The following is a 72,089-nucleotide window of genomic DNA, read 5'->3' as shown; positions in this document are numbered from 1 at the left end:
TTTCACAAATTTGTTACAAATTTCCATATCTGATGGCAGATAAAGATTCAGATACAGATTTCCAACTGTCCAAGTGGAATGACCAGATCAGATACAGATACATCAATTTGCTCAAGCCCACTTCCAGCTGGCCAAACCATGATATGATTTATGACCACAGTCGTACCAACAATAGTATTCCTAACAGATAGTTATAGTCATGACATTACTTAGCCACGAGTGAACCCTACAGATTGTGCGATACCACTCTCGTCAGAGGGCACGCCGTCATCCACTAGGAGAGGTCCTCTTACGTCTTTTCAGACCAGATAGAGGAGGGAGAAATAGATATCTTGAAAGACAACGGGAACAGATACCCCTTGAAGATAAAAAGCCTAACAAGACACTTGATTCAATATACATGTCATTGTAGATACACTTCGGACAATACAGGCTTCATTCCACTTTTCTCTTTTTCTTTTTCTTTTATTTTACTTTTATTATCATGGATTACATATTACATTTATTACATGTAAATTCATCAAGGTTCAATAAATCACACAGTATGCTTGAAAATCATATTAATTTGACTCATTTGAATACAGAGACACGCAAAATAGGTAAAATAACTATCATATTAAATTTACTTATCTAAAAATATTATTTAAGATGTCGAAAGTAATATTAAATTTCTTACCGAAACCTTGATGTTTTCTTCTTCACTGTTTTTTTTCTTTTTTCTTCTTCTCTCACTAATTACTATCTCTCTATCTCTCTCTAAACCTTTAAAAATTAGAAGAAATGAAAGTGTAGAGAGGAAGGGAAGGGGGAGGGAAATTTACAGAATTCCAAAACTAATGGATTCGCACCAAGAGGCAAAATCTGATGAAGAGAGATGAGAAAATGATTCTTGACACAAAAAATGAGGGAGAAAATTTTCAACCACTAGCGGTAGCAGCGCGCCACCCAAGGCAACGATGAAGCACTACCTGAGGTGGCAGAGCCTGCCTGCGCACAGGCCAGCTGTCGCACGCACAGGCGTAATGTGCACAGGCCCCGCGCGCGTAGGCCTGCTGCGCAGACGATGCGCACACAATGTGAGACTCAAGTCCGGCTGTGAGGTGACGCACGGGTGGTCCGTCCATGTGCGACAGGACACGCGCGCTGGTCCTGACCCCACGACATGCATGCGTACAGGATATGCGCGTTGCGCGCATGTCCCGTGCGTGTGTGTGTGTGTGCGGAGGGGATGTGCGCGTTGTACGCACGTCCCGTACGTGCTGGCATGCGGATGGGTCGTTTGCGTTGTGCACACGCCTCGCGGTCACTGTGCATGTATGTGCGTGCGCACAATGCCCATCACCCGCGCGGGCAACCATTTTCTCGCGGGATTTTTTTCGCGAGTATGTTTGTTTCTATTTCGCCGTTTTTCAATTTTTTTTATATTTTTTGTTATAAAATAAAATAATTTAAAATAAAATAATAATAAAATTAATGAAATAAATAAAATATAAAAAATAAAAATATATTAAAATTACGAATCTCAGGAACAGAGTAAATTAATTTAAATTTAAGGCTGTCAAATGCTCAAATGAGTAGAGTTTTCAAATTATTTTAGCATAGTGATAGGCGGAGTATTACATCTCTCCCACCTAAAAACATTCAGTCCCCAAATTTGTCTTGAATAAGTTTAGATACTTCTTTTACATTTTGTCCTCCAACTCCCACGTTGATTTTTTTAGGGTGTGATGCCGCCAACATACCTTCACAATGGGAATCGTTTTATTACCTAAGGGCTTATCAGTCCACTCAAGAATTTTTACAGGAACCTCTTCATAGGTCATATCGGCCTGTACCTGTACCTCATCACGAGGAATAACATGAGAAGGATCAAGGTGGTACTTTTTGAGCATCGAGATATGAAAGACATCATGTAAACTTACGAACTCCTGAGATAGAGTGAGGCAGTAAGCCACGGGTCCAATGCGCTCGACGATCAAAAAAGGTCCCATATATCGAGGGCTCAACTTCACTCTTTTTCCAAATCGCATCTTGCCTTTGTAGGGATAGACGTTTAGAAAAACTTGATCTCTTACGACAAACTCCAAGGATCGCCTACGATTATCGGTGTAGCTCTTTTGGCTGCTCTGGGTAGTTACCAAATTCTTATAGATGATTGCGACTTTCTCAATGGTCTCCTGAATGAGATCTGGTCCTAAGTGGTGCTGGTTCCTGACTTCACTCCAGCAAATAGGGGAATGACAAGACCTTCCATACAAAGCTTCATACGGGGCTATACCGATGTTGGAATAGTAACTGTTATTATAAGTGAATTCACCAAGAGAAAGATACTCATACCAATTATTTCCAAAGTCGAGAACATAAGCACGTAACATGTCTTCTAATTCTGGATCGTACGCTCAAACTGACCATCTATTTGGAGATGATAAACGGTGTTGAAGTACAACCCAGACCCCAACGGTTCTTGAAAACTGTCCCAAAAGTGAGAGGTGAACGGGGGGTCGCGGTCAAATACAATTGACGAGGGAACTCCATAGAGTCGAACAATCTCATCCACATATAGGCGTGCTAACTTACTAGTGAAGTCCGTGGTTTGAATAGGCAGGAAGTGGGCAGTCTTGGTTAGCCTATCTACAATGACCTAGAAGGCATTTTGACCAGAACAAGTCTTGGGCAATCCAGTGACAAAATTCATAGTTACATGCTCCCATTTCTATTCGAAAATTAGAAGACCCTGTAGAAATCCACCGGGTCTCTGACTTCTGCCTTTATCCGTTGATAGGTAAGGTATCAGAAGACGTAATCAACTATATCATTCTTCATTCCTGGCCACCAATATTATTGCTTCAAGTTCCAGTACATCTTGGTACTTCTGGGATGGATGGACAACCTGGAAGCATGGGTAGTCTTAAGTACATTTGTGCGTACTACATCGGGGACCTAAATTCGATTTCAGAATCTGAACAATCTGTCATCAAAGATCCTGAAATCAGGAGATTCATTCAAAATAAACTTACCCAGCCTCTTGATGAGTTCCAAGTCTGTAGCCTGTGCTTTCTAGATCTTCATAAAGAGATCCGGTAGGGCTCGGATCTGGATGAGATAGGTGCCTTTGCCATAATAGCTAAGGCGAAGTGATTGCATGGTGCACATCATCTTCCAGCTTGATGCCATGGTTTGGACTAGTACAGCAGGCTCTCATCAACTTAGAGTATCGGCGACTACATTCCCTCTTCTGGGGTGATAAATGATTTGACAATCATAATCCTTCAGAAGATCCATCCAATGTATTTTCCTCATGTTTAACTTCTGTTGCGAAAAGATATATTTGAGACTCTTATGGTCAGTGTAGATTTTGAAAGTCTAACTATACAGGTAATGTCGTCATAACTTTAGGGTAAAGATAATGATTGTCAGCTCCAGGTCATGAGTGGGGTAAGTCTGCTCATGGACTTTGAGCTATCGGGATCTAAAGATGACTACTCTACCATGCTGCATCAAGACACACCTCAAACCAATATGAGATGTATCATAGTAAACTTAGAATCTCCATTCATTGTCCGGAAGGATCAACACAAGGGCAGAGTTGAGATGGAGCTTCAGCTCCATAAAGCTTTTACTGCATGCATAATTCCAAACGAAGGGTACACCCTTTTTGGTGAATCGAGTTATAGGGCCAGCAATCTTGGCGAATTCGTCAATGAATCGTCGATAGTAGCCTATCGAGCAAAGAAAACTATATACCTCGGCCATATTGGTGGGCAGACTCAAGCTAGTCACTGATTCCACCTTAGACAGGTCTACAGAAACTCCTTCACTTGAGATTACATGACCGAGAAAAGAAACTTGATCCAACAAAAAAAAAACACTCTCTTAGTTTCGCATACAGTTGGTTTTGGCGGAGGGTTTCCAGTACTTCAACCAAATGCATAATATGTTCCCCATGGCTTTTAGAATACACCAGAATGTCATCAATAAAGATGATGACGTATCGATCCAGTGTGTTTCAGAAAACTTGGTTCATTAGGTCCATGAAAGCTTCTAGGGCATTGGTCAATCCAAACGACATCACCCTGAACTCGTACAATCTGTATCTACATCGAAACACAGTTTTTGGAATATTTTCTTTCTTCATTCTCAACTGATGGTACTCGACTCTGAGATCGATCTTATAGAAGATCGTGACTCCTTATAGTTGATCACAGAGATCATCGATCGGGGGTAAGGGGTACTTGATTTTAATGGTCACTCGATTGAGTTTCTTATAGTCCACGCAGAGTCGGATGGTACCATACTTTTTCTTTACGAACAACACCGGAGTTCCCCAAGGAGAATGGCTAGGACGAACGATTTCTGGGTGATAAGATCAGAAAGCTGATGTTCTAGCTCTATTAGCTCATTACGACTCATGCAGTACGCGAGCTTAAAGATCGGTTGGGTTCTAGACAATAATTCAATCAGGAACTCTACCTCACGTGGGGGAGGTAGACTAGGGAGTTCGATGTGAAAGAAATCAATAAAATTGTAAATAATGGGTATATAACACACAGCAAGGTCAATGTCCATATTCCTATTCATTCAATTGTAAAAAAATTATAACAACTTTTATTTCTTTTCTAGGGATCGTATAGTTATAATTTTACTTTCACAATCTATTATAACTCTATACTTTTTCAACAAATCTATTCCTAATATTACATCAAATCCTACAAAATCTAATAGTATCAAGTTTACACATACTTTTATCCCTGAAGTTTTTATCCTACAGTCCTTATATACGCAATGAGCCTCTAGTAGTCCCTTAGAGGGAGTTTCTACTACTAATGTTTTTCCTAAAGCTTCTGGTCTCAATTCTAGGTTACCAGCAAATACACAAGAAATAAAAGAATGAATTGCACCAGTACCAATCAAAGCCTTGGCAAGAATATTATGAATAGAAAACATACCCTGGATGAGAACAGGAGCAGAAAGGACTTCAATTTCATCTAAATGGTACATTCGACCTTGTGCTATGGGTCGAGCTACATCTTTCGGTTGCTGAGGACAGTCTTTTATAAGGTGCTAGGTGATTTCGCACTGATAGCAGAAATGATTAATATGCCAACATGGTAGGTCCCCATGCGAGTGACCACAATGTTGACAAGGTTAGTTAGTTCGGATAGGTGGGGCTGTAGGTTAGGGCAAGGTAGGAGGAATGGCAATTTGGTTCGTTTGTCTGAGGGGTTACTTACTGGGTCAGGCAATCTCTTTCTAAGCTGTTGGGGATATTGTTGGGCTCGAACCCGAGCAAAGCGTTAGTGCTTAGCCGTTATCTTTTCAAATTTCAAGCGTGGCCATTAAAAGGGCAAACCTAGACAGTTGAATCAATCGAGCTGCATATTGGGCTACAGACAATCTTTTTTGGCAGAGGTCCTAAAATTGCTCCTCTTTATTTTCTCGAACATAAGCAGGGAATAAGTTATCAAAGAAAGGATCCATGAAAACTTCTCAGGTAGTAGGGGTAGGCAAGATTTCTTTCTTAAGTCGCCACCAGTGTTCGACTTCACCGTTTAACATAAAGGCTATAAGAGGGACTTTTTGTTCTTCAGTCAGGACTAGTACAGAGAAGAGCTTTTCTATTTATAGGATTTAGGCTTCGGTTACCAAAGGATTAGGACCACCTTTAAAGTGTGGGTGGTTAAGTTTCTTAAATTCTACTATATTATGGGAGATAGACTAATCTGGGTTTCAAAACGCAGGAGTAGGGGGTGGACAAGGGTTGGCCTGGTTTTGTCCTACGGCTATAGTTAATCCTTGAACAGCTCCAAAAAATTACGCAAATTAAACCCTATTCGAATGATTCAGGGTTTCAAGTCGTTCAGTATGTTCAACAAATGGTCTTCCCCACATCATTCCTACAAAAGAAAGGAAGACACGAGTTGGAGGTTTAACCTTTGAAAGGAGGACATTTATCTTTCCTAGGTATTCTAAACTGTTTATCTATCGTAGGCCTCAGTGTAAGGGATTTGTTCCACAATATTCTACTCTAATACGACTTGTGACATCTCAAGTGCCAATTAAGGTAAATGGGTGTCAGAAACAAATTCAGAATAACGAGTGCATGATAATATTTATGCAGCATAATCAAACCTTAACAAATTCCTTACAGATATATATATTGTTCCAAATACATACTTCATTGAGGCCAGAAGAGGTTACAAAATACAAAATATAAGAGCCACTTCTTTCACTAGGATACTGAAATTCATTAGAGTATGGAAACAGACATGCACTCAAACTTATGGATTCACAGGATCCTCATAGACTTCCAAGGGTACGTCTGCTTATAGTTCTTCATTTTCTTCCTCATTTGGGAGGGGATGGCAAGAGTGAGTTCCATATACTCAGTAAGAAAAATAGTATTAAATTAACATCGTAAAATTTCAAAAGTTTATTATTTTTCTTACTATTAAGCTTCTTTATTTACCTAACTCATCATTAGGATAAACATTTATTTGAATATCAAAATAGTACGCTATCACATAAAATCATTATACATATATCATGCCAAATAAAAGAGAAAATCAAATAAATCATGAAATGCACAAATTTTTCATGTCATGCTTCGCGAAGTCATTACAAACTTCCATCTCTTAGGGCAGATACAGATACAGATTTTCAATTGCCTAAGTGAAATGATCATATCAGATACAGTGCAATTTACTCAGGCCCACTTTCGGCTGGCCAAACGTAGATTTATGAACATAGCCTTACCAACCATAGTGGTCCTAACATATAGTTTATAGTCATGACATTACTTAGCCACGAGTGACCCCTATAGATAGTGCAAAACTACTCTCGTCAGAGGGCACGCCATAATCTACTGGAAGTGGTCCTCTTACGTCTTTTCAGACCAGATAGGGGAGGAAAAAATAAATATCCCGAAAAGCAAGGGGAACAGATATCCCTCAGAGATAAAAAGCCTAACGAGATACTTGATACAATATACATGTCAATACAGATACCCTTCGAACCATACAAGCTTCATTCCACTTTTCTCTTTTTCTTTTTCTTTTATTTTACTTTTATTATCATGGACTATATATTATATTTATTACATGTTAATTCATCAAGTATCAATAAATCATATAGCATGCTTGACAATCATAACAATTTAACTCATTTGAATACAGATACATGTAAAACAGGCAAAATAATTATCATATTAAATTTACTTATAAAAAAGTATTCCTTAAGACGACGAAAGTAATACTAAATTTTTTACCGAAACCTCGATATTTCATCTTTCACCATTTTTCTTTTCTTTCTCTTCTTCTCTCACTAATTTACTATCTCTCTCTCTCTAAACCTTTGAAAAATGGAAGAAATGGAAGTGTGGATAGGAAGGGAAGGGGGAGGGCAATTTATAGAATTTAAGAATCATTGGATTCGCGCCAAGTGGTGAAATCCGGTTAAGAGAGAGGAGAAAAGATTCTTGGCATGAAAACGAGGGAGGAAATTTTCCTCCATTGGCGACTGTGACGCGCTGCCCAAGGCAGCGGTGGAGCACTACCCGAGGTGATAGAGCCCGGCCGGTGAGCTGCAAACTAACCTGCAGGCGCATAGGCCTGCTGCCTCACGCGCTGGGCCTAGGCGCACTAGGCGCCGCGTGCGTAGGCCCTAGGTGCACAGGGCTTGTCCATGCAAGCCTACTATTCAGACGACGCGCGCACAATGTGCGGCGTCAATCCGTGCACGAAGTGACACGCGGACAGCCCGTTTGCGTGCGACATGACGTGAGCCTAGGTTCTGACCCCGTACCATGCGCGTGGAGGGGACGTGCGCACTGGCGTGCAGATGGGTTGTGTGCACTGTACACACACCCCATGACCATTATACGCACGCACAATGCCCAGCACCCGCGCATGCAACCTTTTTCTCGCGGGATTTTTCCCTCAAGTAGGTTTTCTCCCGTTTTGCCGTTTTTTGATTTTTTAAAAAATTTTTCTTTTGAAATAAAATAAAATAATTTAAAATAAAATAATAATAAAATTAATGAAATAAATAAAATATCAAAAATAAAATTAGATTAAAATTACGGATCTCAAGAATAGAGAAATTAATTTAAATTTTAGGCGACCAAAGGCCTGAATGATAGAGTTTTCAAATTATTTTAACATAGTGATAGGCGGGGTGTTACATCCAACTTCTCGTTAGTAGACAGATCAATAATCATGTTCTTAGTTATTATTTCTATAAGTATATAAAAAAAAAGACATTAAACATGATTTTTTATAATTAAATTATTAAAATTTTATTATTTATATCACATGTTCAAAAACTTTGTTAGGCTCAAAATCATCATATATGACACAAATTAAAAATATTATAATTTAATTATTATAAGTAAAAATTAAATAGAACATATCCATATAACTATTTAATTGTGCCAAACTAATTAGCATAAAAAAATATCACATATATATAGTTACATCTACTTAACAAAAGATGCATAACTAACTAATATACATAAACTAATTAATATACATTAGTATAGTAATGATAAAACAGCATAACAAACTACTAACATGCTATCCAAATAAATAAAATAACATGCATACATGGAATACTATTAAAATATCCATATTGCCAACCAAGAAATATGTTAAAAAAACAAAAACATACGTGTATGTGTTGAGCTAGCCAAGTGTTATTAAAGTGCTAAATTAAGGTCTTTGGTATGAAAGATCAAGGGTTCAAATCACATTCTCAACATCTAATTTCTTTCTTAAGTAAGAAACAAAATAGGTGACATCATCATGCCTTGCTTGACATGGATATATATGTATATATATATGTATGAAGATATATATATATATATATATATATATATCTTCATCCTTTTTTCTATCTCTCCCTTTTTTTTCTTTCACACACATACACCGTATCCTTTTTTTTTCACGCACACACAATGCATTATCCTCTTTTCCTTTTTTTCATGCATACAGGTGCAACGTCTCTCTCTGTTTTTTTTTCTTTTTAGCTTTTCCCCCATTTTTCTTTTTATTCTACCACTCACAGCAAAACAAGGTATTATCGGCGATCACAGCCACTGTGAACGCGTAAATCGTCCAGAGGCAAATCAGAGGAAGTGGTTCTTTGTGACTATGCGCACGCAGAACCACGAAGGCCGTGCATATCATCACGCGTTACTTCGTTCGGGTGGACTCCCCTTATCGAGGTATTTGGAGTTTTTAGGTTTCACTAACTAAGCCATTTTAGTGTTCCACACACAAGAAAAAAAATTTGGGAGTTACTGGTTCTTAATAAAAAAACATATATACATGTGTTAAAAAGAACATGTTATTTGGATTTATTATAAAAAAAAAAAATCAATGAGTTTGATCCAAATTGAGGTATAATTATACAAGGTTAGATGCAAGCAATAAGACTCTGTAAATTAATATGGACCTTAGTGCGAAAGCAATAGAAAAATATGCACGCTTTTCTATCTATGGAGAACGATTCTTAATTGTTGATGCTCTTAACTGTCTCTATTTTAAGACTTTGTAAATTAATATGGACCTTAGTGCGGAAGCAATAGAAAAATATGCATGCTTTTCTGTCTATGGAGAACGATCCTTAATTGTTGACACTCTTAACTATGTCTATTTTGTCCCAGATGCTACTAGAGTTTCGGGTAATCTTCACACCCCAAAACCTAAGTCTGTTTATGGTTTAACTCAACATGAGAAAGAGAATGGTAGTATATCATTTTTTTTATTGTTATCTTCTTCTTTATTAAATAGAATTAATTTTTTTTTTCCCTTATATGCTCATCAAGAGTCATATCTTTTTACAAAAGATTTTTCTCTTATAAAATCACAAAGAGTTGTGTCATTTTACAAAGAGTATTATGGATGTTCCTAATTTTATGCAATACTCCTACTGTCCCTTGTTGGTGTGGAATCTGAAACTTGAGGACTAACCTCATGTTCCAAGCTCGAATCTTTAGGACTAATCCCCATTTTCTGGTGGATTATCATTTGTAGCCAAGTTTCTACCATCTAGGATAGTAGAATCACTCCCACTATCTCTTTCATTTGGTGGAAAAGTCCAAATGAAGTTTATAAATAGAACTTTTAAGAGTCTTTTAGAGGCAAGATGAGGAAATATCTTTTACAGAAGAAATATTTTTCTTACGCTTAATGAGAGAAACAAGAGAGGAAACACAAATTAAGGAATAAAAGACATAAAGATACAGAAATGGAAGACAACAAACAAGAAAACTACAATTAAAAGAAGACAAATGTCAAGACATGGGGAAAGTGACTTATAGCTCAAGGATTCACTAAGAGCTAAGTTCTTCCTCAATTCTCTTTAATTATAATGAATATGGTCATGTTCTTTAGAATCTTGTTTGGTTTATTTACTTCGATTCCGAAGTAATTTATTTTTGTAAGGATATAAGAAGCCAAAAACCTTAGCATTGAGTTTTCTTTATTTGAATGAAGTTCTTTTTATCATTTTTATGAAAAGTGTATCATATTATTCTTAATATTATTTATTTATTTTTAATTGTGAATAGATCATATTGATGTGTCAAATAGATAATCTATATAAGGTGATACTTTTAAACAATGAATTGATTCTTGAATATAAAAAACAATTAAGCAAAATATATACATGCATGAATGAAATAAGAGTAACCAAATAGGGATCTTAAGAAATTTATTGTGTTCAATTTAAATCATAATTGAGTAGGAAAATCTATTTTAAAAAAATTTAGTAAAACCTTATACATCTCAATGAGTTAAGCTAGAATAGATATGAAAAATAGATATTTGAAGTTGAGGTAAATTGAGGTAGCTAATTGATCTAGAACATTGATAATTGAACAATGAAAAATTGTACCATCTCATGAATCATAGTGATTGAACTAAGTCTTTTGAAGTTCTCAACAACCTAGGTGTAGGTGGAATCAAATTCCTAACATTGTGTTTTCATTGGAATTTCCCCTTAAGAGTAGCACATTGTCTTATTTTAATATTTTTTATCCTTTGAGTCCTAATTTAATTTTAGTGCATGACAAATACAATTTTCAATCTATCAAAATATATAAATAGTATATTCATGTTAATTGCATATTTTAATAAATACTCCTATAAACAATATCTTATTCTTCACTTTATTACTTAATGATTAATAGGTCTAATAGTATTATTTTAATCTCATCAACAAATTAACATGCAAAATATTGAGTGTCTTATTAGATATTATGGAATAATATTTTGTCGTCAGGCTTAGAAAAAGTGAATATTTAAGCTAGTAACAAATTTTCTATGGATATTATTCCGCGTAAGGAGTTAAAGAGAAATCAATTTTAAAATAATATTCGTTTTACAAATGTATTAATTTGTGTCATTCTAAATTTAGATTGAATAGCATCAAAAGCAGCTTGTAACAATTGTTTAGTGGCTTTAAAAGTTTGCTTGATGATTCCAAATGTGAACTTTATTTTGGTGAGTTAATCCCTTATATGTAAATGTGGTTTGACAAATATTTGCGACACTTAAATTTTTAACCTGACAAACTGGTAAACGGTGTCACATTGCATGCGTTTAATTCTAATAGTACTATTATATTGACTTTTGCCACAAGTAGATTTTATAGTATACCTTAGTTTTCAGGTTACATTCTCCAGGATTTTTTACCCATTTTTTCAATGGCGTGCAAGTTCATTATAAAAACGTGCTTAAAAATTATTCTGAATTTTCCATTTGATAATTCAATAAGTAATTTAAACAGAAAATACAAATGTTTCAGATTAGGTTTGTTAGGTTTTAAATGTTGCATCATAGTGAAATTTGATGTCTGATGAGTTGTATTGTATCCAAAAATTTCTAAGTTTTTTTCTCTGTTACTTAAATTTAAGTCCAGCAATACTAGTTATTTAAATTACATATATTAGAAGTCAGATGACAAAAAATCTGTGCTTATTGATTTAAATACTTTACAAAGAAGATGCTGTTTTTTTGGACGGAAATCATGATGATGGTCATTTAATTCTTGAGGAAGATCTTTTTCCCTCTTTAAACAAGATATTATTTTGTATACCCGGGCAATAGCTTCTTCTATTTTCATCAATATTGATCTTAGCGGAAACACTCTGTCTAATAAATTAAAAAAATTTAATAATTTTAGAAAGTGTTAATAATATTTCATTTACATTTAAATAAAGTTAAGAAATATATGTAAATCTATCCCAACGATTAATTGTTAATAAATTGTAATTGCGGCCATTCCCTTGGCCAAATATAGAAATGATTATGGTCTTTATGATCATAATAGAAGGCATGTTATTTATATACAAGAATGGAGAAGTATTTCTAATGCTATTATTCAAGTATTATTATATTAAGATTAGTGTTTTCAATGCGTATTTTGAAACTGCACGTATATCCTATTATATGTGTCACAGTATGTTTATAGTTTAAGAATATTTTAATTGAGCTTTTATATCTTTTTTTTTTCTAATTGAATATTATTAACGTTAGAATAATATATTACATTTATATTTTTCGTATTTTGTGAATCACTATTTTTTAGTGTGTACCTTTATAATTGGTTGACTACATCAATTATTGTAATAAGTTGTTTATACCAATTTATATTTAGAAACAAAAATTAGTTAAAAAGTTAACCTGAATAAACTGAAAAAATGTCCAAGTGATGCACATCTCAAACCTTAAGAAGCGAAAAATATAATTCAGTTAAAATGTTAACTGTGTACCCATACCATATTATTTAAAAAAAAACGTACAATGGATCCACCCAAAAATATTGCAATGGTTGAGATTAATCAAAATATTCACATGGTTAAATCTGAGATTCCTGGGACCAATTTTCAACTTCTACCTCCTTTAACTCCATTTTGCAGCAAGAAGATTGTGTGTATATATATGGTATACATTTAGTTTTCAGGTCAAATTCTCCAGGAATTTCTTCCCGAACCGATAACGTCAGGCAAGACAGCGAACAGAGGAAACAACTAAACGGGTCTGTCTGCAAAGATGGAAGGATTCCAAGCACTCAAATGTAACTCGTCAAAATCATCTTGAAGCCATGACTTACGATCATGCCTTTCAAGTGTGGATATTACAAGAGGGATTCTCTGGCTGCTAGAGCTCTACTCCCACCATAATTAAGGAAGTTAAGAAGAAAAAGGGGAAAATATTAGCAAATGTGAAGGAGAAAATGATTGTAGAAGAGAAACCAATAGACTATCAGGTAATGTAAACGTTACAGTCTGTTCAACCTGATCCTTCCCCCTGATATTCAAACACAATAGTGCATCTAATGTCCGTAATGATATTTTCTCTTCTTATTATAATGGTTATTTGAGCCTTTCAATTGTTGAAGAAAAGACCAACACTTCTCCAGATAGTTCAGTTTTAGAACATAGTTGAAGCAAAACAAATAACAGCGTTATATAAATTTCAAAGTCAAAGGACCAAAGAGCTTTTTAGCTTTTAGATTGCACAAAGGCCAAGATCAACTTCAGTAAACTTTTGGATCTTTATTCTCATTTCAGATTTATTAGTATGCCCCCCCCCCCCCCCAGTCATAAAAACAAATGGACCTTGAATTTCAGCTGTTGTCCCAGTCTCTTCCACTTCATAGATTAATTAATTTAAACAAAAAGTATAGATGTCACAGATGTGAAGATTTGATTCAAAACTCAACACCTGATAAAGTGAATAACTAGAGAAAACCTTTCTGCTTAGAGTTTGTAAGCTCAAAATACAACTTCCTACAGATCTATCATCTTAGACCAGCATCCTTTTTGTTTTCAATCAGCTTCAACTTTGTTTCTGTTGTTTATTGAACCAAAAAGAGAGGAGGAATGACCCAAGTTCCAAGCCTCAGCTGGAACCACCAAAACCCACAACTCCTGTCAATAACACCCATGAATTCTGGATAACACGCACAACTCCTGCCAATAACCCATTAATTCTGGATAACAAACTGACCTCTAATTTCTCCACAAATTTTCAAGAGAACATACTTGAAAATTCTCTATTATTGCTTCTATTTATAACACCATAACCGTCGGTGCATAAATGTGTACTAAATCCTTTCATTGATAAATTTTCTTAATTTTGGTTATGTTTCCTGGTTCTTTCAAACTGCTCTCTTTGTAAAATATAGCTGGATTCTGATATTTCCTGGATCTATATTGAGTGGACTTAATCATCACATCAATTAGACTGGTTATTCTTAATTCATCATTATCTTCTTTTTTGATTGGCAGCTTATACCTTTAGGCATTAGTAACAATTAGTAAGAAAAACATAAAAACAATTAAAGAGGAAATCAAGAGCTTCTATAAAAAAATCTAACTAAATAGGAAGTTTTAATAACTTAAAATCTCTCTAAATAAACCTAAAGATACTAATAATAATATGTATAATAGATCTCTTTAATAGAATATGTAGAATCTCCTACTTTTTAAACTAACCATATAATTGTGATATGGATCATTAGATTAATTCATATTAAGTCCTTATTTAACCATTTTTTGTTATAAAAAAGCAGCTAAAAAGGAAAATAGCAACAAAAAAATTTCAGTTTCTTTTCAGCATTTTCTACTACCTATTTCCTGTTTTTAATTACTTACCAACCCTTGTTAGTGCTTTTGGAGATACTAAGGTTTTCAATGTTCCACCACCGATATTGTGGCCTATAGACACTATTGCAGATATTTTTCTTGATGGATGTATTAAATCTATTGATGGAGGTTTCTGTCAATTTATTATAAAATGGAAAAGCCATTTGAATTCAAGCACTATACGGATAAGTAAAAGGCGAATTATTCTGATGAATCAACGCCTACCTGATTACTATTATCCAAAACTATTGTCGACTTGTATCAAAGAGGGAGAGTGATATAGAACGATTTAGTAGTTTTACCAATATATGATTATTAATATAAAGTATTATATTTTAGCAATTATTAAGTTCTTTTTTCTAATTTATCTAGTGGTCTTATTTTGTTATTGTTTTCCTAGTATTATATTAGGTTATGTAGACACTCTATACATGCATGCATATGGTTTTCCCCGAGTTTGTTTGTATCAACAAACAACTCGAAATGCCTTAACTTTTTAAAATAGGTTGGAGTCAAATAACAATCATTTGAAGCGCTTTTCTCTACACTATTTCGAAAATCTAAGGATTCAATAAGATGGATATGTAATATTTTTAAATCTAAGTTAGAATAATAATTAGAAATATCTTGACTGGTCTTTTTATAATTTTTTTTATCACTTAAAAATGATACATTATTCGTATGGAACATCCGCTACATTAGAAAATATATTTTTTTCAATCGAGTACAAGTATCAGTAGCAATAAGTTATAAAATAGAAAATAAAATAAATAAGATAAAGAAAAACATAATGAATAAATTTAAAGGAAAACTTTTATGAATAGGTCTTTTGAATGATGAACTATATGTTTATATAGACTATGTTCATGCATTAATGAAAATGTGCAAAATCTTTATATATTTCTGCCTTTCTATGAGTCTTCTTTTTTGTGTATGGCATAACCACTCTTTTTTGCAGCATCCACTAATTCAGAACTTAATTTAAAGTCATATTTTGACTTGCACATTTTCAGAATGCCCCTAATAACAACAATGAATAGCAAGTGTTTTTCCTAGGGGAAGACACACTATGCTTAGAAATCAGTAACACAAACTTTGTTATAAATTACTCCTCCATCGGGATTGGAACTAAGAAAAATGGTGGGCCATTGTTCATCATTTGGAGAAGACTGCATATGAATAAAACTTAAAGACGAATTTTCTTATTGAATCAACTATCTAAATAACCCTGTGAATGTGGTTGCAACAACCTTGTGATTGTGTTTGTTGTCAAATCATCAAAATTAGATTTATCTTTTCTTTTCTTTAATTTTTCTAGCCTCCTAGACACTATTCTGCTTTGCCACCTCATCTGCTTTACTTTCTTTGTCCCTTAACTAGCTAGCATAGCTAAGAAGTTGGAGACTATTAATTGTCGCTTCCTTGAAGGTGATTTGCATGAGCAAATATGTTTTAACTTAGCCTCATGAATGCTGTTATGCAACCATTTGGCAAAGGACTTAGCCTAAGAACTCCTATGATGCTTGGAGCCGAGTTTGGGTTGGCTAGATGCTGGAAGACCAGAGAACACATGGTTACAAGACTTTGGAAATGGATTAGAAGTGGTGGGAAGGATTTGAAATTTTGAGAGGATGTTCAGTAAAAGAATTCTTCTTTAAGACAACAAATTCCAAAGATTGTTAGATCATGCCAGGGAAAAGTAGATGAGGTCAATGTCAACTTCCTTGAGGTAGGTTTATGGGTTGTTACCACAACCCAGATATAAACAATTGGGAGGTGGATTACCTTTTCTTGAGTTGTCTGTTTAAAGTCAGTCTTTCTCATTTGGCTTAATCATGAAGTTTTTCAGAATGGGAAAATTCTCAAAATTTCCTCTTTTTTCTTTCATTCATCGGGTTGTCATTATATAGGCATATGGAGGAGAATAAAACAAAAATAATAACTTTCCTCAACAGAAGGAATAAACGTAAAATGGCAAAGGGCATCCCCGACTGCCATACTCGACACCTGCACAAAAAGACAAAAAAGGAGAAAAATAGAAGAAATAGTAAAATGGTAAAAAGATAGGAAGAGATTGGTTTTACAATATTTTTACACTTCCCCTTAATCTAGATTCCATAAATGTTGAGTAAACCTAGATTGGATATTAATTCATTAAAAGATCCCTATGGTACTGCCTTAGTGAGAATATATGTTGTTTGTTGTCCAGTAGGAATATGTAACAGAGTAATGGAATGATTTTCAATCTTTTCTCTGATGAAGTGCCTATCTATTTCCACATGCTTAATTCGATCATGGTGTACAGGATTTTTAGCCATATTGATTGTTAATTTGTTATCGCACCATACTTTTATAGGAGTAGTAACCAAAACTTTTAATTCCATCAAAATCCTTTTCAACCAAACACCTTCACATATTCCATGAGTAAGAGATCGAAATTCAGCTTCTGCACTACTTTGTGAGACAACATATTGTTTCTTACTGCGCCAAGTAACTAAATTCCCCCAAACATAGGTACAATAACCAGAAGTGGATCTCCTGTCAATCACAGACCCTGCCCAATCTACATTTGTGTAAACTTCAATATCCCTGTTCATGGTTTTCTGGAAGAGTAATCCCTGCCCTGGAGTCTTTTTAAGGTATCTCAAGATTCTGTATACTGCATTCATGTGATCGTCGGTGAGTTGATTCATAAATTGACTTACAGTACTTACTGCAAAACTGATGTCAGATCTAATGTGTGCAAAATAGATGAGTTTGCCCACAAGTCTTTAATACCTTTCTATATCTACAGGTTTACCTTCTAGTTTGAGCCCAACTTTGGTAGTTGGCTCCATAAATGTTTCTGCTGGTTTACACTCAAGCATCCCTGTTTCTCTCAAGAGGTCAATGACATATTTTCGCTGTGATACAGATATTCCTTTTTTAAATCAAGCAAATTCCATTCCAAGAAAATACCTGAGTATTTCAAGATCTTTGATCTCAAATTCTGTAGCAAGAAAGGCTTTGAATTTCTGAATCTCCTCTATGTGATCTCCTATTAAAATGATGTCATCCACATTCACAATTAGGACAGCTTTCTTACTAGAAGCACAATGCTTGACAAACAGGGTGTGATCAGACTGGCACTGCTTGTAGCCCACATGTTTCACTGACTTGGTGAATCTATCAAACCAAACTCTTCGAAATTGTTTTAATTCATAAAGTGACTTTTTGAGTTTACTTATCTTGTTGAGTCATATTACATCTCAAGACCCAATGGCACTTCCATGTAGACTTCTTCTAAGTCGCCATTGAGAAATGCGTTTTTCACATCAAGCTGATAGAGAGGCCAATCAAAATCAGAAACAAGTGAAAGTAATACCCGAATAGTGTTGTGCTTAGCTACAGAGGCAAATGTCTCATAATAATCTATCCCATAGGTTGAGTGAAGCCTTTAGCCACTAGGCGAGTCTTGTATCGATTCACAATCCCATCTGGATTGTATTTTGTAGTAAAGATCCACTTGCATCCTACTTTACACTTTTTTAGAAGCAAGTCTGTCAATTTCCAAGTCTCATTCTTTTCTAGAGCTCTGATTTCTTCTTGAATAGTATCTCTCCATTCTGGCAATGTGAGTGCCTCATGAACAGTTTTGGCTCGATCGAACTGTTGTCTAATTTGCTCACAAATGCATGATACTTTGATGATAAATTGCCAAATGAGACATAATCCTGTATAAGGTGTTTAGTGCAAGACCGAATACCTTTCTACATAGCAATAGGTAACTCAGTGTCATGATCAGATATTGCAATAGTATCAAAAATTATAGTAAAATCATTACCTGTTGTGTCCTCACTACTTGGTACAACAATAGATTCATGACAGTGCGTGATTCATTCAAGCACTTTACCAACTGGAGTTTTATTCCTTCTAGCGTAGACACGTAACTTTTTATTGATTGCAAGTAATACAGGTTCAGCCTCAGACCCTTTGTTACTGGTTTCACTCATAGATTCAGGCAACTCAGGAGTAGGGAACTCAAGAACAACAGAAGAAGGTGATATGTTAGGGGACATGAGAGGAGATGTATTCATATCCCACAATTGATATTTCTGAGTAAACTGCTCCCCCTGAATATCACTAATGGGATAAAAAGGTTGATTTTCAAAAAATGTAACATTCATAGTGTTATAGAAGCGACGAATTTCTGGACAAAAACATTTCTATTCTTTCTAATTGGGTGAGTATCCAACAAAGACACATTTTAGGAATTTTAGGTCAAGTTTTCCTCTGAAGTGAGTATGAACGTGGACATACGCCGAACAGCCAAAAACTCGAATAGGAAGGATATTTAGAACACGGAAGTGGGGAAAGAATTGTAGTAAATTGTCATGGGGTGATTGAAAATTGAGTATACGGGAGGGCATTGGGTTTATTAAGTATGTGGTTGTGAGTACTACCTCTCCTCAAAAATATTTTCGGACATGGGTAGCGAACATGATTGATCGGGTGACTTCAAGAATATATCTATTTTTTCTCTCGGCGACACCATTTTGTTGTGGGGTGTTCACACAAGAGATTTAGTGAATAATACCCTGATCAAAAAGGTATTTTCTCAATATGGTTTCAAAATAATCACATCTATTATCAGATTTCAACACTTGTATATTAGTATGAAATTGGTTTTTATCATAATGTTGAATTATCGAAAAATTGGTCCAACTTCAGCTTTTTCTTTCATGAGAAAAATTCAAATAATTATGGTGTGATCATCAATAAAGAATACAAACTATTTTGTTCCGGTGATATTCGTAACCTGTGAGGGACCCCATACATCACTATAAATTAACGAAAATGGTTTTGAAGGTTTGTAAATCAAATTTGGATATGAGTTTCGAATGTATTTAGAAAATTGACACACCTCCCACTGGAATGAAATTGGATTTTTATTCCGAAACAAATTTGAAAATAACTTTTTCAGATACAAGAAATTTGGATATTCTAAGCGATAATGCCATAACATGATGAAACTTTCACAGTTCAAATGGCTTACAGATTCAGAGTTTGTACATACTGCATGGTAAGTTTGTCCACTAGGAGTTCTATCAGCTTGTAAGAGATATAGACTAGAATCCATTCTACCATTGGTAATCGTCTTCCCCGAGCTCAAGTTCTGAAATTCACATAAATTTGAGTTTAACTTAGCAACACAATGCAAATCTTGAGATAATTTGCTTACTGATAAAATATTGCAATTCAACTTCGGGACATAGAGTAATGAATACAAAATCAACCATGGTGACACAACAATTGACCCCATCCCTGCCACTATAGAAATTGACCCATCGGCAATCTGAATGGTAAAATCCTCCTTACAATGATTATAATTTTGAAAGAGTGATATATCTCCTATTATATGATCCAACACCCCATAATCTATAATCCACATTTGCCCTTTTGTGGAATAAGCTGAAGAACCAATTAAACTTTTATTTTTGTATGCAGTGGAGGCATTACGAAGGGTCTTTTGGGAAAAAAGCTTCTGCAACACCTCCATCTGTTCGGGGCTGAAAGGAGAAGCTTCTGTGGGAGCGACAGGTGGGTCCTCTATCATCACAAGGTTGCCCCGTGGTGATTCTGGCCTTGAGGTCTTTTTGTCGTTTGGTTTTCCGTGGAGCTTCCAGCATTTCTCACAGTAGTGACCTGGTTTTCTGCAAAATTTGCACCAAGGTCTTCCCTTCCTTCCCTAAAAATCAGTCATCCGAGTTGTAAGAGCAATGACGGTCTCAGTTCGGTGTGCACCGAACTGGGACTCACCTATTAATGCTTTCTTCCGAGCCGTGACGGCTAAGACAATCTCTGTCGGGCCAAAGTGAGCTTCTCCCAGCATGACCTTCTTCCTGTTTTCTTCACAGCGAACTTCGGAGAACGCCTCTCGAATGCTCGGCAACGGCTTGGTGCCCATAACACTACCGCGCACTTCGTCCAAATTCTTATTTAAACCCATTAAGAATTTGAAGATGTGTTTTTTTTCGGTGATGGTCTTAAACAACTGGGTGTTTTCGGGCAACTCCATTTACGTTCTTCGAAGGCGTCGAGTTGTTGCCAGTTCTGGGTGAGGGTGTTGTAGTATTTGGTCACTATCAACTCTCCTTGTCGCGGGTCGTGGAGATGAGTTTCTATCTCGAAGATGGCAGACATGTTGTCGCGGCTAGAGTAGAATTCACGAACGGCTTCCCAAATGTCGTGCGTTGTCTCATACAGCAGGAAGTTTTCTCCAATCTCGGTGGTCATAGAATTCACCAGCAAGGACATGACGAGACTGTTCTCCACCTTCCATGAACGAGCACTTGGCTCGTTGGCAGGAGATGTTGAGAGTTCTCCAGTGAGGTATTCGTCTTTTCCTTTTCTCTTGATGAACATTGACACAGACGATGACCATTACAGATAATTGCTTCCATTTAATCTGTGCCGAGTGACAAACGAAGGAGTTTGATCAACCAGGGTGTGATTTATCGGCACTGGAAGGTAGGATTCCGAAAGAACTTCAGGAGGAGAGGAGGTCCGCTCATCCGTGGCCATTTTACGCGAATGGGATGATGATTTCGAATCAGGTATGCTCTGATACCATGAAGTTTTTTAAAATGAAAAAATTCTCAAAATTTCCTCTATTCTCTTCCATTCATCGAGTTGCCATTATATAGGCAGATGGAGGAGAATAAAACAAAAATAATAACCTTCCTCAACAAAAGGAATAAATGTAAAATGACAGAGGGCATCCCCAGCTGCCATACTCGACACCTGCACAACAAAACAAAAAAGGAAAATAACGGAAGAAAGAGTAAAATGTTAAAAAGATGGTGAGAGACTAGTTTTACAATATTTCTACAAATCTCAACCAACATATAAGTAGAAATCGAATCTTCAAGATGGGTTTAAAACAAATGAACTCTATTTGTGAAATTCATTTAGAAATTTACCTTTAGTTTAATTAGAAAATCTCATTCGTAATGATGAAAATTAACCTCATGGAATTGAGAAAATATATTTTTTTTCTTAAATAAAAAGTATGGTAAAATTTATTATTTGGTGCTTTATGTACAAAAAATATTTATATGTTAATCAAAATATCAATAAAATCCGCAAAATCCTCCATTGTATAAAGAGAACCCATAATAAAAAAACCCAGAGTCTGGAACTATCTATCTTTAACCCTATGAAAGTCATCTTCCACCCCCTAAAAGCTCTCATATTCCTCCATTTCCAAATCTCCCAAAAAATAATAAGGGGAATGAGACTCATATGTTTCTTCCGTCCATAATATCTTTTCAGGCCAAAATCTCTTCTCTCACTGATCCAGCCATCACCCAATTGATCCCTAGTAACCCATAAGTCATGGTCCATAATTTATACATAAGCGGGCACCAAAGAAGGATGTGACTAAAAGACTTTGCCTCCCTCCTGCATAGAAAGCATCCATTCATCAATGTTTTCCCCCTCCTCATCAGCTTATCAATAGTAATTATATACCCATGATCTGTTTTCTATGCAAAGAAAACAACTCTAGATGAAACATTAACCTTTCAGATTTACCGAAAAGAAAAATTGGTCTCCATGGTTTCATTCTTAATCAAATAATTATATGACCTGACTAAGAAAGACCTTCTAGTATTGAGTCTTCAAATTGGTTGGTCATTACTCTTATTGATTGGGGTAAACGAGAGTGTATGAAAGAAAATCTCATAATCCGTAATTTCTTAGTCATTGAGGGTTCTCATAACTTCCACTTTCCACTCCCTTTCCCTACCATTATCTCTAAGCAACTTATGAACCAAGATATTCTTGTTCTATGCAATAGTATAGATCTAGAAAAAATTTATTCTCTGAGTGATCTTCCTTTTAACCAAGCGTCCTGTCAAAAATTAATTTTGTCCCCAGTGTCAATCCTCCACTTGATTCAATCTTAGAATTTATTCCTATCCACATTTTTTTTTCACATCCTCTTCCCCTACGGTCTAGTCGATACTCTAAAGTACCACCTTCTATCCACAGTTCCGAACTTTGCCACTATATCCCTCTACCACAAGATACCTCCTTCATTTATGAACCTCTAAAGTCACTTACCTTATAAGGCCAAATTCATTTTGGCTAAAGATCTCAACTCTGAGCCTCCCTGATGAATCTAAGTTTTTATCTCTTCCCACGCTACCAGGTGATAAGCCTTTACTAAGAAAGGTAGACTCAGAAAAACTTGTCAAAAGACTTGACCCCCGAAGAGCTGACCCAAGCAAGGGCATTTCGGCAGTTGGTCGGTCAAGACGGGGACTTTCCCACCTTTCAACCTCAGCTCCAAAACAAAGACCGATACAAAGAAGGGGACCGGACTGGGGGGGGGGGAGAGGAATATAGTAAATGGATTCATTCACAGATGAGCCCTTGCCTATACCAGAAAGACTTGTGAGATCGATAGAGACAACGAGGATACTCTTTCCTATATGTGAGCCGCCCTATAGAAATTTACATTGCATTGATTTAGTCTCTTGGCTATGGTCATAGGAATTGTCAAAATGAACATGTAATAAATGGGGATATTGATGCTTTTAATGAATGTAAGTCTTCCTTTAGACAAGAGGTTTCTCTTCTATCCGACCAAACTCCTCCAAACCTCGTCATTACAAGATCTCAAATCATCATATCTTTATATTTAGCCTTAAGTACTTAACCGGTAACTTTACATTCGTACACCTCATGGCTCCTGCCAAACTAGAAAGATCCCTCTCATCACCCAATTTCACCAAATTAGACTTGACTAAATTAATATTGAGTCCATAAACTACTTGAAAACTCTGTAACATATATCTAAGGAAGCATTCTCCTCTCGTCCAATCTACAAAATACTAAAGTACCATCAATAAAAAGTAAGTTCATTACCTTCTCCACACGCTCACCCTCATCCACCATTAAAACTTTAAATGACTCCAGCTCTCTGGCTCTTAACAACAATTTTTTTCAAAACTTTTATGACAATAATAAATAATAGATAAGATAGGGATCAACTTGTTTAAAAGATGCCTTGAAAAATGAAGATGGATCCTCATTGACCATGATTGCAAAAGAAGTTGTAGTACTACATGAATTGATCCACTTGCACTATTTGCTCCTGAAACCCAATCTCCTAAATATAAAATCAAGAAAGTCCAAGTTTATATGTCATAGGTTTTCTCTACATCTAACTTGCATATGACACTCTCCCTTTTCCTTAATAACATATACTCAACAACTTCATTAGCTACAAGAACTGCATCCAGAATATGTCTTCCTTCCATAAAAGCATGTTGACACTCACACACAATCTTATCCATCATTGTTGTCATCCTTTTAACCAGTAGTTTTGCAATGAGCTTATAAACACTTCCAATTAAGCTTTATAGGTATGAAGTTCTTGATATTAGCTGCCTCCTCCACCTTGGAAATGTGTATTAAGAAAAACAAAACTTAAGAATTTAATAAAGGACCAAGATTCATGCAATTCCTTAAAAACTCAAGAAGACGCTCTTTCATTACATGCCAAAATTTTTGTAGAAAACTTGTGTTGAAATCAATGGGTCTAGGGGCCTTATCCCTTCTACATTTTGCAAGTCCCTTAAGAATCTCCTCCTTGGTGAACTATCTTTCAGACGATTCTCAACTCAGTTTTCCAAAAATTTTAGATTATATATTATATAATAAATACAAATTAAATTTTATTTATAAAATAAAAATATAAATAAAATAAAAATATATATATAAATAAAGAAATGCACGAGGACAAAATGGGAAGGATGGTCGAAATTGAAGAAGTGGAATAAAGGAAGGCATGAAAAGGGAGCATGAGGTGGCATTCATGGGTGAATGGGTAGCTCTTTTCATGGCCAAGAAGAGACCGCACAAAGGGAAATGCTAGCTGGAGGTGAAGAGTTTTGTGAATGGAGATTTAGTGAATAAATTCTCTCTTTTTCTCTTCTTAATTTCAGGCACCAAAGGGTGCCATTTATAAAAGAAAACCAGGCATCTTTTCAAGAATGCGTGGAAGGGATGAATAAATTCTCTCTTTTTCTCTTCTTAATTTCAGGCACCAAAGGGTGCCATTTATAGAAGAAAACCAGGCATCTTTTCAGGAATGTGTGGAAGGGATGATAACAGATTTCTGTTGTTACCATGCCACATCACTTTCTAGAAGAATGACACCTCACCAACTAGGATTATTCTACTCTGTATAACGGAATGGAGAATTACAACATTTTCTACACTCCCTCTCAATCTAGTTTACATATATATTGAGTAAACTTAAATTGAATACAATATTATCAAATATCTGCTATGGTAGTGCCTTTATTAGGATATCAGCAACTTGTTGATTTGAAGGGATGTGTATAAGAGCTATGGTTCCATTTTCAATTTTTTCTTTGATGAAATGTTGATCTATCTCTACATATTTGGTTCTGTCATGGTGTATTGAGTTTTTGGCCATGCTGATTATTGATTGATTGTCACACCACACTTTTATAGAAGCATCAATAGATGCCTTTAATTCTATTAGTATTCTTTTCAATCATATCCCTTCACAAATTCAATGTGCAAGTGTTCGAAATTCAGATTTTGCACTGCTACAGGATACTATAGACTGCTTCTTGTTGCGCCATGTGACCAGATTTCCCCACACATATGTGCAGTAGCCAGAAGTGGATCTCCTGTCGATTATCGATCCTGCCCAATCAGCATCAGTAACGACTTCAATATCCCTGTTTATTTTCTTTTGAAAAATTAGCCCTTGACCTGGTGTCCTTTTTAGGCACCTCAAAATTCTGTACACGGCCTTCATATGTATTTTTGACAGTTTATTCATGAATTGACTTACTGTACTAACTGCAAAGCTGATGTTTGGTTTTGTGTGTGCCAGGTATATTAGTTTTTCGACCAATTTCTAATACCTCTCTTTGTCAACAGTCTACTCACATTCAGTAGATCCCAGTTTCATTGTTGGATCCATAGGTGTATCTGCAAGTTACAACCAAGCATACCTGTTTCCTTCAGGAGATCCAAGACATACTTCCGTTGTGATACGGAAATTCCTTTCTTAGACCGGGGAATTTCCATACCTAGGAAGTACTTAAGCATTCCAAGATCTTTAATTTCGAATTCCTTGGCTAGAAACTCTTTAACTCTTTGATTCCTCAATATGATCTCCTGTGAAGATAATATCATCTACATACACAATCAGAATTGATCTTTTACTTGAGATACAATGTTGGACAAATAAAGTATGATTTGATTGACATTGCTCAAATTCAATATGTTTTATAATCCTAGTGAATCTGTCAAACCAAGCTTTTGGGGATTGTTTGAGTCCATACAGTGATTTCTTGAGTCTGCAAACCTTGTGAGATTGATCTTCTATTTCCAAACCTGGTGGGATATTCATATACACTTCTTCTATATCACCATTCATAAATGCATTTTTTACATCCAGTTGACAAAAGGGGCAATCAAGATTTGATGCAAGAGAGAGAGTAATACCCGTATTGTGTTGTGCTTAGCGATTGGAGCAAAGGTCTCCTAATAGTCTATACCATAGGACTAAGTAAAACTCTTGGCCACAAGGCATGCTTTGAGTCGATTTACACTCCCATCTGGGTTATACTTGGTCGTGAATATCTATTTACATCCAACTGGTCGTTTCCCTGAAGGTAGCTCAGACAATTCCCATGTCCCATTTTTTTCAAAAGCACTAATCTCTTCTTGAATAGCTGTACTCCACTCTGGTATTTGAAGAGTTTCATGCACTGTCTTTGGTTCTGGAGAACTACTGTCAAGTTTGGTCACAAATGCATGATGTTTCAGAGATAGATTGTTGAATGATACATAATCTTGTATGGGATACTTTGTGCATAATCTAGTACCTTTTCTTACAGCAATAGGTAAGTCAATATCGGTAGTAGAGTCAGTAACAAGTATCTCATTACCTATTGATTCCTTAACCATTGGAGAGGGTACGGATTCATGGCAAGTTCTGGTTGGTTTCAGTACTTGTTCCCCACGAACTTTGTTCCTTCTACTATAGACACGGCTCATTTACTGCAGGTAGTGTACCATCACTTTTTGCTACAAGTTTAGGTTCAGAATCAGACTCTAGGGGAGGTGAATTTTGTGGGTAGATGGAAAAAATACTAACATCTCACACTTGATATTTTTAAGTAGAATGCTCCCCCTGAATATCAATAGTGGGATAAAAAAGTTAGTTCTTAAAGAAAGTGACATTCATTGTATTATAAAATTGTCGTGTATCCGGAAAAAAATATTTGTAGCTTTTTTTATTCGACGAGTATCCAACAAAGATACACGTAAGGGCTCTTGGTCAAGTTTTCCCCGAAGATGTGAGTGGATTGAACGAAAGCAGAACACCCGAAAACTTTAAATGGCAGTGAGTGTAAAATATGTGAATCTGGAAAGTTATGAGAGAGAAGATCATAGGATGTTTGAAAATGCAAAATACGGGAAGGCATTCGCTTCAGCACTGAGTATTGCCTCTTCCCAAATAAACTTAGGAACATGGGTAGTGAACATAATGAATCTGGCGACTTCAAGAATGTCTGTTTTTTCGTTCGACTATGTCATTTTGCTGGGGGGTGTATACACAAGAACTTTGGTAAATAATGTCATGTTCCTCAAAGTATTTCCCAAGAGTGGTTTCAATATATTCACAAGCATTATCAATTTTAAATACTTATATAGTGGTATGAAACTGAGTTTGGATCATTGTATTAAATCTTTTGAAAATGGCTTCTACTTTGGATTTTTCTTTCATTAGGAAGACCCAAGTAATTCTAGTGTGATCATCAATAAAGGATACAAACCACTTATTTTCGGATATGTTGGTAACCCTGAAAGGTCCCCAAACATCACTGTGAATTAATGCAAACGGTTTGGAAGGCTTGTATGGCAAACTTACAAAAGAGTTTCGACTATATTTAGAGATTTGACATACTTCACATTGAAACAAAAGTGAATTTATATTTCTGAACAACAAGGGAAACATCTTTTGTAGATACAAAAAATTTAGATGACCTAAGTGATAATGTCATAATATGATATCATGATCATTATTTGATTGACTCTCAGGAACAGAGTTTGTACATACTACCATTTGAGCTTGTCTTCTAGAAGGGTCTGTTTGAAGGAGATACAAGCATGAGTGCATCCTAGCTTTACCAATCGTCCTTCCCGATTTCAAGTCCTGAAATTTACACATTTTTGAACCAAATTTAGCAACACAATTTTGATCAACAGAAAATTTGCTAACCGATAGTAAATTGCAGTCCAATTTTGGTACATAAAGTACTGAATGAAGGGTCAACTGTAGTGTTAAAACAATGGAACCAGTTCCAGCTACTTTGGAGATTGACCCGTCTGCAATTTTAATTGTGAAATCCTCATCTGATGTTTTATAATTATGAAATAGGGATACATTACCCGTCATATGGTCTGATACTCCAGAATCAACTACCCATGTGTCCTATTTTGAAAAAAATGTTGTCAAACCAATTGTTACTTTACTTTTTTGTGCCACCGACGCACGCACGGGCTGAGTAAGTAAACAATTCTGCTTGAATAATTGTTGAAGGAGCTCCATTTGTGCAGCATTGAATGGACTGCTTTTTGCAACATTTTCTTCAACAGTGGAAGCAACAATATTTCCTTGACGGTTTCCATTGTTCTCTATTCTTTCGGCCTTATTCGCACTGGGCTTCCCGTGCAGCTTCCAGCATTTCTCGCGGACGTGGCTGAGTCTCCTGCAGTGATTACAGTACGGTCTTCTCTTCTTTCCACGGGATTAAAACTGCGTGGTGAGTGCAGAGGCACTTTCGGCAGAGTAGGTAGGCTGAGCTTTTCCCATCATCACCCGCCTCCTGCTCTCTTCTCTTCGGATTTCCGCGAACACTTCTCGGATGCTGGGTAGTGATTTTATTCCCAGCACCCGTCCATGAACCTCATCCAGACTTTCGTTGAGCGCCATCAAGAATTTGAAGATTCTTTTCTGCTCAACAAAGAGTCTGAACGCCCGAGCATCATTTGGACAACTCCATTAATGTTCCTCGAAGGTATCTAGTTGCTGTCAGTTTCGAGTTAGTGAATTAAAGTACTGGGTAACAGAAAACTCACCCTGACGCAGCTCATGGAGAGTCGACTCCACCATAAAGATGGCGGAGATGTTATCTTTGCTGGAGTACTATTCGCGAGCCGCTTCCCAGATTTCCTTCATTGTTTCATATTGCATGAAGTTCTTACCAATGTCGGGCACCATTGAGTTAATAAGCCACGACATTACCATGCTATTCTCTATTTTCCAGACGCGAAAACTTGGGTCGCTGGTTGCGGGAGGGATAGTTTCGCCTGTGAGGTAATCGTAGCGGCCCTTGTTGCGAATAAACAATGAGACGGAGGTTGACCATTGAAGGTAGTTCTGTCCGTTCAGTTTGTGCCCCGTGATGAACGATGATGCCTGCTCAACTAGACTGTGATTCGGAGTTGCGGGGAGATAGGAACCCAAAGAGACTTCGGGAGGGGAGGAATTGAGTTTGTTTGTGGCCATTTGAATTCTAGCTTAGCTAAAGGAAACTCTCGAATCAGAGCTTTGATAGCATGAAGAATTTTGTGAATGGAGATTTAATGAAAAAATTCTCCCTTTTTTCTCTTATTAATTTCAGGCACCAAAGGGTGCCATTTATAGAAAAAAACCAGGCATCTTTTCAAGAATATGAGGAAGGGATGATAACATATTTCTATTGTTACCATGCCACCTCCCTTCTAAAAGAATGACACCTCACCAACTAGGATTATTCCACTGTGTATAACAAAATGGAGAATTAGAGCATTTTCTACAGGAGGCATGAGGGAAAGTGGAGCCAAAATGTTGGCCAAATGGATGCACGTGCTGTCGAGCAAAGGGTGAAGCAAGGTGATGAGTACGTGGTGGCATAAGGGGGAATTTTGTATCAACAATTGTATCGCCACATGTCTCCTCCTCCTTGATTCCCATTCCATATATATAGGAATCATGGTCGTTGAAGAAACGGAAACAAAGCAAGAAAACATGAGGAAATAAGAAGAAAAGAAAAAAGAAGAAGAAAAAGAATAATGATCGACAGTGAGAGGCCATGAGGAAAGAAAAAGAAGAAGAAGAAGAGGAAGATATTTTGGAGAATTTTTGGGAGGAAGACAGGCTAAGGAAGAAAGAAGAGCAGGAAAAAAGTAAAGAAGAAATTGAAGGTAAATTAATGAAAAAAAGAGGCTAAACTCGAGGAGCCTCCTAGGTATAAAAATTTTGAATTCTCATGAATTTGATTTTAATTTTTGTGATAATTCTGGAATATAATTTAAATAGTAGTTATGATTTTTTTAAAAAATAATATAAAGATAAAATAACTTGATATTCTGCACAAAATTTGAAAGAAAAACAATAGACGAGTAGGCCATTACGCCGTCAGGGTGAAGGAAAGGTTTTAAATAAATTTTGGATAATTAGCGGAATTGAGGTGAGTAGTTTACTGTGATATCATTAGCATAAATTTTATAAATGATTATTGTGGTGTTTCGAGCATGGATTTTGCAAGCATGAATTCTGAAAGTAATAATTTTAATGAAATTAAATATGTAATTAATATACGAATATTTTAAAAATTATCAAAATATAAGACTTTGATTTTAAAATTAAAATCATTGTTATTACGCTTTCGTTTTGTGTTCAACAATTAATATGAGGGGAAACTAGCCTCATTGACATACTGATTCCACCTATACCATTCTAGGAGTTTGTTTGTGTTCATACATGTTCCATGTTCAAGTGTATTGAAAATTTGTGTGCTCACTGGTGTTGGAAGTATGTTCTGATCGGCAGTTTGTACCTACACATAATATAGCTGGATGTGTTTGTATTGTAGCCTCCACAATAGTGATGAAATTAGGTTCATTGTACAATGAAACTGTGACTGTTTTTTTATAAATATACGATATATGTGATTTTGTAATCAGTATTCTACCTGTATGAATATATTTATATTGCATAATAAAAATGTTGTGATACCAAAGTACACTGCTTACTGAGATTGTAAATCTCACCCCACTTATTATCCTTTTAGATACCGAATATACTGTTGCTGAATAACAGGTAATACAGAAGGGTTATTTTGGACTTAGGATCTGAAAAATTAAAAATTTGATGTTATCGTTTTATATTTATCAGTATTGTAATGGAAAAATTTTTAAAGTCTCATATTGTATATAAATATTGTACATATGACAAGGGACTATAACGATTCTGCATTTATTTGTAATAAAAATATTTTATTATAAGTATGTGTTAGGGGGTTGACATAAGTAACCCAAAATGATCAAATTGAGTGGGGAAAAGAGCTAGATGTCCCAGACTTATTTGCAACAATTAAAAAGTTTGAACCAATTAGGAAAAGAGTAAAAGTTCTCAAACTATGTTCTAATTAGCCAACTTCTTTTTTGTTTAACCCTATTTGGAAAAGGTTATATTAGAAGCACTATAAATACATGCATAATCTCCCATTTGAGAGCAGCCTAATATTCAAGAAAAGAGTTTTCTTGAGAATCTTCTCAATGTTTTTGGTTACACGATGCAATCTAACTCCCTAACTCTAACACCGAAGAATTTTACGTGTGATATCTAAGAAATCCTAGATGCGTAATATCTAGATTTCATCTCCAAATTTTCCAACTCGACAAAATAACTCTAAGTTGTTCCATATCATATAGACTTACTAGATCCTGCTAATCAAGGAGACAGAGTAAAAGAATACATCTGAGGCAAGCTGGAAAGAAGTTATTGGCAAGCATACCTGACAGTTAGACTAATACAATCTCTATCCAAAAGCCCAACTGGATGCTGCCTGCAGTCATCACCATGCTCTGAAACAACTGGAATATAATTCATGCCATGTTTATTCATGATTATCTGTGCAGAAAGGAGGTCCATACAAGGTGTAGCAGTCCATGGTACTTGACACTTTTTACCATTCATCAAACACATTTCGGATACTAGATGCTCCTGCAACAATTGGTTGAGAGTACAAAATCAAGTCAAGGCAGCGAGATAGAACAATTAGAGAACCTAAGGAACTGAAAAAAATGATGACCACAATCATAAAAGCTAATCCTATTTACACAAAAAGACAGGTAGCTGACATCTCACAAATCGTTAGAAGTGTCCATCTTAAGTGATAATTTCACTGTGTCTAGTGCTTTTTACGTAAAAATCAACAGCGAACAACTGCAACACATACTTTTCTTATTCATTAAGGGTGGTTTCATCTATTTCTCATTCAATTCCTAGTCAACCATTAATCTTAGGATAAAGTATACTTCCTTCTCTTGTGGTTTAGCCTAGCTGTAATTTAACCCTTGTTTTTGGTTAATAGTTCAGTACCTTATGGGTTTTATTTTTGTGTTTTCCATAAATCTATTTCTTTTCTAGAGTATATTTGCATTTGTCTGTATTTTTGAAAAAGAATACTTAAAAGTTCAACTCTTAAAGAAGGAAATTCAACTTTAACTTTCAAGGTGGCAAGTGGGGGTTAAGTTTCCACCATGAATAAATCCAACATGAAAGAGTAATAACTTTAAGAAAACAGATTACGTTCTAATTATAGTAAGACTAAGATGAAAATTAGAATAAGAATTGAGTAGAAATTGAACAAGAAATGAACAAAATGCATTATAAGAATAAATTAGATTTTCTAGTTCAATTCATATAATAGATTTTAGGGCAAATAACAGTTTAATCCCTTGTAGTTTGATCTAATTGCATCTGATCCTTATTGGTTTATTTTATGACAGTAAAGTAACTTGTTGATGCAATATAAGATCTTAATTTAGAATAAATTTTCTAGTTCAACGCTTTCATACAATTTTGTCCTTAGTTCGGAACAAAGTGGAAAGAGTGGTAAAATCTTATTCTAATAACACGGGAAATAGCATATGGGAAAAGCCTGTGGAAAAAAATGGGTCTAGGGCGGGAAAATTTTCTAGAAGTATATAAGGTGGAAAGGTTGGTAAGGGAGATAGAGTTAGATTTTAGGAAGATCAGTGGATGGAAGGGGGTACTATTAGAGTGTGTTTTCCCCATATTTACGCCATGGTCCAGCAGAAAGACATCAAGGTTTGTGATTCTTTAGTGGAGAACTATAGTAGTGAGAAGGAATTGCAAGCAATTGTGTTAAGAAATCTCAACGATTGGGAGATTGGCGAATGCGAGGAGTTACTGGGCATGTTATCCAATATCACGTTGGCCAGAAGCATCGATATTCCATAGTGGTGCCTCACATCTAATAGATCTTTCTCAGTTAAATCCTTTAACAAGGAGTTGTTTAAAAATGAAGATAATGACATATATTTCCCTATCAACCAGTTGTGGAATACAAGTATCCCACCCTTTATTTCTTTTTTTGCTTGGGAGGCTAACAGGACATGTTTTTTGACAATTGACAACTTGAGAAAAAGGAGAAAGATATTGGTCATTGCTTGTTATCTTTGTAAGAGAGATGATGAGATTTGTAATCATGTTCTGAGTGGGTGCCCTCAGGTCTATAAGTTGTGGACCATGGTTTATCACTACTTGGCATAAGTTGGATGATGGTAGGTTCGGTGAGGGAAGAAATTTGAGCATGGAAGGATATCAGCAGGCAGAGGAAACAAAAGGATATAATTTCACTCTCTATCGTTTGTGTAGTGTAGAAGGAGAGGAACAAAAGGACTGTTAATGGGATCGAGGATGTAAATGATTTTGATATTTTTAAGAATAAATGGTTTTAAATCCTTAGTTTTTTATTACGCGGTATTCATCTTTATTCGATGGAAGATTTGGTGGATTTTGCTGATACACTGATTGACTTATATATTTTATACATGGATGGTGCCCCTTTAATGCTTATATCAATACAATTTTCACACTTCATATTAAAAAAAAATGAGAAATGGCACTTGGGTGGTGAAGTTGACATGAAATCTAGAATAAATAACAAGTTCAAGACTTTCTTACAATTTTTTCCTTTAGTTCAGAACAAAGTGGAAACAGTGGTAGAATTTTATTGTAATAACACGTGAAATGATATTTGAGTGATGAAGCTGAAAAGAAATCGAAATGATTAGGAGATAGATTAATATGTCAATCTTTTCAACCTCTTATCCAACAGTGAAAGACCAAATGACGCCATGGATAAGACAATATAGAAATCAGTTCGAAAGGGTTTTTTTGTCGGAACCCTACTACCTCCATCTAACAAAGAATGGAAGAGCTAATGGGAATGTTCAATAGAAACTCATTTGGAAGATTAATGCCCTTCAACAATGTCTTTTTTTCCATGTGAAGCAGCAAGAAAATGTATCCTAACCATAGAATATTTAACTAAGAGGAGAAGAGTTAATGTAAAAGTGATCACAAAACACCTTATTTTTTGGCGTTCTTTTCTATATCAACTGTGATCTATGGCTTACAATCTTTTGGAGGTCCATTAGGTAATTGCTTGATTGGTTAAAGTGGGGATTCGAGCATGGAGGGGCATCAAGGGGGATAAGTATTTATAATAATAGTACAGGTCTTATTCCTCTTACCACCTTATGGGTTATTTTCAAGAAAGATACATAAGGGCCCTCACGAGCATGGAATTCTTTGCTTTGATAGGTTCGAGGATTTTTAGCTACAAATCCTAAGGCTTTTGATAAAAAGTCATCATCTCTATACCTATGAGAATATTGTATTTTGACGGACTTTTTGAGGATCTGTAATGATTTTGTAATTGGGTAGCACCTTTTTGGTGCTTTTATATGATACACTAAGTTTTCTTCGAAAACAAATTTATATAGGTTATTAAAGTTTAGTTGAGACAGTTAAAAATTTTAGTTTATATATATTTTAAATATTATAGGAATTAAGAGCTTTTACATTTCCTCTTCTGTAATTTTCTTTATTAATTGTAACTAATGCCTATAGAAGTGCTAGTAGCTATCAACAAGGAAGAGATGATGATGAATTAAGATTTTCTTTGTTAGAATTTTATTTCCTATTATCTCTATTTGTCTTTGTTTGTTCTTTTGGTTGTTATTCTATCTAATCTATTACAATCATTCTACTTCTCCCAACATTTCTTCACCTTAATTCCTAATTTCCTTTAGTCTCTCTATATTCTTCTGTTTCTTAACCACAGTTCTTTTATTTTTAAATTATACATAGGACAAGTTAGTTTAACCACTAATCATCATGTGTTAGCCAGTAACAGAGCACAACTTTTTGTCCTTACCTTCCACCACATTTACACTTTTATAAAAAAAAACTTCAAATTTTCTGACCACATCATACTGGTCAAATTTGCATATCACAGTAGAATAGATCAACTTTAACTTGATAAAAGAATCAAATAAATTTTTTTCTTACAGTTCATCATATAAACTGTCTTATCATGTATGATATATTGCACCATGTTTTTGGTTATTATTGGTGCATGAAGACTATTAAAATATTTTTCTTTTTGAAACAAAAAGTATAAGGTGTATTATTAACACAAAGACACCAAAAGGATGTCATCCATGTACAAAATATTTACAGTTAGATCAGTATATTAATAAATTCCTTAAAATCTTCCATCCTATTAATATCATGACCTAAATATAAAGAACCCATATAATGTAGCCATCTATCCATAATCTTAGTAATCTCTCATTCAATCCCCTCAAAACCCCTCTGATTTCTCTCTTTTCACATAACCCAAAAAATGATAAGTGGAATGAGATTTACTATTTTCCGCCCCCTACTAATTCCTTCCCAGGCCTATAATTCATCTCTCACATTTCCTGCAATGACCCAATCAATATACAATAAGCCATAAACCATGGTCCATAGACAACAGACTGCTGGACACCATAGAAGAATATGATTACAGGAGTTTGCATCCCTTTTGCACATAAAGCATCCATTCACTACAATTTTACTTCTTCTCATTAGTTTAACGATTGTCAAAATACATTCTCTTCCTACTTCCCATACAAAAAAAGTTATTCTAGGTGGGGCATTCACCCTCTAAATCTGCTTGGCCGGAAAGTTGCTATCCCCAATCTCATTATGTTTGACTAGGTCAATTATAGTAGGATTTGACCATGAAGGCAACTTTCTTCTTTAAATTTCATAATGGCTGATCCCTGTTCTTATTCATACATATTGAAGCCAGAAGTCTCAACAAATTCTCATACTCTTGAATTTCTCAATCATTAAGATTTCTGCTAATATCAATGGTCTATTCCCTGTTACTCTCCCCTCCTTTGTACACTTCTTCACAGTGATGTATTTGGACCGAGCAATGGCATATGAGGAAATTGAATATTGAGTTATTCCCCTCCAACCTACTCGTCTCTCAAAAATAAAATGTTGTTCCCTCTCCCAACCTTCCCCCGGACATATTCCTGGAACTTTTGTCTCCCCATACTTATTTTCCTCAACAACCCCACCCCATGTTATCTAGCGTATTATCTATGGAACCCACTGTAAGGAAACCTTAAAGGGTTTATTATAGAAAGAAGGGAAAATGGGAAATTCATACCCTAAAGGGCAAAAAAGAAAATCTACAGAGCCAACTGGGGTTAGGGCTGACAAACCCTAACCAGTCAGTTCCGTAGTCGGCACCGGAGTCCATCACCATCACATCCTACGACCGTTGTTCCGCTCATAATGACTGCATGATTCCAGCCACATGATTCCGGCCATTGAGGATGTTTTTCTTTATTGTCTTGAGATCTATAAAGGCCCTCTTTCGTTGTTTTGTAATGATGAAGTCAAAAAGTAATAAAATTACCTCTCTTTCTCTTCATCGATATTCTTCTACTTCTTCATATTAGAATCCATGTTGAAGGCTTTTGACAAGTTGGTATCAGAGCTCGAACTGGCCGAATCCTATGCCAGGTTACCACATACACTTGATCCAAAGGGAAGGCCACAAGGTCGAGCCAAAGAAACTCGAGATGCTCGAACTTACCGCGAAGGATGTCGACCTAAAACGTTTCGCCTTCATGGAGGATATGAACGAGCACAAACTCGAAACGTGTCAACAGTTTGGCCTAATTCTAGAGTAGCTCCACGAGATGCCATCTGGAGGAAACTCGGCGCATTTGGCAGCCAAAATCCACGAGGAAGAAGGCCTCCTACCTCTCCCAAGCGACACGCACTAGGAAACAAGAAGATCAGGCCTAGGGTTTCCTTTTATATCCGGTTCAAGTGAAAAAACAGGTCTAGACTAATGGAAGAAGTGTACCAAATAGGATCGGTCCATACTGGCTCAACTTGAACCGGCCTAGTGGAGCTTCTAGATCAAATCGAACCGCCCACGACAATGAATCAACTTGGCTCAACCCACAATTTCACACTTCCTAAAGTGAAAAATCCTCTTTTTGAAGGGACAAAGCCCCACGGGTAGATTAAAAGACACAAAAAATACTTTATGATCTACCATACCCCTAACGAGCAAAAGGTGGAGGTTCCGTTGTAATATTAGGGGAAGATGCCAATGTACAGCACCATGAGTGGCTAGCCAAGTTCGAGACCACAGATTGAGAGTATTTTGTGCAAAAATTTTGCTATAGATTTGGAGGACCATCCCGCAAGGATTTCATAGAAGAATTTCAACAAATTAACTCAAACAAGTACTATTCTCGATTATCAAGAATAATTTGAACATTTACACTCCCTCATATATCTAAATAATCTCATACTTGTAAAAAGATTTTTTAAATCACAGCTTCATTAATGGCCTTAGGACAGAGTTACAACCCATGATAAGCCTTCTCAAATCACGCACGCTAAATCAAGCATTTGAACAAACCTTATTGTGTGAACAATTAGTAATAGATCTGTCTTTAAGTCCCTATATTAACCAACAAGGGTGCTCCATTCCTAAACGGGTCAAGAGCCAGATATAATGATTGACCTTCCAGGAGAGTGTCAGGACCCAGTTTGGACATGTCTTTCACTAAAATCGGAAATTGAAAAATATTAAAGTTTTGAATGATTTTGGGATAATTTTGAGAGAGAAAGAGAGATGAGTATTTAGAGAGATAAAGAGAATATTTTAGAGAGAGACTAGTTTTAGGGAGAGAAAGAGACCGTAGGAGAGAAAGAAAGGGAAAAAGAGAAAGATAGCAGGGAAGAGAGAGAGAAAAGAAAGATAGAGAGAAAGATAGCAGAGAAGAGAGAGAGAAAATAAAGATAGAGATCATAATAGAGAAAAGATAATTATATTTGAGAATCATTTGTACAAAAATTGCATGATGATTTTGATTTACAATCTCTTATTTATAGATATAAAATAGTATATAAATCATTTTCTCGAACTGTCAATTGTTGCCATGCACCATAAGCTGCCATTTAAAGGAGCATTTTCATCCCAGTCGGTCGCATCGCATGGAGGAAGAAAGTGAACAGACGCCTATGTGAAGAAACGGTGCAGAGAGATTTTTTGTGCACCTATACTTCCAGCCATATATATATAAAATATATACATTTTTTTTTTAACTTTTCTGATATCTGGAAATTCCCTCCACTTGAACATCAACCTTGCCCTCAATGTCGACATTCAGCCTCAATATTTGGTATCTAAAAATATTACTAGTATTTATTATCATTACATATATATAATTATATATATGTATGTATATTATTTTTTTATTCTGCTACCGAAACTCCCTATAGATCTTTTGCATTATTCTTCTACTTGCCATCCGAAAGTTGATCATTTTTATTTTCTCTTTCTTCTTCCTCACATGTTTCCACTGCCATGACTACTTTTTTTTTTACATTGATACCCTAGAGAGTATTTTTCTAGCATCTGTAACAAAGATTGTTCCTCCTCAATTCTGTATGATTTGGACTCCTCAAGTGTACTTCTTCTTGAAAATTCTAAATTTTAGAAGAATTTTCAGTGATGAGAACACTCCCTTTAGAAGAAGTTGTAGAGTGCTTCGGTTTATTGTGGCGGTTAATGATATCTACTGTTTGTTCTTGCCATAAAGCCAACTCAAATATTTGAGTCAAGGCGCAGGGCCTGTGCATCTTTATTATTGGTCGAAGTCATTCTTCAGACCACTTATAAAACTGAAAATGAATTAATTTTTAGAAAATTCAGGGTTCTGTAACACTCCGAAAATCTTTGCGCTTAATTGTTGTATAAAATCTCTAATTATTCAGACTCTAAGACCATTAACTCTTTAAATTTTATTTTATTTTAAATTTCAAATGAAAACGGGTTTAAAATGTTAATTTTATATTTTAGAGACAAATTTACTTTGTACGCAATTATTTTGCCTATATACATATTTGTTTTTATCATTTAATAATTTTTAAAGTTTTCAGAAAAAACAGAGAAAGAAAACAGCGAAAAATCCTACAGAAAGGGCCATGGGAAAAATTTTCGCATTCGCATGTCACATCTGCGCGGGGTGCAAGGCACGCAGTCTATGCGTGCCACATCGTGCGCGAACAGGAGTTCGGCCCCGCGCGCCATGTGCGAGTTCCTGCGCGCACAGGCCCTCGACCAGCGCGCAACAAGCCTCAGCATGCATGCGCGGCAAGGTTCGGTGGTGCGCGCTGCCCCTTGGGCGGTGTGCTCCACCCCTTTGGGGGCGTGTACCGCCGTTTGGATGGCGCGCCGCCGCTGTTTGGGGGGCGTGCCCATTCTTTGTGCGGCACGTTTTCGTTTTTTGTACTGTCGTCACGTCGCCATCATCGCGTTGGTCATCCATCAATCGCGTCCGTCAGTTGTCGCATCACGTTAGGTCACTTTTTTCCCTTCCTCTCCTCACAGGATTTCGCCACTTGGCAAAAATCCAACAGTCCCCATTTTTTATAAATACGGAACATTTTCCACCATTGCTTCACCACTCCAACTTCACTCTTCCATACACTAAAGAAATTCTAGAGAGAAAGACAGAGAGCTAGAGAGAGAATAAGAAGGAATAGAAAAAAGGACGTAGGAAAAACTTCAAGTTTCGATAAAAAATTTAGCATTTACTTTTACATTTTAGGGAGTATTTCTAAATTAATTAAACGGAATATTTAACGGATATAAACTGATTGTTTGCATGCTTAATTATTGTTATAATTATTTATGTATATGATAAATGTTAATGCATGTTTATATTGTATGTATAGATAAATAAATAAAGCGTATATGATGACATGATAAAATGATGAAGCATGATGTTGTATCGTAAACATGAGAAGCATTTATCGATATTGGCATGCACGGTATTTAAATGACATGATTCGTTAGACTTTTTATTTCTGAGGGGTTATGTTTCTCCCATCATTTGGTCTGAAAAGACATGAAAGAACCACTCCCTGTGAATGACGGCGTACCCTCTAACAAAAATGATGACACAATATGATTGTAGGGGTCACCTTTGGTGACGTACAATCATGACTATAGTTTACATGTAGGACCACTGTGGTTGGCACGGCTGTGGTAATAAATTGTGTCATTGGCAAGCTGTAAATATCATGATGGTTTAGTAAGTCGCAAATTTGTTAATATGATATGAAGTGAATTAGTCATTCCACATAGGTAGTCAGGAATCCGTATTACCCTCAGTAGATGGAAGTCGAAATAACTTCGTGCGAAAAATAAAATGAGACAAAAAGCATGACACGATTTGTTTAATCTTCTCTATTTAATTACGGCATGATTGATATGATTAATAAGATTTAATATGATAATGACGTGATTGACTTGATATTCTCATTTTTCTTTAAATAAAATAAACTGTTTTCATAATTATTGAAATAAACCTTCAACACTATTCTCGATGAAAGTAAATAAGGTATTCTTTTCAAGTTTAATTGCTTTTAAAAATCTTAACGATATTATTTAAATACTGTTTTTCTTACTGAGTATGTGAAATTCACTCATTACCATACCCCGCTCCTAGATGAGGACGAAAATGAGGAACCGATCGTTGATCTACCTATTGAAACTTTTGAGAATCCCGTCGATCTGTTAACCGTTACGAGTGCATGTTTTATTCTGCACTCTGATGAGTCCAACTTTTGTAGAAACTTTTGTTTAATTTTATTTCGTCTCAGTATTGTAAAATTTGGAATTCTATTATTATTTTATAAGGGATTGTAATATTTTATTTCGCTGCATATAATTATCTTAAATGCACTTGTATTTGTTTCTATATCTGCCACCCTTATATTTTAATAAGTATTCGGGATGTCATGGGTTCTCTGTTAATATCAAGGACCTCATTTCTTTAAAATTTTTTTGATACTGGAGAATGATATTTTCCTAAATCAATTTGTTAAATTCCTCCACAATATCAACAACAACTAATCCTCTAAATCTTCTACACAACTCGACCTCGAATACTTCGCATTTAAACATATTTAGGTCATTTCTTAACCCATGGAACTAGATCTCTGTTTTGTCTCCAAGATACAATAAGATCATTTCCATTTTACTCTCTTCTGAAATGTTGAAAACATGAAAATACTTGTTGCATCGTCTTATCCATGTTCCAGAATTTTTTCTATCAAAAATAGAAATTTCAATTTTTGGGACAGAGTTACCGGTTTGGCTACCGCTCTAATCCGAACTACCAACCCCAATTTTCTTAGTTCTCGGGTTCAGTAATATTCCTCTATCAATATTTAAAATAGAGGCAGAGGGACTTACCCGACCAATTGTTTCACCAATCTGCACACTGCTTTTCACGATTTCGGTGAGCTTTTTCAATTGTTGGCCAAATATAATTAGTCATTGGCTCATTATGATTCGGGTTTGCTGTTGTGATTCATACATTTCGGATCTAAAATCCGAAAACCTTTTATCCATCTCACGTATATTTTCCTCCAACATCTATATCTTTTGCAATTCGAACACCATGGCTTTGCCTTTATTTTGCACCATGGTCAAGAAACTTGTAAGAATTTCGCCAGAATCGAGCTGCTCTGGTACCAAGTTGTTAGGACTCTACTTGGACATGTGTTGCACCAAAACCGGAAAATGAAAAATATTAAAGTTTTGAATAATTTTGGGATAATTTGGTATAATTAAAAGATTGGGATAAAGTTTGATACTAAGAAAAATAGCATGGGACATAATTGTAATTTCATAAAAGAAAAGAAAGTTTTTGGAAAGAAAGAAGTATTTAGAGAGACAAAGAGAGAATATTTTAAAGAGAGAGAAAGACTGGTTTTAGAGAAAGAAAGAGACTGTAGAGAGAAAAAGTTGTAAGAAAGAGAAAGAAAGGGAAAAAGAGAAAGATAGCAAAAAAGAGAGAGAAAAGAAAGAGATTGGGATTAAGAAAAGATAATTTTATTTGAGAATCATTTATACAAAAATTTCAAGATGATTTTGATTTACAATCCCTTATTTATCGATATGAATTGTTTTCTCGAACTGCCAATCATTGTCATACACCAAAATGTCATTCAAATGAACTTTTTAATCCATGTCAGTCGCATCACATGAAACAAGAAGGTGAACAGTCGGCTATATGAAGAAATGGATAAGAGAGAGTCATGGACCCATGCTTCCAACCATGTAGATATATATCATATATATATAATATTCTTTTCTAATTTTTCTGGGATCTGACAGAGAAAAGTAAAACCTAAAATAACAGCGATCTACTACAAATATAGCAATCGGTAGTTCCCAGGACACCGGTACCTCAACAAAATAGTAATGGCGGCAGAAGAAATTGTTACTAAGGAAACCCCAAAAGACAAAGATCTAGCTAGAGCAAAAGAGGATAGAGAAGACCTCTCTGGCACTCTATCCCTACAAGCAATAAACATACGAGGAAAATTATCGGGACATGATATTCTAGTCTTGCTGAACAATGGGAGCTCACGTTCTTTTCTAGACAAGGGAGCAACAAAATAGATCAAAATATCGGTGGTTCGTAGCAAATCATTGATGGTTATGGTGGCCATGGACAAAAGATATCTAGCCGCCTTGAATGCCCAGAGGTAACATGGACCATGCAAGGCTACAGGTTCACCTACAATTTCCGCATCATCTCACAAGGCGGATACGACATGATACTGGGAGTTGACTGGATGAAGCAATTTAGTCCGATGATGTTCGACTTCATCCAAGAAACTGTAAAATTCCATCATGGAAACTTGCTAATATCACTACAACCACTGAGGCAAAAGAAGCTAGAGCAAAGCAATGGGCCAAACAAGAGCAAACAGTCGAAGGCGGAACCATGTTCCTAGTAATAGAAGTTCTAGAAGAGGTACCAACCCTGAAGACGTCCAACCAAACATTTGAAGCACCACTTAGCCAATACGAGAATGTCTTCCAAAAGCCCCACGATTGCCTCCACGCTGAGCCTTTGACCATGCCATCACCTTGTCTGAAAAGGATGTCACCGTGAATATTCGATCCTACAAATATTCGTTCCATAAAAAGAACCAAATCGAAAAGAAAATACAACAGATTTTAAATAATCCACTCATACAACCCAATCGTAGTCCCCTCTTCTTGCCAATATTGCTCATCAAAAAGGACGAGACATGGAAGTTTTATGTGGATTACAGGGAACTCAGTGCTCTGATGATGAAAGATAAGTTTCTCATACCCATTACTGATGATCTTCTTGACGAATTATTTGGTGCAAATGTATTCTTTAAAATTAATCTTCAAGAAGGATATCATCAAATTGGAGTAAGAGAAGAAAATATCCACAAAACAACCTTCAGAATGCACAAGGCCACTAAGAATTCAAAGTGATGCTTTTCGGCCTCACTGACACTCCAGCTACCTTTCAGACCCTCATGAATTACATCTTCAAGAACTTACAAAGATTTGTGTTGATTTTCTTTGACGACATATTAGTCTACAGTACTAATGAGTAAGAGCATTTAATTCATTTAGAAGAAGGCTTGAAGACATTCTGAGACAACAAATTGTATGTAAAGCGATCGAAGTGTTGTTTTTTCCAGACAAAGGTGGAATATCTCGAACATATTATCATCAGTTGAGGGGTAGAGACAAATTTCCGAAAGATTGAAGCAATGGTCAATGGCCCACTCCTCAGACAACCGAGGCCCTTAGAGGTTTTCTGAACTTAATAGGATACTACCGCAAATTTATACAAAACTACGGACTCATAACCCAACCACTCACCAATTTGTTGAAGAAGGGTGTTTTCGAATGGAATGCAGAAATTAATTAGACCTTTTAGTTGTTAAAAGCAACCATGACTTCCAGTCCCGTTCTACAACTGCCCACATTTGGAGATTCTTTTACTATCGAGACCAATGCTAACAATATAGAAATTGGAACAATCGTAATGCAAGAGAATCGACCCATAACCTTTATAAGTGAGGGCTTTAGTCCCAGAATCAGACTAAATAGGTGAACAAGAAGAAACTTATGGCAGTCCTCTATATCCCAGGACAATGGTGGCACTATTTAGAAGGAATTTCCTCTGTCATCAGAACCAATCAATACAGCTTGAAGTATTTTCTAGAACATAAGGTGTCCTCCATGGGTACAACAGAAGGGGATCTTGAAACTATTGGGTCTAAATTATACCATCCAATATAAGTAAAAATCATCCAACAAGGTTGCCGATACTCTTTCAAGAAGGGACTTCATTACTCTGAAGTAGAAGTCTTATACACATTCTCCATGTCTATACCTACTTAGATGGTGGAAGTAAGTAACAGCTACGACTGTGATCCCTTCACCAAATAGCTACTCTCAGAACTAATGGTCTTTCCTAATAACAAGCCCCCTTTTTGCCTACAACAAGGCATCATAAAGTAGGAGAGATTAGTGATAGATGATAAAGAAAAACTTTGCAATCAATTGCTTCATTAGTGTCATAGTTCAGCAGTGGGAGGTCACTCCAGAGCTAAAACCACTTATTAGTAGGCCAAACAACATTTCTATTGGCACAATATGAAAAACACATTTTACAATGGGTCCAACAGTGCGACACCTTCCAGCATTGCAAAACAAAACTAGTTCCCACACCAAGGTTCACGCTCCATTACATGTTTGGACACACATATCCATGTACTTCATTGAGCAAACCCAAATCAAAAGGTAATGATACTATATTAGTAGTGGTAGACCACTTCACCAAATATGGGCATTTTATTCCCCTGCGGCACCCATTTACTACTGCTAGAATAGCCAAAAGTTACATGGACGCAGTACACAAGCTGTAAGAAATTCTGCAGGTAATAGTGTCCAACCGAGATAAAATATTTACCAACCTCTTATGGAATGAGCTAATGAAGGCAATAAAGACAAATTTACTTTTCAGTTCTGCTTATCACCCACAAACTAATGAACAAACAGAAAGACTCAATCAATGTCTACAAATGTACCTACGATGCATGTCTACAAATGTACCTACAAATGGTTGGCCACAGCTGAATCTGCTATAATACTTCATACCATACAAGTTTGAAGATGATATCTTTCCAAACACTCTACGAGTACCCCCTCCACATTTCTCAAATTTCATAGAGCTCTACTCTACATCACTTTTAGTAGAGATGATCTTAGCAGAAAGAAAAGAGGCCAACAAGACCATCTGTCAACATCTACTGTAGGTACAATCCAGAACCAAACTGAACAAAATTTATAGAGAAAGAAATGTAGGAAAAAACTGTTTATTTTATTTTTTATTTATGACATATTACATACATATAGGAAAAAAATATTAAATCAAACTAACAATAAATTTCATGAAATCTTAGATTTATTTCAGAATTTATGAAATTTATTCAAATCCCATAGAATTTGAAATTTATTTCAAACTTTATGGGATCTATTCAAATTTCATGAAGTCTGTGATTTATTTCAAACTTTTATATATTGAAAATAAATTCTAACTTTCCAAAATTATCTCTACAACACTCCCTTTCAAGTTGGTGCAAAGATGTCTATCATGCCCAACTTGCTCACTTGATCTTCAAATGGTTGATTCAAAAGTCCCTTGATTAATATGTCTGCGATCTGCTGTGTAGTAGGCACAAAAGGAGTACATATTATCCCCTCTTCAAGTTTTTCCTTTATAAAGTATCTATCAACTTCAACATGCTTAGTTCGATCATGTAGGATTAGATTATGTGCAATATTGATCACTGTCTTATTGTCACAGTACAACTTCATTGGCAAACTTGCAAGTTTTGCAATTTCTTCTAGAACCCGTTTCAGCCACAAGACTTACATATACCTTGAGCTATTGATATGAATTATTCCTCAACGTTGTCCCCTACTACAACACTCTATCTTTTACTCCAAGTAACCAAATTACCCCACACAAAAGTACAATATCCTGAAGTTGACCTTCTACTAACAGTCAAGCCAGCCCAGTCAACATCTGTATATACTTCAATCTCTCTTTTTTCATTTTTCTTGAAAAAAAGTCCCTTTCCATGTGTACTTTTCAAAATGTTTTTCACAAGAAGAATGCATAAACTGAGTCACCACACTCGCAACAAAAGCAATATCAGGGCGAGTATGAGATAAGTAAATTAATTTCCCAACTAGCTTTTAGTACCTCCCTTTATCTACACGAATACCTTATTTAATATCCCAAGCTTGTTATTTGCTTCTAATGGTGTTTGTGCTGGTTTGCACCCACTCATTCCAATCTCTTTTAAAAGGCTCAGAATATATTTTCATTGTGACACCATTATTCCTCTCTTTGATCAAGCTACCTCCATTCCAAGAAAATATCTAAGTTGATCCAAGTCTTTAATTTCAAATTCTTTAGCTAGGTTCCTCTTAAGTCTCATAATCTCGTCCAAGTCATCCCCAATCAAAATTATGTCATCCACATAAACTAATAAGATAGCAATTTTGTCTTCTATGGATTTTCGTGTGAAGATGGTGTGATCAGATTGTCTTTGTGTGTAACCTTGACCTTTAACAAATCTTGTGAACCTCTCAAATCAAGCTCTAAGTGATTGTTTGAGGCCATAAAGAATCTTCTTCATTTTACATACCTTGGTTCCAAAGCTTTATGTGAAACTAGGTGGAGGTTTCATGTAAACGTTCTTTCCAAGTCTCCATTTAGGAATGCATTTTTACATCAAGTTGACTCAGAGAGCAGTCAAGATTTGCAACCATAGATAAAAGTACTCTTACCGTGTTTAACTTTGCCACTAGAGAGCATGTCTCTGAGTAGTCTACTTCAAATGTTTGGATAAAACTTTTTACCACGAGACGAGCTTTGTACCTCTTCAAAGATCCATCTGAGTTGTACTTAACTGTGAATACCCACTTACAGCCAACACCTTTCTTCCCCTTTGGGAGATATACCGTGTTCCAACTAGCATTCTTCTCAAGAGCTTTCATCTCCTCAAGTATTGCTGCCTTCCATTCAGGAACATGTAGAGCATCCTGGACACTGTTAGGAATGACTACATTGAACATTTGTGAGATAAAGCCAAAATAGGAAGGAGAAACATTTTTATACGATACAAGGTTTGATAAATTATACTTTGTGCAAGTCCTATTTAACCTTTCTTAAGAGCAATAGGGAGATCAAGTTGACTAGGAGAATAGGATTCTGGTTTACTTGAAAAATTGCTATGAGGGACAGCTGAGTTATCATGAATTTCATGATCTGACTCCAAGTTAGAAGATTGACAGTGTTGAAGAATGGTGCCTCTTTTCCTCTCGACTTGATGTTCCTTTGAGTAGACAAGATCTTTAAACTTTTTCGCATCTATCTCTGTTGTTCCATAATTCTGATTTTGAGATGGTAGTGTCTCTTGATTATTCTTAAACTTCATAATTTCAATATTTAACTCATTTATTTTCACATCATTTCCTTTAAAATTTTGTTGTCTATTATTTCCATCAGAGTTGTGTTCATGCACACTAGAATTTTGTTCATGCAGTTCGATTTCATATATAAGATCAGAGATTTTATCCTTAAAAAAAAATCTTCCTTTCTAAAAACATCATCTTCACTAAAGTTCTCCTGAAGACGAGAATTCTTACAATAAGATTCTCTCAAAAAAAAAAACATCCATCGACACAATATTTTTTCGAAATGGGATCAAAACATTTGTATCCCTTTTTTATTTGTAGGATAGCCTACAAAAATGCATTTACGTACCTTTGGATTTAGCTTGGACAATTTTAGATCGTGATTATGAACAAAAACAACACTTCCAAGAATTTTCAAAGGAACATCCAATTGCAACCGAATGGTAGAGAAATATTTTGAGAAAACCTAAAGTGGAGTTTGAAAATCTAAGGTTTTTGTAAATACCCTATTGCTTAAATATGTGGCTGTTAAAACAGCCTCACCCCATAAAAATTTTGGTACCTTAGTTTGAGAACTTATAGCTTTTGCTACTTCAAAGAGGGTTCTATTTTTCTGTTCAGCCACCCCATTTTGTTGGGGTGTATTGTTGCAGGAACTTTGATGTATCACCCCTTTTTCAACAAAAAAAATTTTCCAACAGTGTTAAAAAACTCTTTTTCATTATACCTTCTGAAAATTTTAATCTAAATTTGAAATTATGTTTGAACTATATTATAAAATCTTTTGAACACTTTTTCAACATTAGATTTTTTTTGACAAAAATACCCAAGTAACCCTACTGTGATTATCAATAAATGTGACAAACTAGCGCTATCCAGTAGAAATTATTGTTTTAGAAGGACCCCAAACATCACTATGAATCATTGTAAAAGGTGTAGACTTTTTATATAGTTGTACCCGAAAAATATTACAATGATGTTTTGCTAATTCACACGATTCACATTGAAAATTAAAAATATTTTTATTCATTAACAACTTTGGTAACAAATATTTTAAATATTGAAAATTTGAATGTCCTAACCTATAATACCATGACATAATCTTATTGTCACTAAACATAGAGATAGAATTAACAAACATATCTCATTGTCTTGCCTTTCAAAAAATAATATGTTGTTGAGAACATAGAAACCATCATCCTGTCTAACACCCCAATCATCCTCCCCAATGTTAAATCCTAAAATTCACAATGAGAGGATCAAAAATTAATTTGAAAATTATGATCAAGGGTTAATTTACTAACGGACAACAAGTTATATGATAATTTTAGAATATGAAAAAGATTTTTTAGAATTAATGAAGAAGAGATTAACAATGTCCATTTTCCAACAACTGAGGCAAAGGAACCACCTGCAATTTTTACTTTTTGGTTCCTTGCACATGGTGAATATGAAGAGAAAAAATACGAAAAACTGTCATATGATCGATGGCTCCCGAATCCAATATCTAAGAGCTGTTAGAATTTGAAAAAATAAATGTTGTAAAAAAAAAACTACCTGATTGTACTAAAGAACAAGGACTAGAATGAGATTGGAACATTTTGTAAAGATGTTCTATCCGTTCTTTTGTGAAAGGTAACGATTTTTTAGAAGGTTCTTACTCCAAATAAGAGCTGCCACCTTGGAAAGCACGACTGTCTTCCTCTGGCTTGGTGTTGCTGTCTGGTTTTTTTTTTAAATTTGCTTATTTTTCATACAATTTTCAGCAAGTTTCTTAAGTATGTAAAGGTCTCTTGCAATGGTCACACCATGGTCGTTGTTTTCCCCCACGCCTTTCAGTATCTGAATCTATACAAAGAGTTGTAAGTGCCGATCCTTTACCAATTTTTCTAGACTCATTGCTGCTTTTCAGCATCACCTTTCGCCGAGATTCCTCCCGTCGTACCTCTGCAAATATTTCCTTATTGTTGGCAAGGGTTTTCTTCCAAGTATGCGACCTCTAATCTCATCTGATTCTTTATTTAAGCCAGGCAGAAAAACAAACACACGGCTTCTTTCAATTTTCTTCCTATATCGAGCACCATCATTGGGGTTTTCCCAGGATTCATCATCAAATATATCCAATTCTTACCATATTGTCATCATATCATTATAATAGATTGTCACCTTACAATCACCTTGTTACATTTTCCACATTCAAGTATTCAACTCATAAAGTTCGGAATGATTATCTAGATTTGAATAAGTCTCACAGAACTGCATCCCACACCTCTTTCACTGTTAGTAGAAACATAAAAAGTTTTTTGATCCATGGTTTTATGGAATTGATTAACCATGCAATCACCATTGAATTTTCAGAGTGCTATTATCGGTAATTGGGATCACTTAAATCAGTTTTGATGACCTCACCATTTAAATAACCTAATTTTCCTTTTCTGTCAATTGCCAGTTGCATTGATTGGGATCACTCAAGATGGTTCTTTCCATTCAATTTGTGAATGGTAATCTAAAATGAATTTTTAGTGAGGAAGAGAGCTGAAGGTGTACAGGAGATAACCGACAATGACTAAGAATCAGTTCCTATCGAAATAGTACCAATTGTCTCTTCTGGAGGTAGTGTTCCAAAGCCAACCATGGTTGTTTTGTAATTTATGACCGAGCCCTAAAGCTCTAATACCATGAAAAATATTGATAGAGAAAGAAACGTAAAAGAAAATTGTTCCTCTTATTTTTTGATTATAACATATTACATATATAGAAAAAAAAATATAAAATCAAACTAACAATAAATCCCATAGAATCTTATATTTATTTTAGATTTTATAGAATTTATTCAAATACCATAAAATTTAGAATTTATTTCAAACTTTATGGGATTTATTCAAATTTCATGAAATATGGGATTTATTTCAAATTTTTATATCTTAGAAATAAATTCTAACTTTCCAAAGTTATCTCTACCGACACAAACAATATGCAGATAATCATCGAAACGAAAGAAGTTTTGAAGTTCATGATCGGGTATTACTCAAATTGTAGTCTTTCAAATAAAGAACACTCAAAAAGGGACAGGACTCTAAATTATCACTCTGATACTACCAGTCATTCCAAGTCTCTCACAAAATTAGTAAAGTAACATACAAACTCCAGTTACCTGAAGAATCAAGGATCCACCTAGTTTCTCATGTGTCCCAACTTAGAAGTATCTCCCCGACACACAGGCAGTCCAATAAGACTCATTCCCTCAGGCCACTGAAGGGTTCATCAGCGTACAAGCCCAACTGATCTTACAACGAAGAATCATACTCCAAGGCAACCAACTAGTAGACCAAGTTCTTGTTTGTTGGGAAGGGGATCCAGCCGAAGAATGTATATGGGAAGACTACAAGTGTTTACAACACCAGCTCCTGCACCTCAATCTTGGGGACAAGGTTAATGTTCAAGGAGAGGGTATTGTAAGGAAACCATTAATGGTTTATTACAAAAAGAATGGCAAAATGGAAAATTCATACCCGAAGGGCAAAAAGGGAAATCTACAGAGCCAACTGGGGTTAGGGTTGACAAACCCTAACCAATCATTTATGCAACCGGCCCGAGTCCATCATTATCTCATCCTGCAGCCGCCGTTGCGCTCATAATGACTGCTCAATTCCAGCCACTGAGGACGTTTTTCTTTATTGTCTTAAGGCCTATAAAAGGCCCCCTTTCGTTGTTTTGTGATCATGAAGTCAGAAGTAATAAAATTACCTCTCTTTCTCTTCTTCAATACTCTTCTTCTTCTTCTTCTTCATTTTCTTCATGTCAAAATCCATGCCGAAGGCTTCTAACACCACCCACATCCCAAGTCCCCCATTTTGCATCAATCACTCTTCTCCATAACATATCACCTTTCCGTACATACCTCCATAACCATTTCTCTTGTAGAGCTTGATTTAACTTAACAAAGGATCTCAACCCCAACCCTCCCAATATCAAAGGTTTTTTCACCTCTTCCCACCTTACCAGTTGGCATTTTCTCCTTCCCTCTTCATAACGATATAGGAATCTACATTGAATTGCCGCCAGTCTTTTTATCACTTTCATAGGAATAGTTAAAGCTAATAGAAAGATTTTGTAAAGTACTCTTAATAAGTGTTATTATTCCCTCTTTACACAAAAAACTTCCTCTTCCACCCTTCCAATCTCCTCTCAAACACCTCAATTACCGTCTCCCATTCCCTCTCATCTTTATATTTCAAACCTAACAAGAGGCCGAGTCTCCCATTTCTACAACCCAAAACACTTGCCAGTCTCCCAAGATCCCTCCCATCTCCCAACCTCACCATTTCTAACTTATTCAAATTAAGATTCGAGCTCGAGACTGCTTGGAAGCATAAAAGGACACACTTGAGGTAGAGTAGCATCTTCTCATCCACTTGACAAAATAGGAGAGTAGCATCAGCAAAAAAAGATGAGTTATTTCCACCATATTATCATTCCCACCCACCGTCACTCCTTTGATTAAATCCATATCTCTAGCTCTCAACAACAATATGTTCAAAGTTTTCATTACCACAATGAACAATAGAGGTGATAGTAGTGATATATTCATAATTAGTTTCTATCAAATATCAATAAATTAAAAATGTTGTCTACGTCAAAAGCTCTCTCAACGGTTATTGTGTATATAATTTTTTTTAAATAAAAAGTATAAAGCATCATTAAATATAAATACCAATGGGGTGCTAACTCAGATACAAAAATATTTACATATCAACTAAGATATCGACAAATCTCTAAAATCCTCTATGAAGTACAAAGGTTGACTCATAACAAAAATACTAGAGTCTAGAACCATCTCGCTTTAATCTTACCAATATCCTCTTTCACTCCATTGAAAGTTCTCATATTTCTTTCTTTCCATATAACTCAAAACATTGCAAGAGGAATGAGCCACAAATGCTTTTTCCAACTAGTAATACCCTTCTATGTCCAAATCTCATCCCTTATATTACCAGTCATAACCCAACTGAACCCAGGATCCCATATGTCATTGACTATAGACTATACATTATGGGACACCAAAGTAAAATATGGTCATAGGTCCACTCCACCCTCTTATATAAGCAACATCAATTTACCATGATTTTTCCCCTTCTCATAAACTTATCAATAATCAGAATACATTCACGACCTACTTCCTAACCAAAGGAAGTAATCTTAGAGGTGCATTCACCTTCCAAATTTGCCTAAATAGAAAACTGTTCAAAATGGGCTCTTTCGTAATCAAATGTCTGTGAAAAGAACTAACCATGAGAATTCTTGTTGAACTAAGGGACCAAACCGGTTGGTCATAATTCTCGTTTAGAAATACAGAAGACAGTGAGCTCAAGAGTGATTCATATTCATTTATTTTTCAGTCATTAAGATTCCTCAAGACAGAGACATGTCAATCCCTTCCTTCCCCCTCTATCTCTATAAGACTCTTCAACAGAGATGTTCTTATACCATGCAATAGTAAAAATCTACACGAAACTGTCTCTCAAAGCTCCCCCTTCAATCGAAACATCCGTCCAGAAACCAATTCTCTCTCCATCATCAAGCCTCCATTTGATACATTCCCGAAATTTATCTCTTTCCATATATATCTTTTTCCACAGCCCCTTGCCATGCGGTTTAGCCAAAACTCCGGAGTACCTCTCTATATCCACCAAACCAAATTTTATCTCTATAACCCTCCTCTACAGCATACCCTCTCTTTCATAAATCACCACATCTACATTCCTTGAAACGCCTGATTCATCTCAACCACACATCTCAAACCAAATCCTCCCAGATTTAACAATCTTTAAATCACCTTTCATGTCACCAAGTAGTATTTCCGTCTCTACTTCATGTCCTCCTATAGAAATTTGCACTAAATTACTTCCAGTTTCTTAGCAACGCTCGTTGGAGTTATTAAAAGGGATATGTAGTAAACAAGAGACTGAACAATGTCCTTCTAACTATTGTCAATTAAATATTGTGTGAAATAACCTTATAACCAAAAATTATGAAGGCATGAGATATTCTATAAGAATTAGAGCGTTGCTTAAGAATAGAACTAACTCTTTTTCTATGTTAGAAGATGAAAAGTTTGAAATTGCTTTGAACCATCAATAGTAGCTCAAAAGACATTGGCTCTTCCTAAAGTTGTTTCTATTCATGCTGATGATATTGAGCAACTTATCTTTTCAACAATCTTGTTTTACCTCTCGATATTTAAGTGGTTCTCATTCATAATGACTACATTAAAAAAAAATTCTCAACATAATTGCATTATGCCTCATTTGTTTCATGATCCTAAGGAGCTTAAAATTTCGGTTAACTTTCAATTTCTTATTTCAAGACTATTACAAACCTCAACTTTTTAAAGATTCTGAAAAATATGTTTAAGCATTTCTCTATCTTGGTTCTCCACTATTTCAGACCTCAATGTCGAGTTTTCACCAAATTGAGTAAAACGATGCAAAACAAGATCTTAATTTGGAAAATATTTTCTATTAAAGAAACTTTTGCAAATTATTATTATTTTGTATTTTTAAGTGATTTAAACTGTTTGAGTTTAGTTAAGATATCACAATATTTTAGTATTTTTTTTTTTTTTTCAGATGGACTTTAAATATTATAGTAATTAGGATATTCTAAATTTCTTCTCTTATAACGTTCCTTACTAGGTGTAACTAATACCCTACATAGCCAGTAGTAGCTACCACCAAAGAAAAGGGAGGATGATGAATTAAGAATTCCTTTATTTTGTTTTATTTTTATTATCTCTCTGTGTTTGTTTGTTCTTTTCGTTGTTCTTCCATCTAATATATTTCTTTGTATACTTATTCAACTTGATCCCTAAATTCTTCTTACCTATCTATATTTTTCGATTTCTCACCCAAGGTTTTTCCATTTTTGAATTATATATGGAACAAATCATCTAATGTTGCTCGTCTCACATTGGAGTATCAAAGCTCAACTTCTATTCTTACCTTCTATTACTTTTACATTGCAAAAAGGAAAAAGAAAAGAACAAAACATAAAAGACTCAAATTTCACGACTACATCATGTTGGTTAAATTTGTATATTACAATCTGTAGAAATATTGTTAACCAATCTCTCCCCATCTTTTTACCATTTTACCCTTTCTTCTGTTATTCTCCTTTTTTGTCTTTTTGTGCAGGTGTCGAGTATGGCAGCTGCAGATGCCCTCTGCCATTTTACATTTATTCCTTCTGTTGAGAAAGATTGTTATTTTTGTTTTATTCTCCTCTATCTACTTATATAATGGCAACCCGATGAATGAAAGAAATAAGAGAAAATTTTGAGAATTTTTCCATTCTCAAAAACTTCATGGTATCAGAGCATACCTGATCCGAAATCATCATCTCGTTCGCATAAAATGGAATCGGATGAGCGGACCTCCTCTCCTCTGAAGTTCTTTTGGAATCCTACCTTCCCGTGCTGATAAACCATACCCTGGTTGATCAGACTTCTTCGTTTGTCACTGGGCACAGATTAAATTGAAGCAATTATCTCTAATGGTCATCGTCTGTGTTGATATTCATCCGGGGAAAAGGCAGAGATGAATGCCTCATTGGAGAACTCTCAGCACCTCCTGCCAACGACCCAAGTGCTCGTTCATGGAAGGTGGAGAACAACCTCGTCATGTCCTAACTGGTGAATTCTATGACCACCGAGATTGGAGAAAACTTCCTGCTGTATGAGACAGCGCACGACATCTGGGAAGCCGCTTGTGAATTCTACTCACCGCGACAACACGTCTGCCATCTTCAAGGTAGAAACTCATCTCCACAACCTGCGACAGGGAGAGTTGACAGTGATCCAGTACTACAACACCCTCACTCGGAACTGGCAACAACTCGACACCTTCGAAAAATGTCAATGGAGTTGCCCCGAAGATGACCAGCTATTTAAGTTCATCACCAAACAAAAGCGCATCTTCAAATTCTTAATGGGTTTGAATAAAAATTTGGACGAAGTGCGCGGTTGTATTCTGGGCATCAAGCCACTGCCGAGCATTCGAGAGGCGTTCTCCGAAGTTCATCATGAAGAAAGCAGGAAGAAGGTCATGCTAGGAGAAGCTCACTTTGGTCCAACAGAGATTGTTTCAGCCCTCACGACTCGGAAGAAAGCAGTAATAGGTGAGCCCCAATTCAGTGCACACCAAACTGAGACCGTCGCTGCTCTTACAACTCGGACGACTGATTTTCAGAGGAGGAAAGGAAGACCTTGGTGCGAATTTTGCAGAAAACAAGGTCACTACCATGAGAAATGCTGGAAGCTCCACGGAAAACTAAACGACAAAAAGACCACAAGGCCGGAACCACATCGAGGCAACCTTGTGATGACAGTGGACTCACCTATTGCTCCCACAGTAGCTTCTCCTTTCAGCCCCGAGCAGATGGAGGTGTTGCAGAAGCTTTTTTCACAAAAGACCCTTCGTAATGCCTCCACTGCATACAAAAGTAAAAGTTTAGCTGGTTCTTCAGCTTATTCCACAAAATGGCAAATGTGGATTGTAGACTCTGGGGCGTTGGATCATATGACAGGAGATATATCACTCTTTCAAAATTATAATCAGTGTAAGGATTTCACCATCCAGATTGCCGATGGGTCAATTTCTAAAGTGGCAGGGATAGAGTCAATTGTTGTGTCAACATGGTTGACTTTGTATTCAGTACTCTATGTCGCGAAGTTGAATTGCAATCTTTTATCAGTAAGCAAATTATCTTAAGATTTGCATTGTGTTGCTAAACTTAACTCAAATCTAAGGAAATTTTAGGACTTGAACTCAAGAAAAACAATTGGCAATGGTAAAATGGATTCTGGCCTACACCTCCTACAAGATAATAGAACTCCTTCTAGTGGATAAATTCATCATGCATTATGTACAAACTATGAATCTGTAAGCCATTTGAACAGTGAAAGTTCCATCATGTTATGGCATTATCACTTAGGACATCCAAATTTCTTGTATCTGAAAAAGTTATTTTCAGCTTTGTTTCGAAATAAAAATCTAACTTCATTCCAGTGTGAGGTGTGTCAATTTTCTAAACACATTCAAAACTCATCCAAATTTTATTTATAAACCTTCAAAACCATTTTCATTAATTCATAATGATGTATGGGATCTCTCACGGGTTACGAATATCACCGGAACAAAATGGTTTGTATCATTTATTGATGACAACACCAAAATTATCTGAATTTTTCTCATAAAAGAAAAAACTAAAATTAGACCAATTTTTCGACAACTCAATACTGTAATTCAAAACCGATTTTATACCAATATACAAGTGTTTAAATCTAATAACGGATGAGTATTTTGAAACCACATTGAGAAAATAACTTTTTAATCAGAGCATTATTTACCAAAACTCTTGTGTAAACACCCCACAATAAAATGGTGTCACTGAGAGAAAAAATAGACATATCCTTGAAGTCGTCCGATCAATCATGTTCACTACCCATGTCCGAAAATATCTTTGGAGAGAGGCAGTACTCACAGTCACATACTTAATAAACCCAATGCCTCCCGTATACTCAATTTTCAATCACCCCATGACAATTTACTAGAAGCCTTTCCCCACTCCCGTGTTCTAAATACTCTTCCTATCAGAGTCTTTAGCTGTTCGGCCTATGTCCACATTCATACTCACCTCAGAGGAAAACTTGACCCAAAATCCCTAAAATGTGTCTTTATTGGATACTCACCCAATAAGAAAGGATACAAATATTTTTGTCCGAAAACCCGTCGCTTCTACAACACTATGGATGCTACATTTTTTGAAAATCAGCTTCTCTATCCCACTAGTGATATTCAAAGGGAGCATTTTATTCAAGAATATCAATTGTGAGATATGAACACATCTTCTCTCATGTCTCCTAACATATTACCTCCTTCTGTTGTTCCTGAGTTTCCTACTCCTGAGTTGCCTAAATCTATGAGTAAAACCAGTAACAAAGAGTCTGAACCTGAACCTATACTACCTGCAATCAACAAATAGTTACGTGTCTACACTAGAAGGAATAAAGCTCTAGTTGGTAAAGTACTTGAATCAATCACGCACTGTCATGAATCTATTCCTGTACCAAGTAGTGAGGACACAACAGATAATGATTCTACTATAATTTATGATGCCATTGTAATCTCTGATCATGACACTGAGTTACATATTGCTATGTAGAAAGGTCTTTGGTCTTGCATTAAATACCTTATACAGAATTATGTCTCATTTAACAATTTGTCGTCAAAGTATCATGCATTTGTGAGCAAATTAGACAACAGTCCCACCGAACCAAACACTTTTCATGAGGCACTCATATTGGTAGAATGGAGAGATACTATTTAAGAAGAAATCAGGGCTCTGGAAAAGAATAAGACTTGGGAATTGACAGACTTGCCTCTAAGAAAGTGTAAAGTAGGATGCAAGTGGATTTTTACTACAAAATATAATCCAAATGGGAGTGTAAATCGATACAAGGCTCGCCTAATGACTAAAGGTTTCACTCAGTCCTATGGGATACACTATCAGGAGACATTTGCCCCTGTGGCTAAGCATAATACTATCCAAATATTACTTTCACTTGCTTCTAACCTTGATTGGCCTCTCTATCAGCTTGATGTGAAAAATGTCTTTTTTAATGGCGACTTAGAAGAAGAAGTCTACATGGAAGTCCCATTGGGTCTTGAGATGTCATATGACTCACACAAGGTATGTAAACTCAAAAAATCACTCTAAGGATTAAAACAGTCTCCGAGAGCTTGGTTTGATAAATCATTAAGGCAGTGAAACATGTGGGCTACGAGCAGTGCCAGTCTGATCACACCCCTGTTTGTCAAGCATTATGTCTCTGGTAAGAAAGTTGTCCTAATTGTGTATGCGAATGACATCATTTTAACAGGAGATCACATAGAGAAGATTCAGAAACTCAAATCCTTTCTTGCTACAGAATTTGATATCAAAGACCTTGGAATACTCAGATATTTTCTTGGAATGGAATTTACTCGATCTAAAAAGGGAATATCTATGTCACAGCGGAAATATATCCTTGACCTCTTGAAAGAAACAGAGATGTTTGGGTGTAAACAAGCAGAAACACCTATGGAGCCAACTGTCAAACTTGGGCTCTAACTAAAAGGTAAACCTGTTGATAAAGAAAGGTATTAGAGACTTGTGAGCAAACTCATCTATCTTGCACACACTAGACCTGACATCAGTTTTACAATAAGTACTGTAAGTCAATTTATGAATCAACCCACAGATGATCACATGAATGCAGTATATAGAACCCTGAGATACCTTAAAAAGACTCCAGGGCAGGGATTACTCTTCCAGAAAACCATGAACAAAGATATTGAAGTTTACACAAATGCATATTGGGCAGGGTCTATGACTGACAAGAAATCTACTTCTGGGTATCGTACCTATGTTTGAGGGGAATTTAGTTACTTAGCACAGTAAAAAACAATTTGTTGTATCACGAAGTAGTGTAGAAGCTGAATTCTGATCACTTGCTCATTGAATATGTGAAGGTGTTTGGTTGAAAAGGATTTTGATGGAATTAAAAATTTTGATTCCTACTCCTATGAAAGTATGGTGCAATAATAAATCAACAATCAGTATGGCTAGAAATCCTGTACACCATGATCGAACTAAGCATGTGGAAATAGATAAGAACTTCATCAAAGAAAAGATTGAAGATCATTTCATCACTCTGTTACATATTCCTACTAGACAACAAACAGCAGATATTCTCACAAAGACACTACCAAAGGAATCCTTCAATGAATTAATATCCAATCTGAGTTTACTCAACATTTATGGAATCTAGATTGAGGGGGAGTGTAGAAATATTATAAAACTAGTCTCTCCCCATCTTTTTACCATTTTACCCTTTCTTCTGTTATTCTCTTTTTTTGTCTTTTTGTGCAGGTGTCGAGCATGGCAGCTGCGGATGCCCTCTGCCATTTTATGTTTATTCCTTCTGTTGAGAAATGTTGTTATTTTTGTTTTATTCTCCTCCATCCGCCTATATAATGGCAACCCGATGAATGAAAGAAATAAGAGAAAATTTTAAGAATTTTCCCATTCTCAAAAACTTCACAATCATTTTAGGAGCATATCAAATTTAACACGGGGTGAAATCCAATAAATCTTTTATGACAATCTATTATATAATATCCTCAATAAGATATGATATGCCGTACCAAGTTTTTTTGGTCTCTACGGATGCATAAGAGAGTATTGAGATACATTCACAATTGATTGATATCTGGTATCAATGTATATAAAATATTGTCTATGTTAAAAACCCGTTCAATTGTAGTTATCTGTATGATAATTTTCGTCAGTTAAATATTTAAAAGTTAGGAAAATATAGGATTGTTCTAGAAGAATTAAAACTTAAGCTTAAGAGTAGAACTAATAGTTCTCACGTATTAGAAGAGAAAATTCTGAAATTTCTTTTGAACCATCAATAACAACTCAAAACATATTGGTCCTTATGATATTGTTTCCATACATGCTGATGATGGTGAGCAACTTCAACCTTTCAACAATCTTGTTTTATCTCATGCTATTCAAGTGGTTCTCATTCACAATGACTATTAAAGAAGTTTCTTGGGATAATTACATTTTGCCTCATTGATTTTGTGATCCTGAAGAACCTATAACTTTTCTTAACTTTCAATTTTGTTTCAAGGTTATCAAAAATCTTAACTTTCTCAAGAGTTTGAACTGTATTTGCTGAGTCTTTTCTAATTTGATGCTCCACCACTTTAAACCTCGATATTAATTTTCAACAAGGGGAGTAGAATGATGAAGAACAAAAGACCTTAATTTAGAATAAATTTTCTATCAAAGAGTTTTTTCATAATCATTATTATTTTAATATTTTTATGTTTTCTAGGTTATATAAGTTTAGTTGAGATATTATAATATTTCAGTTTCCTTATGATGGATTTAAATATTATAGGAGTTAGAATATTTTAGATTTTTTCTTCCATAATTTTCCTTATTAATTGTAACTAATTTCTATATAAGGATTAGAAACTACTGACAACCGAATGAGAGAGGATGAAATAAGAATTTCTTTGCTAGAGTTTTATTTTTCATTCTCTCTCTATTTTGCTCTTTAGGTTGCTATTTTATCTAACTTATAACGTTCATTTTACTTCTCTACATTTACTCACCTTGATCCTTACTTATTCCTCTAGCTTGTCTACATTTTTTTGTTTTTAACCTAAATTTCCTCTATTTCTGAACTATTTGTTGGAAAAGTTAGTTTAGCTGCTACTTGTCCTAAATCACTTCTAGTTTAACACCCTAGGTAAGTGCAAATATTCTCAAGAAAAAATAACAAATTTAAATAAGATGACAAAAAATTAAACCACAAAAACTGAATTCTTAACTTTTTTTAATTAAAAAGACAGTAAAGGAACTGCAATAAACAACAACATGGAGTAAAATTGTGATTTTGCCCTAGGTTTTATACTCATGCTCTGCTCCATTTCTTCCTCGCCAGCACGAGACTTCAACAAGGACTTTTCAAATCACAAATTTATGCAATTCAGTATGTCTTAAAGAAATTTTCAATCTTGAATAATTTTAATATGGGGCACACATACCTTAGGTGCTCTGTTTCCTGCCTTGACAAATTCGCTAAACTCTTGAATGTCTTCGAGTGTCAGTACACCAATTAATATGTTGTCAATGTCAACAATCATGGCACAAGATTGTTTTTCTGCAAGCATGAGAGTCACTGCTTCTGTAAGCAAAGTGTTGTTCAGAACAGTGACATATCTTGTTCTCATGGCCTCTGAAACAAAAATATCTTTGAACTCCTCAGGTTGAATATCAGAATCATCAAGGCAGAGTGAATCCTCAACTTCACAAAGGTTACTAGTGTAAGATACCTCTTGATTGGATACATAGTCGGAAAATAGTCTACTTGGTCCAGAGGAAGATGTTTCAGGTTGTTGAGTTGCATGAATGTTTCCCTCTTTCATTTCTTGCCTCTCTCCAGCATCTCTTCTCTCTGTTTGTCCAGATGTAATCCATGAAGACATCCCAACAGCCGCAAGTAGGGGCAAAACTATTCGATAATCCTGTGTTAGCTCAAAAAGCAGCAAAACTGAAGTAAGAGGGACCTGACATACTCCAGCAAGAGTAGCAGCCATCCCGACCTACAAAAGAAGCTCTTGTATCATTAAGGAATCAATCTATGAATATCATAATGAACCATAAGCACAATTTACTCCCAAGTCCTATATTAATTTTCCTTTATTGATATCATTACCAAAATTATTGAAATCTATGGAATAAGGCCTTGCTGACAAGATTGTTATTCTTCGTACTGACTGTTTATGTTCTAGTAATATTAAAATTGAAAAGCCATCATCTAGGTCACTTAGTTCAACGTTTTCCACGAATCATTAGCAAATATTTCTGAATATCATCAGATGACATCTGAACTATAAATTCTGAAACTGTTATTGAGGTTTTATGTTTATTGCAAGAAATATTATGATATCCCCATTATATTAGGAAAAAACCCATATGTATATATTAATAAGGATCTCCATGTCAAGAAAAGGAAAACTGTGAACAATTAACCTAAATAAGAAAGAACTGTATTGCTTAGGAATATACAATATATTCTAATATTCCTCAGGTAAGAGCATGTATATCATATGCCCCAAGGTTAATAGAAATAGATTTAACACGAGCTCCTCCTAAGGATATTGGGAACAATTTTGCTATCTTGTGTGAGTAGTCTGAATTACATCTGTCGAAGCTTTGCGCGAATACAATGACAAACAACTTTAATATATTTCCTTCTCTCAAAGATGTTTTTAAGCAATATGTACCTTCTTTCAGCTATCACATAGCAACCAAATTAAGTCACAAGTAGTATGAGCAGTAGCTCGATATTCTGAGTCAACACTAGATCTGGCAACTAAATCTTCCAAGATATCATGTTACTACCAATTAACACATGATAACCTATGGTGGAGTATCAGTCAGAAGAAGAATCAACCCAATTACTATCTGAATACTTTGGACCAAAGTATATCTATGATTCCGACAAAGTAATCCACAACCTAGGTGTACCTCATACAACTCAAAATATGCACAACACATTCCAGTGACTAGTCCAAGAAGAGTCCATAAATTGACTTATGATACGTGTAGTAGATGGAATATTTGAATGAGTCATAGTAAGATAATTCAATTTTCCAACTAACTTCCTATATACGCCAGGGTACTCCAATAGTTCGCCCTTATCTATAGCAAGATTGAGATTAGGACCCATAGGAATATCAACTGGTTTAGATCCCAAAATCCTTGTCTCATTCATAAGATCAAAAAACATACTTTCTTTAGGACAAACAAATCCGCAATTTTGATTTAGCTACTTCAATACCGAAGAATAGTGTAACATCCCCAAACTGTTAGTTTGAAATCATCGTTCTTAATCCCATTACTACTGTCGCCTTTTATAACAATATCATCTACGTACATGATGAGCAACAGTTTTCAGCAAACGATTGTGATGGTGATAAAGAACTAGGACCCGACGGTTTCAATTTTAAATTCCTACAAGATTTCGAGTATGTGATAAAAGACGATGTTCTAAATTTCTTCAATGATTTCCATAAGCATGGATCCTTTGTTAGAACCATCAACTCTACTTTTCTTGTTCTTATCCCCAAAAAGGAAGGTGCCAACTGCTTTTCTGATTTTAAACCCATAAGTCTTGTGGGTTGTGTTTATAAACTTTTATCTAAGGTTTTGGCCAGAAGACTTTTCAAGGTCCTAAAATCCATCGTCGAGGAAAGTCAACAAGCTTTCGTTGAAGGTAGGCAAATCACCGATGCCATAATGATAGCTAATGAAGTCGTTGATGAGCTGTCCAGAATTGAGAGGAGAGGAATTTTATGTAAATTGGATATGGAGAAAGCCTTTGATAATGTCTGCTGGAATTTTGTTGATTACATGCTTGACAGGTTCGGTTTCGGTAAAAAATGGAGAAAATAGATCAAAACTTGTATCACCAAAACAAGTTTTGTGGTTATGATAAATGACGGCCCGTCTACATTCCTTAAATCATCTAAAGGCTTAAGACAAGGCGACCCCCTTTCCCCGTTACTTTTCATTAAGTAATGGAAGCATTAAATAAGTTCATTGAACAAGCTAAGAACTCAAATCTCATCAAAGGAATCTCAGTGGGCAATGAAAAGAAAATGGACATTACTCACTTATTCTTCACTGATGATACTCTCATTTTTTCTCAACCGGAAGTTAGCATGCTCCTACATTTAAGATATATTCTTCTTTGCTTCCAAACTGTTTCGGGTTTACGAATCAACTTAAGCAAGTCTGACTTGGTTGGGATTGGGCATGACTGCAAGGTGGAAGACCTGGCCAGGGTTCTGGAATGCAAAACGGCAAATCTACCTATTAAATACCTTGATATACCTCTTGGAGCGAAGCATAAGGATGGAAATGGTTGGGAACCGGTTATTGATCACTTTGAAAAACGTCTTGCTTCATGGAAGAGAAATTATCTGTCTAAAGGTGGGAGATTGACCCTTATCAAGAGTACACTATCCAACCTCCCAACTTATTACCTTTCTACCCTTACTATTCCGGGAAAAGTGGCTAAAGACTTGAAAGAATTCAATACAATTTCCTTTGGGGGGATGAGGATAGCAAAAAAAGTTCCACCTTGTAAATTGGGCCGAGGTTAAGAGTCCCATCAAATCCGGGGGTCTTATGCTTAGGTCCCTAAAAATTCTGAATAAGGCTTTGCATGGTAAGTGGGCTTGGAGATACTGAAATGCACTAACAGTTTATGGAAAAAAGTGGTGGATTGCAAGTGGAATCTGAAGGCAAGACGGGACCAGATGTTGTTGAAGAGAAGTAAGTTTGGTATAAACTTGTGGAAGGGGATCTCTAACACAAATCATTCTGTTCTTGAGTGTTCTGGATGGAAAGTAGGAAAAGGCAACAAAGTCAAGTTCTAGTCTGATTTCTGGTGTGGAGATCTGCAAATCAGGTTTCCTCTTATTTTTGCCCTCGCTAAGGATAAACAGATGACAATTGAGGAAGTTTTTGACAAAAATAATGGCATTGGTTGGAACATTGTGGTCAATAGAAATCTAAAAGATTGGGAAATAGTGGAATACGAGAACTTGTTGGCAGTATTGAACACCATTCAGCTCAACAACACTGATGATAGGTTGATCTGGACGTTGGAAAACAAGGGCTCCTTCAGCATTAAATCATACTATAATTATCTTGCGGGACATAACAGAATTGTGGTAAATTCTTTTCCTGCCAAAATGATCTGGAGGGCAAATGCTCCCACCAAAATTTCCTTCTTCGCTTGGGAAGCTTCCAAGGAACGTATTTTGACCGCTGACATCCTCATGGAAAGAGGCTTTCCCCTTTCGAACAGATGTTATCTATGCAAAAACAATGCTGAAACTAGTAACCACCTTTTGCTTTGGTGCCTTATCACTCACAAGCTGTGGACTATGGTATATAGTCTACTTGACATTAGTTGGGTAATGGCCAGATCTGTTCAAGAAGAATTATTTGCTTGGGATCTGGTGTGCAGGAGAAACAAGAAATTGAGACTCATTCTGCTCACAATTTTCTGGGTTATCTGGAAAGAGAGAAACAATAGAGTCTTTGAAGGAAAGGAAGAAATTTTTGGCAACATTGTGAGCAAATGGCTACACCTTTTTGGTTCCACTGTATTGGAACATGACATTAACCATTTTGAAGATTTAGGGTCAGTTGTAGATATTATTATTGACTTGTAAATCTTTTGTACATGGGCGGCATCCCCTTGATGCCTCACATCAATATATTTCTACACTTTTCTTTCAAAAAAAAAAACAGTTTTCAGCTGTAGACTTAAGGAGAAAACACCATGGTCGATTTCACTTTGATGTAAACCAAACTCCAGCATAATTTCACTGAATTTTCCAAACCATGCTCTAAGAGACTGTTTTAGCTAATATAAAGGCTTCTTCAATTGACAAACCAACTTGGATTTCCCCTGAGAAAATACCTTGGAGGTTGCAAGGGCCAATGGTGGTTAGCCATGTAAGAAATCAACACTTGAACTGAAGTGATTTTAGCCGCACGAGAGAAGATTTCACAAAAAAGGCGAGTACCTACCAACAAAAAGAATGGACTATGAATTAAAAATTCCTTTACTAGGATTTTTTATTCCTTGTTATTTCTCTGTATTTGTTTCCTGATTATTATTTTATTTAACCTATCTCATCCAGTATATTTTTCCCTACATATCTTCACCTTGATCTCTCATTTCCTCTACCCGATCTTTTTTTTTTTCTCAACGAAATTTTTTCTATTTCTAAATTATCCACAAGAGGAGTTAATTTAACCACTACTTATATTGCATCATCTATAATACTCATTTCCTCTGTGAAATTTATGACTCGTCCTCATGCCTAGTTTCCGGGCAAAACCCATGACATAAATGCTTCAAGAAGGTGCGGAACAAATGATAGTTTTTCATTCTATTGTAAGGGAGCTAAGCATGGGGAAATTTGAAGAAATAAAGGTGATAAGAAGAACATTAATAAATAGTACCAGGCCATATGCTTGTGGCGATGCCACTTCCAGTACAGAAAGATGAATTATTGGATTGAATTGAGCAACAGCAAGACTAACGAATTTCCCATATGCCATTCCAGTTGCGGCGCCAATAAAAAGGGATGGAGCATAATAGCCACCCACTAATCCAGAGGCCCGGCACAAAGACGTTGCAGCTACCTTGACAACTACTAGCTGAAACAAAAGACTAGCTGAGAGGCCTTTCACAAATGGCTGAGATTCCAATAAAATGTTAACGTTCTGAAAACCCCAGTAAAGGATTTCAGGATAGGCTAAGGCTATGATACCAACAGTTAAGCCACACAATACAGGGAAGGCAGCTCTTGGTACCCCAGTGGCCCTTTGAAGATTGTCCACAGACACCAACAAGTAGGATGTACACTTGGTTAAAGCCAGTGAAACCAAGCCGCAGAGAATGCCCAAAAGTAGATAGAGTGGAAGTTCTGAAAATATGATGAACAGCTATTAAAGCGATGTTCTTTTATCTCAAATGAAACTTGAGTTATTACGAATGAATATCCACTGTACAAAACAGTATCTTGAAGGGGTGAACTACCACCAAGCCTGGCTATATTAAATTCATAATAGGAGAGAGTAATGGCGAATTACCACCAGGCGAGCGGAAATCATAGTCTGGAACAGTAAAGGCGGGTTCAGAACCAAGACCCACTTCCGAAACCACAGAAGCTATAACAGCGCTAAGAATAACCATCGAAGTAGTATTCGTAAGTGATACAGAAGAGTCCATTGGTGATGGCCACAACACAGACTCCACGGCGAAGAAGCATCCAGCAACAGCAGCGTTGAAACCTGTGATAAAGCTTTTTAAGGATCAGTTGACAAAGGAAAAGTATTATCAACTAACCAATTGATTCAAAATGCAGGAGCAAACACCAACCAGAAGAGATTCCAGCAGCAGAGCCAGCAGCCAACAGAGAGAGCTTTGTCTGAGGACTTTTATCAAACAGAGCATGGACCCCCTTGGCCATTGATTTTCCTATGTCGACAGAAGGACCTTCGGGGCCAAGGGAATTGCCAGTTCCAAGGGTAACACAAGCAGCCAGTGCTTTCAAGAAAGGCCGCAACGCAGTCTTCACGTTCTCGTTTCCCTTGGTGTCATCGAGAAGACTTCGAAGGAGATTCAACAAGCTAACTATGAAGCCCCCCGAAGCAGGGACCAAAATTACCCGTAACCAGGTGGATTGAAGGGACTCCCCCCTCAACCAGGATGCACCGCGGTCGGGGATGCCGTCCCAGAAGAAGTCGCGAATCTCGTGGACGCCATTGTTGAAAAGAACCACTCCAAAGCCTGTAAGTAAACCAACTAAGCATGCTGATATTACGATTGTTGTATTGCCACGCGCAGAGTCAGTCGTCTCTTTCGGTTGCAGTTGTTTAGTTTGGGCCAGAGCATCAGAAAGCCTGATGTTTCGCTTGCCTGCCCTTGTTCTCGTACAGCCATGGCGGTTATGCTTGTGAGTAAGGTTAGTAAATGTCAAGTGGCTCCAAGAAAATGGAGATAAGGAAGATGATGAGTTTCTGCAGAGCAGGGAAGAAGAAATGAGTAAAGAAGATGATGATTTTCTGCAATAGCCTTTTGAAGTTGGCAAGTACAGCGGACATTCCATTGTCTCCACTCAAGATGCTATTACAGATCCAATCCCTCAAAACGGTTAACGGAAGAAACCCGCTGAAAATAATTGAAAGGGTAGGACCTGGGAAAAAATTGGGAACCAGAAAATCAAACTGACAGATATATTTTTTGAATAAAATGTCAAATTATCAATTCGAACTTTCTACTTTTGCTTATTTATCAATTTAGTTCTAAGTGTTTTTTTGTGTTACAAAATAATCCTCAAATTTTTTGATTTCTTTAAAATCACCAGTACCATTAATTTCACATTTAAAAAAATTCTCTCTTCCATATCTGCTTAGGTTCCACTTTCTCCTTTTCTCTGTATGTCACCCTCTTTTCTCCATATCTGTTTCTTTTTTTTTATTACCAAATGGATAATAATTAAATTAATTCAGGATACATTGCCTCAGATCTAAAAAAAATTAGAACAATCAATAGCATATCGCACAGCAATAAACTGAATTTGCTATTAAGAAAACAAAAGTATAAACATTTTCGAAAAATTCGCAGTTCAGAAGCTCCATATCTGTTTCTTTGTTTCTATATTACAATCTACAAATGCCTCAAAATTTTAACCTAAGATTCCGATTATAGTGTTGATACTGAAGATGACGATGCTGATTTTGATTATAACATTGAATGTGAATATTGATGTCTTGAGTTCGACCTCCACGATCGAGAAACTAAAACTTTTTCTAATTTGTTTGGTCTTTTTTTTGTGTTTGGTGTTTTGTCTGTGTGACTTTTACTTTTCATGGTATAAGAGGTTCTGTTTTTACTATTATGCAGAAAATCCTTGAGAGTTTTGGTCTAAACGTGAAGTGTGTTTTACATAAAACTTGCCAATAGAGGAGAGAATCTCTGTAACAGTCCCGGAATTTTAAAATGAAATATGTGTATTAAAAAGGTCAAATGCGGAAGCGTAATAAAAACTTTGATTAACATCCCTTACACCAAAACCAAAAACGTACTCAAAGTATAAAAAAACAAACTAACTAAAAGAGAAACTCGAAAATAAAATCTATAAATATAACTACGGAGTCTTCAGGCGTCCCCTTCGCCATCTTCCTGCGGAACGGGCTCGGGAACAATGTCTTCCTGATCTGAAATGATTAAATAAGGAATGAGCTACACCAGCCTAGTAAAGACATCACACTATCTCACCGTCACGGAGGTAAAGGTGGGTAGAAAATACAAAAAAAACCAATAGAGCATAATTTGTAATAAACCCATTTGTTCATAAAAACGTTTACTTTCCATTTACCTGGGCGAGATCCCTAAAACAATACACAAGCAATAACATTATCATCATCATGAAATCATATAAACTGTATGACATAATACTTATCACGCTTTTTGCATTTCAATCGTTACACAACATATTTTTTCTCATTTATCAGCCTACTAGTAAGGTCCCGCTACCCGTGAACCCTTAACACTTGCGGCGGCGATTCACCTCGGGTTGGCCGTTTTCGGCCGTTTCCTGCCGAATTCGGTCACACTTGCATCGGTCCCTGTGATAAAACAACCCTAGAGCCCTCGGGGGACAAAAAAATTAGGAAAAACCGAAGCTTACCGGCGGCGGTGCTATCAGGTGCGGCGGCTCTCTAGCGAGGTTCGTATTTTGGTGATTTGGCTCCGACCAACCTGTAGAGAAAACAATGGTGATCACGGTGATATAAAAATTATATCAAACGGAGGCCGGGAAGGGCCTCATCGGAGGTAAAAATCGAGGAGGGATGGGGCGGCGCCACTGGGTTTAGGCCGTGTTTTTCGGCCGTTTGGCCATGATTTTGGCTCCGATTTGGCCACAGGGGAACTCAGCATTGAAAAACGAGCCGGGGGTACGAAATTTACCTCGATCGGCGGTCGGAAAACTCCCCGGTGCGGCGGCGGGTGGTGGTGGCCGGCTCCTCCGGCGTCTTGTTCGTCTTCTCCGGCGTCTTGTTCGTCTTGGGTTTTTGTGGTCAGGTGTGGGGGTTTTATTTATACCCTTTTGCCTTTTAATCACAGTCGTCCATCTTGATTAAATCTGGGCCGTTCGTACTTGATTGAATTTGGGTCGTCTGTGCGCGTGCATCTGGGCCGTCCGTGCGCGTGCATTTGGGCCGTCCGTGCGCACGCTTGATCTAGGCCGTCCGTGCGCACGGGGACGCATCTGGACTGTCCGATCGCGCGCACGCGGATCGCCCACGTGGCCCGTTCCCGGGTCGACATGGTCTTGCCATGCGGCAGGTCCTGGTTGGCCAGGGCTGCTGATTGGGCTGCTGACGTGGCTGTTGACGTGGCGCTGACGGAACACAATTTTTCTAAATTGCGTTTTGACCTCCGGTTTCTGATTTTCTTTTCAAAAATACCCACAGAATCCTAATTTTCACCCCTTTTTTCAAAACCAATTTCAATTAAATCCAAATAATATTTTTACCCAATTTTATCATTATTATTATTTTTTATTTTTATTTAATTTAATTAAATTAAATAAATCAATTAAAATTCAAAAATTATAAAATAAACTAAATAAAATAAATTAAAAAAATCAAAATAAAAATAATAAAAATTATAAAATTAGTGGGTGTTACAATCTCGATTTTGGAAGAGATAAAGAGTAGAATGTGCAAGTTGATCTTGATAGTAACACCTTTATTCTTACACTTTCATTCCTAAAGTATGAGCATATTCCTACACAACAATTCTTTTTCTGTGATCTATTACTCTAAATTAGGTTATACATTTGTTTGATTTAGAATTTTATATTATATAAGAAACCTAATTTTATTCATATAGAAAGCAGCAACTTCACCATTTGGTGTTGCTGCTTGGAAAACTAAAAAGAGTTTTGAGGAATGTGTCTTAAATTTTTTCGTTACTTCATTTCGTTTAGAGAATTCGTTGTGAGAATGAGCAATAAGTTGAACAGAGAAGCATATATGGAGGAGAGAGAGGTAGAAAAGCAAATATGGAGTGGAGATAACGATGTGCATAGAAGCAGGTTTGGAGGGGAGAAAGGGAAAAGAAGCATACCTAGAGGGGAGAGAATATGGTAGTGCTAAGATGTTTTTTTTATAACATACAATGAAAGACAGAGAGAGAAGAAGGAATTACATAACCTAAAAATCTCTTAATTCTTTTTTATTTGTATCTAAAATTAATGGTGTTAGTGGTTTAAAAAAAACTAATAGTTTGGTATTATTTTGTTGTAAAATAGAAATGTTTAGGACTAAAGTACAAAAAGGATCAAAGTTTAGAGACTAAATTCATAACTTTTGTGAAATAAAAATATAGTTTAATTCATTTTCAATTATAAATTAAAATCAAATAATATTAATTTAAACTAATATTTTATATTGAATAAAATAAATAAATGAATGAATCTATTTTAAAATAATTTTTAGGAAAAAAAGCATTATTTAAACAATTACAAAAAGTAATTTTTTATTATATATAATATTTTATCATTTCAGCATTTATCATTAATTTTATGATATAAATTAATTGAATATAATATCATATTTATTAGTATTTTTACAACAAATTTTAGTAAAAATTATTCTATTAATTTTTTTATAAATTTTTCTCTCCAAAAATAATATAAAAATATTTCTATCCACCTATAAACAAAACTCATTTAACTGGTAATATTTCCTTAAGGCTTTCAAAAATGTTTCTTACAATGCTATAAAAAATATAAATGAAAAATTTATATGCTTCTCTTTAAGAGTATATTTATAAATGAAAAACTCACTTGGGGTTCAATAGGGCTTAAGAGAATGAAAAAATATTTGTTCTTTTGATTTTTATGTTTCACTTAAAGCCTCTCCACTTTAAAATCTTTTGGAGGCATGTATTCATATGTAGGAAGGTAACAAAGCGGTAAGAGACAATTTGAATTTAATTTGACCTCCAAAAAAGTATTGCACAATTTTTCACAAAATATACAAATAATTCTTTGTGATGTATTTTAAAAAAATCTCTTAACACTGATAACTTAATTTTAAAATAATAATATTATATTTTTTAGAATATTATATTTTTTAGAGAACAGACTACTTTTAACTGATAATATAAAATTAACTTTTTCTAACACCTTTAATGTTCAAAATAGGGTGATAATCTTTTGACTATATAGAAGTAATTTTTTGAATCACATTTGCTAGTATATAAATAAATATTTTCCTAAATATTTTACTTTTAAAATTTTTTCAACATATAAATTCTATTTCAAAAATAATTTTAAGAATCATTTTTCACAAAACTAATATCTTTAAAGATAATA

General features: G+C 35.7%; 1 protein-coding gene across 6 annotated transcripts; it reads right to left on the bottom strand.

Moving 5' to 3' along the window:
• Window positions 1-12,747: 12,747 nt before the first annotated feature.
• CLC-E (chloride channel E) lies at window positions 12,748-67,955 on the bottom strand. Of its 6 annotated transcripts, XM_088206346.1 has the most exons (7): window positions 67,079-67,955; window positions 66,790-66,990; window positions 66,472-66,623; window positions 66,157-66,354; window positions 61,152-61,709; window positions 31,534-31,742; window positions 19,812-21,433 (listed from the first exon to the last, which is right to left on the bottom strand). In XM_088206346.1, the coding sequence occupies exons 1-7, from the start codon at window positions 67,806-67,808 to the stop codon at window positions 21,301-21,303; spliced, it is 2,181 nt and encodes a 726-aa protein (XP_088062472.1). In that variant the 5' UTR covers window positions 67,809-67,955; the 3' UTR covers window positions 19,812-21,300. The 6 variants fall into 6 exon arrangements, with proteins under 6 accessions (XP_088062470.1, XP_088062473.1, XP_088062471.1 ...); XM_088206344.1 differs by lacking the exon at window positions 19,812-21,433 and adding an exon at window positions 12,748-13,975 and having other exon boundaries at window positions 66,157-66,623; window positions 67,079-67,954; XM_088206347.1 differs by lacking the exon at window positions 19,812-21,433 and adding an exon at window positions 12,748-19,805 and having other exon boundaries at window positions 66,157-66,623; window positions 67,079-67,953.
• Between the last annotated feature and the right edge of the window lie 4,134 nt (window positions 67,956-72,089).

The sequence above is a fragment of the Carica papaya genome, chromosome 6 (assembly GCF_054855325.1).
Source record: "Carica papaya isolate Zhongbai chromosome 6, ASM5485532v1, whole genome shotgun sequence".
In the NCBI taxonomy this organism is placed as follows: Eukaryota; Viridiplantae; Streptophyta; class Magnoliopsida; order Brassicales; family Caricaceae; genus Carica; species Carica papaya.
Note: the sequence above shows the minus strand (reverse complement) of the source record. Positions and strands in the feature narration are given on the sequence as shown.

What these genes read in the sequence shown, in the direction of transcription:
- CLC-E (XM_088206343.1), bottom strand. Translation starts at nt 67,808, where the DNA reads ATGGAATGTCCGCTGTACTTGCCAACTTCAAAAGGCTATTGCAGAAAA. An exon ending in TGATTTCCGCTCGCCTGGTG is followed by an intron (nt 66,624 to 66,789) that starts GTAATTCGCCAT and finishes TCATATTTTCAG; the next exon opens with AACTTCCACTCTATCTACTT. An exon ending in CGCCACAAGCATATGGCCTG is followed by an intron (nt 61,710 to 66,156) that starts GTACTATTTATT and finishes CTTCTTTTGTAG; the next exon opens with GTCGGGATGGCTGCTACTCT.